Source organism: Populus alba, chromosome 5 (genome assembly GCF_005239225.2).
Source record: "Populus alba chromosome 5, ASM523922v2, whole genome shotgun sequence".
NCBI lineage: Eukaryota > Viridiplantae > Streptophyta > Magnoliopsida > Malpighiales > Salicaceae > Populus > Populus alba.
In genome coordinates, this window is record NC_133288.1 from 7,007,163 (window position 1) to 7,073,844 (window position 66,682).

Sequence of the window (66,682 nt, forward strand, 5' to 3'; positions counted from 1 at the left end):
GGTTGGCAAAATGAGCCAAAGCTAATGGGTTTCTCCTCTCCAAGACATCACCAACAGAACCAACCCCAGTACCTTCCAAAGGCTTACTCAACACCCTCCAGACTAGCTCTGGACCATCTTTACCAGTACTTTGCACATTAGGCATGATTTCTGGCACTGTGAAGCCATCCCACACTTCACGAATTTCACCACCAAAACCCCAAGGTTGTGCATTGATAACTGTCCCATCATGTCTAGTGATCAAGTACGGGTTCCGGGCATGAATTCTTGGGTACCCTGGGATGTACTGGTAATAAGCAGGACTGTGTATGATGCCAGGGTATATGGCAATAACAGCACCAGCGTCAGCCTTGCCGTTTATGAGGAAACCTTGTCCAGCTTTTTCATGGGGCATCAGAGATGGCTTCACATCAAGTGTGTAACCAATGTGATCCTTTAAACTCTGTGATACTTCAGCATGACTCAACCGCCTCATCTCAGGTATAGCTGTGCCAAAAAACATCATTAATCGAAATTGAAGGATATAAGTTTAGTCACAGATAAGGGCTTGTGCCTCTGACTGTATCCCTATCCGTTAATTCAGTCCTTTCTGTTTCATGTAACTGTACTCTTTTAGGGATTAAATGCTCCTAATGGCATTGGGTATGGTTCCAGTGATATTGAGCAATATATAACTTGTCAATAATATATACTGGGTACTTTATAATCAAAATTATCTCAGAGCTACACCATTAATATGGAAAAGAAATTATTATAAAGCATAAAAGAAGCAACGGTAAGCCAACATCAAGAAATGAGCAAATATGTGACAGGTGCAATGTAAGATCAGCTGGGCAATTTAAGTTTCAGGGTGGGTATTATTTTATAAATTAATATGGAGACGACTTTCAGTAAACTAACATGTGGGATTGAACTCATAAACTCACCATGACAATCAGTTGGTGGACCACTCTTGCCAACAGCAAAAGCATTTGATTGTGCAGGTGCTTCATCCTTCGTACTTCTCTTTCTCGCATCAGGAAGAAGAATATCATTCATAGCTGTGCAGAAGTTTTTAATTTGAAAATGGATGTTTTCTTGGATCTGTTTCTGCTGTTCAGCAACATAAAATTTATTGGCCATTTCAATGATATCCTTTGCGTCGGCCTTATCAGCATTCCTTCCCAAACGATTGCAGCTGAAAACTTTACCTCTCATTAGCAACTCAAGATACTCAAAAGAACAAGCAATTACTGATCTAATGTTGAGATAAAGCTACATTGAAGATGAACCAATTTAATACAATATAAAAGAACCAAAGTACTTGAAAAAGAAGTTTCAAAATTAAGTTTTAGAATATTTCTCCAGCACTTCAAACAAAAGAAAGTCGAACAATTGTCAAATTTGAGAGTAAGATCAAAGCAATTACAAAATTTGAGAGCAAGATCAAAGCAAGAAAAAACACTAAACTTGAACTTCTGAACTTCAACTTTCTGATAATATTACCAGAGATTTAGATTAAAAAGAGAAAAGAAAAAAAAAATCTTGCAAATCAGATGGTGAGCCAATATAATTCCAACAATATTTTGAAAGAACCCAGCCTGCAAAATGTACACTAAGAGAAGCAACATACACCCAATGACAGCATAGAAAACAAAAGGACACACAAACCTGGTTAAAATAAAGAGACGTTTAAGGTCCCTTGTACTTGTAGCATCCGTGGGACTTTTGGCTAGAGTTTTCACAACCTGTAGATAAAACCCAAAACGGAAAAACCTTTAATCATTTTATCAACAATGATCCATGAAGCCACACCTTTCACAAAACAATGCATGGAGCAATTCCATGAAACTTTATTTTTAGTTCTGCTAATTAAAACACTAACAACTTCAATCATCTATCTCCTTCACTTACAACAACAAATGTCAATTATCAACTCCTCTACTTAGATTCTAACTTCAAATTAATTCCATTATTTGTAATCAAACTCCATGGATGCTACAATGCATTCAATCACTAAAATATTCCAGAAACAAACAGAAAACATAAAGTAATTTCTTCTATACATTTCCAAAATGGGTTCTTCTAAAATGTCTTGATTACTCAAAATCCAAAATTTATTTCCACCTTTATCAACCATCAACCAACATGATCTGAATCTACCTAAAAAAAATCAACTTTGCATACAAACAAAGAGAAATGGGTTAAGTTATACACCAATTGAGAGGAGCATAGAGAGATGTATGTAATTACCTCTTGAAATTTGTGAAAAAGAGAAGTCATTGAAGAAACTGCTGCAGCAACTGAGTAACACTTGCTGTCTGGTATTGTCTTGTGCTTCGTTGATTGAAAAACCCATGTGGGTTTTGTGAAGGTGATTTCCTTATAGCCATTTACATATTTCATTATCTACTACAATAATGAAGTGAACTGATGTTCATGATCTTGATTAAAAAAAAAAAAAAACAGAAATTTAATTGTTTTGTAATCAGAGATATTTTGAATTTTTGATATTTTTAAAATATTATGTATAAAAAAAATCGAGAATTAAATATATTAATAAATAAATAAAATTTATAAATAATAACTAAAAAAATAAAATTAAGAGGCATGTATGAATTAAGATATTTAATCTCTCAAAACATATGTTTATCTACTTGTGTTTTCTAAACTTATTTATTAAAATGATATTTTTATTCAAACAAATGATAATAAAATAAAAATAAAAATTAAATTGATTGAATAAAAAAAAAAGGGAAAAGCATTAAAGTTGCACATATTAAAAATATTATCTGGAAATAATTTTTTTATTTTAAAAAATAAAATTCATCTATATAAAATATTAAAATAAAAAATTATAGATGAATCATAAAAACTCAACAAAATTTAAATGCATAACAAAAAAAATATTTTTATTTAAAAAATATTTTCTAAACAAATTAAAAGAGAAAAGAACTAATCTAAATATAAATAAAAAAAAATTTAAAGAAAAAAACCATATATAAAAAGGCATTAACTTTTAAAATAATTAGAAAGAAAAAAAAAAAAAACAAAAGGTAAGATGCTACTAGGTCTTACCTATTTTATCAAGGTCCATGTGTAGGATTGACCTGACATGCTCGTGCAACTAGGCTATCATTTCTTTGGTTGCAAATACAATTGACAACATGTTATTCACCTAATTTTTTTTAAAAAAAACCAAACTATGTATTATTTGATTTGCCTGGATTTTAACTATTATAGCACCTGAAAAATTAGAACTTAACCTTTTTTTACCAAAAAAACAGTTTTCTAACTCATTTTGACCCAAAATACCTTTAGAACTATTATAAACTTATCTATAACATAAAAAAACCAAAATATCGTTCTAAAAACCAAAATCAACCTAAAATAAAAATAAAATTAAATTAAGTTTAAATATGTTTTCTCGTGAACTTGAAAGGTTCGCAAAACATCTAATATAAATTTTCTTTGTCAAATAAAAGCATATGACATAAACATCAACTATTTTGATAATATAAATTAGTGTAAATAATTTTTTTCTCTCTTTACAATCAAGATCCGGTCACCTCTCTCCCCCCTGTTTTGGTGATAAAATCCAGTTGGTTTCGCAATGTATAGCCATTTGGGCCTTGGTCCAAAATGATATTGTGTTGGTGGCAACTATGTGTTATGCATGGGATATGTAAAAGTCCCATGCATTGTCATTTACATTCCTGGCCATTAATGACTAACATTTCTAGCCATGAATGGCTAGGATGGCTTAGAATGACTAACTAATATTTTTTATTATTAGTATTAAAGAATTGTGCACCATAACATACATAGCTTGAATAATACTCACATTCAAGGCATATCCTATGATTACTTAAAGAAAATATGTTCTCTCTCTTGTGCACTCTCAGATGTCAGATTGGGGACATGGTTTTGCCTCAGACCGGCCTGAGAGGTATATTCTGGCCGATGAAAGGGTGACATGGTCAGGCAGGTAGATTTTCTTGTTGGTCTAAAAAGTTCAAAGGAAACCTTAAATTCTCACCAAATTATTCTAAGTTATGTAATCCCTAATCTTGTACCAGCCAGCTCATTCCTAATAGTTAAATAGTACACCTACTTGCTCAGTTTTAATATCAAAAGGTATGATAATGGAATTATTTTTTATTTTTTTTTATACATCAGCTGCTTATTCAATTAGGTACGTACGTTATTTAGATTTGTTTTTTTAAAAAAGATTAGGTACTATGCTAAGCCATGTGGTTGGAGTGGATCCTTGAGATATTATATAACAGATAAACCTATGTTGTAGCTCTTAATTAGGTCTTGAAGATGACCTAAATTGAAATTACAAAGTGGTTGGATTTGATTTTGGAAGACCCTTTTCAAACTTATTCAAGTTGAAATTTACAAAATCTAAAACCAAAATCCAGAAAATCCACAGGTTCAAGTTGTCTAGACTAACTACGTACGTGGAGCAACAAACATGCTGGTGACCGAAATCTATGTGCTCATCAACCCTTTTCTTTTTCTTTGTTTTTTTTGCGACAAGTAACTTGCTTACGTGGAGCTGGGAAAAACTAGAGGAAATAGTTGTGTTTTAGGTTATCGGTCACCAACAACTCCCTAGCCTCCAAAAATTATTCTTCTTCCCTCGATCGTAAGAGTTTCAACCCTATTTGTGACACCATTCGCTAGAGCCAAAAATATTCCATTTCAAGAAAATAAAAAGAACAGCAACAAGGCGAAAACCATCCAATGCAGTGAGGGCTGGGAGAATTATTCAGTTTAGTCACGTAGAAAAGCAGCAGGAGCCCACACATTTTCAGCTCACCAATTCATACCTATTGAGCCAAGAACAGCACGCCAAGAAAACACAAACAGATTGCTCCCTTATAACACATGACCTCCTGCTATAACTATAGACAACAATGTCATATGTACAATAGTCTTATTCCCCATCATCCCAACACCATGATCAGCCCGATGAACAACAGCAACAGCCTCACCTCCCTTTCCTCCTCCTTGTCCAGTGATATTGCCGGAAACTTCATTTCCCCGCGACTGTTTTTCTTGCAACAGATTCAAGTTTTAGAGCTCCTCCTTGCGCTTGTGGTCTTCATCGCTATTCATTCTCTAAGGCAGAAAAGGCGTTGCGGACTGCCCGTATGGCCTGTTGTAGGCATGCTACCATCTTTGGTGTCTGGCCTTCATTGCAACATGTATGAATGGATTTCCGACGTGCTTTGTGATCAAAATGGGACTTTTAGGTTCAAAGGTCCATGGTTTAGTAGCCTCAATTGTGTAGTGACTGCGGACCCAAGAAATCTTGAGCATCTTCTCAAGACCAAGTTCCCTAATTACCCTAAAGGCCAATATTTTCGTGACACCGTGGGTGATCTTCTCGGTGGAGGAATATTCAATGCTGATGATGAGAAATGGCAAAGGCAAAGAAAGACAGCAAGCATTGAGTTTCATTCAACAAAATTCAGGCAATTAACTACTGAGTCATTGCTTGAACTTGTCCATTCTAGGCTCTTGCCAGTTCTAGAAAACGCAGTGAACAACTCGATGTCGATTGATATACAGGATGTTCTACTGAGGTTAACATTTGATAATGTTTGCATGATAGCATTTGGGGTTGATCCAGGATGTTTGCGTCCAGGTTTGCCTGACATACCATTCGCTAGAGCCTTTGAAGATGCAACAGAAGCTACTCTCCTACGTTTTGTTACACCAACATGCATATGGAAAGCTATGAGGTATCTTGATTTTGGGTCCGAAAAGAAGCTGAAAAGATCAATAAAAGATGTGGATGACTTTGCAGAAGATGTCATAAGGAAAAGAAAGAAAGAACTCTCTATACAGAGTGAGGATGATAAGAAGAAGCAAGGATCAGATCTCTTAACAGTGTTCATGGGGTTAAAAGATGAGAACGGAAAGCCATTTTCAGACAGATTCTTGAGAGATATTTGTGTGAACTTCATTCTTGCTGGCAGAGACACTTCTTCAGTGGCAATGAGTTGGTTCTTTTGGCTTCTTGATTCACATCCAACGGTAGAGGAGAAGATTCTTGCTGAGATTTGCAAGATAGTTAACGAGAGAGAAGAGTTGGACACCAAAACTCCATTAGTGTTCAGTCCACAGGAGATAAAGAAGATGAACTATTTGCAAGCTGCTTTATCTGAGGCCTTGAGGTTGTACCCTTCAGTGCCAGTGGACCACAAGGAGGTAATTAGTAACAAACTTACTTTTACCCAATACTCATATTTTCCTTTAATCATATACAGTTAAGATAATGATTATTCTCTTCCTTTATCTCTAGATTAATTGGAATTCATGTTTCTTGCATGTTTTGTCATTTAACATATCCTCATGCAATCTTATAGTATGGCAACATTTCTTAGAGATGATGCATGTAGGTTTATATTCAACCAATCAAAAACCTTCATGTAATATACCATAAACTCAAGCATATCTCTTCGAGAACTTGGCTTGTGTGAAATGGACAGGTTCGATCCTTGCTTGAAGTGCGACAATACTTGGTCAATTCCTTGGTGACCTGACAGTATGTTTGTGTAAAGTGGCTAAACTTCTTGTTTGGGGAGCATGAAATACCAGTTAAGTAACTCATAAAATAAGGAAAATTTCGAGGTCCTAGAAATTAATAGGTGAAGATTGAACCAGGGTCCTAGAGTTGTTGTCTTCTTGAAAAGAGAATCATTTTTTCTTACAACCCTCTTGGTAAGAGGATCCCTTCTACTCACACCACTTACAAATTAAGGATATGAACACAACCTGAACAAATCTAATGCTAACCCCAGAATACTTGAGCCGTTAACATAGTATACTAGTTTTTTTTCCCCCAGGAGGCAAGGAAAAAGGTGAATGACAAAATACTGTTTCATTTTCTTTTGCTAGTTTGTAATCAATCACTCATTCAGATTCAATTTACGCTCCAATATCTTGTAGGTTGTCGAGGATGACATTTTTCCTGATGGAACTGTACTAGAGAAAGGTACGAAAGTGATCTATGCAATATATGCAATGGGAAGGATGGAGGCAATATGGGGAAGTGACTGTAGGGAGTTTAAGCCGGAGAGATGGATAAGAGTGGTCGACGGACGATTCATGAGTGAATCAGCCTACAAATTCACTGCTTTCAATGGTGGTCCTCGACTATGCTTAGGGAAAGACTTTGCTTACTATCAAATGAAGTTTACTGTGGCATCAATCTTATTTCATTACCATGTGAAGGTAGTGAAAGATCATCCTGTTGTGCCCAAGCTTGCTTTGACAATGTACATGAAGCACGGGTTGAAGGTAAATCTAGTCAAGCGTGAGGAGTCTATGCTTCAAGAATATCTTAATATCAAGTAGTAATGTCACAACAAGAACAGATGCTTATAAATATATTATTAGTAATGATATGTTCTTCCATTGTTTATGTAAAAACATACTACTGTTATCTGTAAAATTTATATGACTTGTTGAGTTTTGAGAAAGTGTAGAAGGAAAAAGATGGAGCATTTTTAGTTTAGGAAACTACACTTGATCAATAATGGATTTGGATTTGGATTGTTCTTGATACAATCCTTAATCTGAAGAATTGTGTTGTGTTGTGTTGTGTTATTGCTGATGTATTCGAATAATAAATTACAAGTCGATTAGTAATTTCTTGTCACATATTATGGATGTACGTGTGTATATTTTGTGTGTTTTCATGGTTTAATTTGGATCAAATATATTTAATCCCATAGGCCCTCGTCACTAGAAGACCAAAACATTACAATGTTAACAGGTTTGAGTTGCATTCTTTTACCTTTTCAAGTTTCAGAATAAAGAATGTTGGACAGAGTAGTTAATTTACAACTTGAACAGAGCAGAGTGATAATATGACAAGGTAAGAGTTGCTTACCATATGGAATCTAAGGGTATTGTTTTGGCCTGCAGTTGCATCCCTAAGCTTTCAGTGCTTACTGCGATGCAACTGACATTTTCAACTCTTCCTTATTAAGCCCTAAGCCTTACTGCCTTGGGATAAAGAAGTGAACTTTGCTCCAAGTTTTGGGGAAAGGAGGGGCACTTTCAGAGCAGTACAAGCACAGGGGGGTAAAAAGGTTTCACGCCACTCGCCATGAATAATAACTTAAACATTGAAGTTTAGGTTAGTACTTGAGGCCCAACAATGGCTCCTGATGAAACAAAAAAACCCAAGAATCTGGGGAAATGCCCAGCATCTAACAAGCCATGGGAATCAATTTCCATACAGAACGACAGACAACTATTCAATTCTTGCGTAAACAGTAGCATGGTGAGTTGGTTAACCATCACCTTCACTTGTCTATACAGATCACTTTGTTCTGGAACGGGATGAATGCATGCCTCATCACCTCCATTGCTAAAACAAAGTACTCATTCATTTGTTGTGATCTTTCACTGGAAAACCCTCGGTAATATGTTTATAATGCACTGGTACATCTCCCTGATTCAGCGGCAGTTTTGGCCTCCTGGAAGCCGCTGCACAAAAAGAAAATTGCAGAGAAGAAGGTATCCTGGTTTATTCAATAAGATAAAACTGTAAGACTTCAAATTTAACCTCTTCAAGGTTTCCCATCCCATTCTGCATAGAACTCCTTCAAAAATTCCTCCAAGAACTTGTGTCATCTCCCAGCCCTCCTCTTCCTAGCCTAGAAAATGCATCAACGATCAGATGCCTAAGTGTGATGTGTATTTTCAAATACTAGCCGAAGACATGCTACCTGAAGATATGATGAGTAACCATGAAAGCTGTAGCAGATTTGTCTAGATTTGTCGAATTTCATCATTCCCGCACCAAGCACATCGATGTTCGATTTCATTTTCTCTGAAAAATTATAGATGAAGAGGATATTCTACTACAAAAGATTGTCACTACATACATTTCCTCTGACATGATGAGAAAAGTCATTTCGAGAATCAAGTTTCAACACTGCTTGGACTTGGCTAACATCTCTCGGTGTTAAGCACCATGCATCATGGTACATGGTGTCATGTGGCGCAACGAAGGTACCGTTGAGTGATCACTAGGATTGGATGGAAAAATCTCACCAAGGTAGAGATTTGTGGCAGAATTGTCTAGATTTTCCGTCTTCCTCTTTCTCCATGTTATGCCAACCTCCGACCATCAATTTTCATATCCTCCAACCACCTAGTCAATATTCGAACTTCAAACCTCCACCCAACACTCATAATGGCACAAAACTTCATTTTGTCCCTTTAAATAGGAGGCTCCCTCCATTGCTGTAATCGTCCAAAGGTGAAAAGAAAACAAGTGGGTTTATATGTGAGAAGTGAGTAACTTGTTAGAGAGGATAGATATAAAGAGCTAGGTTTGACTTTTGTCTTAGGGTTTTGGGTTATGTTTTATAACTTGTTTTTGTGGATTTTTTTTTGGTTGATATTGAAAATGAATATGTTATTTTGGGTTTTTTTATTTATTGTATTTTTTTTGAGTTATTTTAATCTTATAATTTAACCTGTATATTTGGCAGCTTGACTCATATTTTTTTTTAATGTATAATTGCTATTTATTTTATCTTTTTATATATTAAATTTTGTTTTTTTAATTATACCTTGTTGATGATTAGATTTCAATATTTCTTTAATTAGTTATTTTTGGTTAAATTACTTGGGTTATAAGCTTAATAGATTAATAGAGTTGAAATCTTTTTTTTATTATTTTATTTTTTGTTTTTTTTATTTAATATTATTTTTTAAAAAAAAAGTTTTGGCATTAACTTAATATTATTTTTTTAAAAAATATATACAAAGATCATGAATCACTTGTGCTGCCTTTCAAAGTTAATGATATGGTCACAATCAGATAATAAATGGAATGGAGGTCAAATAAATGCTTCTACACACACTCATGCTTCTACCATGCATTATATCGAATGTAACTGCTGCCTGCCTTAATTAATGCTCTGCCTAATCCCACTGCTCAAGTCCAGCTTTATGGAAGCCTATTGTCACTTTCATGACACACGCCTAGCATGGGCTCGAGGGCATGTATCATGGTAGAAGTTGAGCTAAAGAGTAGCAGTGATCCATCATATTCAATTCACAATTTTACTTAATTGTTCATTAGCTAATCGAGATGAAGGTCATGACATCATATGGTGTAAAATGTAAAATATGATACTGAAGGATAACTCATAAAAAATAAAATAAATTATAAAATTTAATTATCAAATAATGAGATACTGAAGGATAAAAATAAAAATAAAATAATTTAAAAAATAACTCGAATCAATCTAAGTTAATTTCTTTGAACTTGTGACTAGGATTATAAGATCGAAATAACCTTATAAAAATAAAACCAAAACAAAACATGAAACTTTATTCCCAACAAATAAAAAATATTAAATGATGAAATTAAAAAAAATCAATTAAAAACAAGAAAAAAATAAATTCCAGTTGGCTAGGTTAATTCGTTAAATTCATGACTCGAGTTGTAAGTCTTAGGTTATAAAAGACAAGTCATGAAGTATAATCCCTTTAAATATGAAATCAAAATAAATAAAAAACATAAATTGAAAAAAAATTATTGAAATGAATAGTGTTTTTAAAATGACTAAGAGTAAAAACCCCACTCTTTTTAGTATATATTTTTTAATTATTATGACTCTTCTGTAATAGAAAAATTACAGTTTACTTTTCATAGTTGTTTATAAGTTGATAACATGTACTTCTTTTAATTTTATGTGTAAAAAAACAAAGTCAATAAAAAAGTTTGAAATATTTACAAGATTGTTATTCTATTCCAATTAATGAGTAAAAAATTCTTATATTAAATATTATAATTTTTCTAATAGAGTAAACTAGGACTCTAGCCACCACCTATCCGTTTCTTCTCTCTGAAATCTGGTAACCCAAACACAACAAATCCTTTCTATATATTAAAAGCACCCTTTTGAAAACCACTGGGGGCAGCTTCTATCTGCTCCTCTTAACCAATTTCTCTCTACACCAGGGAATTTGAAGCTTTTTTCATCCTCAATACAGAGCTTATTTTAAAATTATGAGAAAAATATAACTTTGCAGTACTCTTATTTTTATTATTGAACATTTTAAAAAACCCTAGACAAGAGGTGCTCCATGAATTTTCAAACCATGGATGACTTTATCATGTTTTAATTAACAATATTCTTCTCCCTTTCCCCCTTTATGGATTGCATACAAATAAAATTCTTTGCTTCAAGCATAGTTTTGAAATACGGTCCGATGGGTCAACCCAGGACCGGCTAGTCCGAGACCGGAATCGAAACAAGCTGAAGGAAAAACAAGGGAAGGAAAAACCTGGTGTGACCCAATTGACCTGGCGATCCGGTTGACCCGGCAAGACTATGCTGCAAACCCGTTGACTTTTATTTATTATTTATTTTTTTATTAAAACAATATTGTTTTAAGTTTTTTTTAAAAAAAAAAATAAGACCCGGTGACCCGAGCAAAACCCGAAACTCAAACCTTGAACCGGGTCGGATCTTAAAATTATGATTTCAAGAACTCATTGGCCATCAAGCTTTCTTCTTTGTTGCGTACAAATCTATCTAAACTAAAGCTCTCATCTTTCTAAACATGAAATCTCATGGCTAACTTTTTATTCTTCCTTCTCCTTTTCAATCTCAAGCAAGCCCATAGGAAATGCGTGGATGTTTGCGAAGTGCTGATGTATAATATAATCTAAATGAAATAACCAAAAAATCTCTTGATTTAAACTCTAATTCTCATTGTATTAATACCCTGATCACAACCTGTTTTTAAACAAAAAATGAAAGCCATAAATTAGAAAATTACTAAAATGACCTAAATCCATTTTTTATCCTTCACATGCTTGATATCCCACTTCCAGCTGAGGCATTCAATTATTTAAAGATGGAGTTGGCAGATGTCGTTAGGAGTGAGCAAAAGAAAAGCTTAAAAAATAATTAAACTGGGAAAACAAAAAAAAAATAAAAAAAACTGGAAAAAAAATCAATCCATTTTAGTTTTAGTTTCAAAAACTCGAGTTTAAAATCAATTGAAAGATGACCTAAAAAATTAAAGATATTATTAAGTTAAAAGGGGTACAAATAGATAATTGTAAGTCCACTCTAAAATTAAAAATACTCTCACAGGTATAGACACATACCTGTTTCTCAGTTCCCAGTTTATTCCATGACCTAATATTTGTCAATCTCCTCCACCTCAACTCATCACCCCCTGCCTTTATAGTTTCCACCTCTCCGATCTTAGTTCTCTTCTCCCCTTGCTCTGTCCCGCAACTGTCTTCTTTCCTCTCCCAAGCAAGTCTCCTTTTCTTTCTTATTTGATTTTAAGGAAACATAAAAATTGTTTGATGTATAGGTTATTTTGTCTTCTATGTCTATAGATTGAAACATCAAGAACTTAGATAATTTAATTTGTAAAGGACATGTTGTTGCTCTTTATTTTTGTGTTAATTGTTGAGCACATTTTGCTAAACTGGTAACTAATTAAAGGAATATTTTTGAATTGTAATTCATGGAATGTTCTTCTTTGTGGTGCCAAGTACATCTGGCTAAATTGGTAACAAAAAGACCTTTTGAACTATAATTTATGCTCTCTTAGCGTGTTTGGCAGTGTGGTAGCAATTGCTTTTCAAATAACTTTTCATGCGGAAATACATGTCAATAATGTTTTTTCATTTTTAAAAAAATTATTTTTGACATCAGCACATCAAAACGATCTAAAAAATATAAACTGTATTAAATTTTAGCAAAAAAAAAAAACTTTTGAATTTTTTGGGAATGCAGTTTCAACCGCGTTCCCAAACACTACCTTAGTAATGTTTACACCCCTTTTTTTTTGTCATTAGTTTCTAGATTTTTGAGATCCTCGATCCCTCTTTTTTTTTTTTTTTAGGTGAAAGAAGAAAAGAAAACCTTTAGATATACAAGTTTGACATGTTAATATTGATCAATAAAAAAAAATTGTTATCTTAAAAGATATTTTAAAAAAATTAAAATGAAAACGCCTTGAAGTATTTTTTAGTTAAATCTGGTTTTGAATAAAAAGACCAAATCATTATCAACACCAACACAATTTAATTTGAAGTCCAGGTAAATTATATGAAATAACCATTTTAAAGATTATATTAAATCAACATCAAAATTAACCTTATTGCCCCCAAAAACAAAAAATATAGGTTTAGTTTTCTAGGACTTTTCCATCTTTTCCATATTGTTTTTTTGTTATTATCATATTGATCAAGGAAAATTTAGTACTTTGATAAATATAAGTTTTTATATTAAAAAATAGTTATTTCATGCTACACATGCCAGCATATAAGCAATACATGAGTTGTCATAACATCACCAAACACCATCTTTCAAGACAATATTTAATTCGTTGCAACATCCCCTTCTATAAGAGGTGGCATGTATTACTAGAGGGCTTTAGTTTGGTGTCGAACAACTTCTTCTTTTTTTTTCCCTTTTCTTTTCCCTTCATCTTAAATTTTTGTTATCCCCTCTAATTTTTCAAATTAACCCTTCAATTGGTTTTTCCTCTTATTTAATCCCTTTTTATTATTTTTTTTTTATTTTAAATGATTTGTGCAATTGGAATTTATTTTCAATTTCATCCCTTTTCAATTTTTTCAATACTCAAATTTGATTTTTATTCTTTTAATTGTTATTTTTTTACTTAGAATGATTTTTAAAGTTGATTTTTTTTTTTTTGCAACTTCATCCCCCTTCATTTTTTTTCATACCAAATTTAATTATTATTCTTTTGATTGTTTAAGTTTTTTTTCTTAGGTAAATTTTTTTAAATTGATATTTTTTTTAATTTCATACTTCAACATTTTAGTTTTTTTTAAAAATTGAGTTTCTTAATTGAACTATAATCAGAATTTTATGGGTTGTGAATTTGTAATATTAACTTAGATTTAAAAGATTCATGCAAGTTTGCTTGTTTGTAATATTAAACTAGGTTTAGACTGATATTTCAAATCGGTTAAAACATAAACAAGATCAGCCAACCGGTAGCCAAAAACAAATTAACCCATTTGAAAGATCCAAAACTTTTATATTAAAAAAAATACCTGTCATATTTTGGGGGGATTTTTAATTTCCATAGCCATGGCTGCATGTGAGTCACGTTTTTACAGACATGGATTCACGACACGAAGACTTTTAGATCTTTCGTTGCCTTCCCATCATTTTCTAGTACGTATAAAAGAGCCAGCTTCAAACAAATTAAACTCTTAATCAAAATTAGTGTTTAGAATACGTAGGCATCGAGTTCATTGTACTTGAAATGAACTGACATTTTAGTTGGAGACATCAAGCCATGAAATGACAAGGAAAAGATTGATGATATTTGTTATTTTTTTATTATTTTTATGTTGGAGAAACTTAAAATACAGTTTGAAAAAATCAATTTGAAGTTTATATTGGACCACAGAGATCTTTTAGTCCCCGTCATGACATGGTGGCCATCACATATTTCATGTGTACCTCCTTGAATTTCTATAAATAATTAGCTGTCATTTTTCAATATTGGGGCCACGATGTTTCTAATTAAAATTTGTCATTTCAGCAACATTTAACTATAGATGTAACTCTAACTAAATCAGTAGTTAAAATTTCTACTAACCTATCGTTGTGCTTCAATAATTACCAAATTGTTATACAATTACTACCTTATAGTAAGAACTTTTGGGTAAACATGTCAATCAAACTCAATTATAGATAATTTTTTTCTAAAATCAAAGGCATACTGCCTCTTAGATGCTAGGAGTGACACGCCTAGCTAGTGTTGGGTATAGTTAGTGTTGCACATGCATCCCAACACCGTCATTCGTTGCCTAGCACTCTTTGTGGTGCTGCAAATTACACACCCGACACTCTTGTACGCTTGGGCATCCATATCCGAGCTCAATGTACTTGGATCCAGGCAATACACCTAGACTTATTTTTTCACCTTAATAGGTTCAAAAATCTTGTTCAAGCCTAACACTCTTTTGAGAGTTTTTTTCAATACCCTACGCGGGTTTTTTGGTTTTTTATATTGATCTAACATGTATTATTTTAAATAAAATGTAGTTCAAAATACCACAAGGATAAAATTACATTTCAAATCCTCTTCTTTACAAAATAACAAGGTATTTATGGGCTATAAATGCATCTTGAATCCTTCAAACTCAAGATTCATAATCTCTTTATTCTCAACACTTTCAATACATATAGTTTCAAAGTCTATCTCTCTAAAATATCATTGTATTTTTTCTCTCTATAAAATTGCTAACTTAAGTATATAAGAGTCCTCAAATCCAACAAATAAGCATGTACCAACTATCTTGACTAACGAGGCATCATCAACTACTACTCACCTGAGCTTTACATATCAAACCATCAGATATTTTTAATAAAAAGAATAAATTATATTATTTAAACTAAAATATTAATTGATTATCTAATATATCAACTTTAATCTTAAGCATTTGAAATTTTTGAAATTCATCAATACGTAATTAAATGGAATATATATGAAATGCTTCTCTATTTTTTCATATTTTGTTGCATGAGAGGAATGTTTGTCGTGTTAAGAACTTTTAGATGATACGATCAACGTAACAAAATCTCTATAAAATTTGCCTCTGGGTCCCTTTCTTTAGTTCTATCCATATATATTCTATTATGGCACGGTCTAGATAAAATAAAAGAAAAATCCAGCAAATTAAAGAGGTTGAAGAAAAATTATATATTGTACTTGCATGGGAAATTAACATGGGCCTGCCAAAACCACGTCCTGTGTTACAAAGTACAACACATTCTACCGAGAAAAATCAATATTCACACGAAATCATAGTTATCAAATCCATCGGGTTATTTTAAAAAATAATAATAATGAAGTATAAAAAAGTTGCTATTTTGATTATTTCTTTTAATATCAAAGAATTAATCTAATTAAATTTAGATGGCAAATAGAATTAATCAGATTTAATGATTATGCATGAAATTTCTAATACAAGAAATTAAACCGTGAACTAATTAATCATATAATATGATTAATGTCTTTTTCGTTATAGTTATATTCTTCCACTCTATCAAATAATTAGAATGAGGGGCTATAAAAATTCATTCAATTTTTAGAAAGAGATAAATTTTCAATCTTTATTATCTACTATATATTTATATTTAGAATTTCTCTCTAAAATATTATTGCATTTTATATCAAAAAAAACACTTAACTTAAACATTTGAAAGCCTTCAAATTCATCAAAAGAAATATTTTACAAGTATCAGGCACCAATCACATTGGTTAAAAAAAAATATATTAAATATTTATAATTAATAAATTAAATGATTATCTCATACATAAAACTTGCACCCAAACAACTTCAATTCTTTGAAAAATCATCACCTACATTAATCAAAACAGAGGAAGAGGACATGTGATTCGTTGAGAGTTTGACAAAATAAGCAAGACATGCACCCTTGTGCAAGGTTCGTTTTTATCCTGAAACAAAAACTAGCTAGTGGTTATCTTTGACAAATATAGTTTGTGTTTCTAATAATTACGTGGAAAATAAAATGCAGAATCTGTGAGTGCTACCTCCTATTTAATTGGCAAGTAATATTATAGTGTGCAAGTATCCTTGCTAAGAAGTGTGAGATCAATTTCATAGGCCAATGGGCACGTTATTCTCAACTAAATTAATTCTCTCCGAGTCTGAATTTAACTACTGGTTGACTCATTCTTAATCAACTGTTTATTAATATTCCATGTTGCAAATGTATCAAACTATGGTGACTTGAGAGGATTCACGTAACATAAAAGTACACAAGCAATTCCCGTGCTCATTAAATTATACGTACGGTGCAGTGTTCAAGAAGGCAGCGATGAAGGTGAAAACGTGGACAAGGTGAAAACGTGTGAGACCAACTACAAGGCACCAAGTCGAAAGTCGTCCCTACTCGACCAAACAAAGCTCCCTTCACCTTAACCATCTAGGTGGTGGCCTAGTGGCGAAAGCTTGGGACCAAGAGGTTTGCTCCCTCTGTGGTCTCAGGTTCAAACCCCAGGTTGCTCATATGATGGCCACTGGAGGCTTACATGGTCGTTAACTTCAGGGCCCGTGGGATTAGTCGAGGTGCGCGCAAGCTGGCCCGAACACCCACGTTAATAAAAAAAAAAAAAAAAAAAGAAGCTCCCTTCACCTTCAAATCATTATCTAGGAAAAACTCAACATTTTAATATTATTTTTTGTTTTTACTTTTCTTTAAATCGTTACTTTTTCTTGTTTATTTTCCTTAGTGGATAATCAAGGTACGGGGACTATTTACTATACTTGTTCTTGATAGTTTTTATTTGTCTTTCATGAAAACAAAGTTAATTTAAATGAAAGGAAAGAAATTGTTTCATATTAGTAGATGAGTATTATATACAAAATTAACCCAAAAAAAATGAAATTTAGAAGATGAAAAAAAAAATCATACAATTGATTGCTAGAAGAAGTCTATTGGCTGCAATATTATATAAAACAATGAATGAGTTAGTCAACATAAGTAATTAGAAGGCTAAAGGAAGGCTATATAGATGCTCAAGGATTCATAAAACAAGGAATGGCATAGATTAAATTTAAAATTTCAAAGTCCTTTTAATTGAGGCACGCATAAAAAGAACCTAAAATAATTGGTAACAATGTCATATTTGTTTCTTTAAAACTATAGCATTGGAAAAAACAAAAAGTACCAAAAATACCCTAGAACAAAATGAAGAATTGGTAGAGGTATATGTTGAAGAAGGAAGTAGATAATTAATTCTTCAAAGAATAGAGCCTATAAAGAAGAAGAAAGTCTCTCCCAATAAAAAGACACACAAAAGAAGAAAATTATGAAGACGTAGTAGACCAAATTATTCTTCAAAGGTGACTAAGTTACTCGATAGACAAGTAACAATAGAATTAAAAAAAAGATACAAAAAGAATCATAAGTAAGTTATATTGGTTTAGAATATAGAAAAGAGATATTTAGAGCTCAAAGAAGAAACACTGAAAGTCAAACATCAGGGATTGAAAAAATTAAGTGTGATCCAAGACCAGAATCATGTCAAGATATAAAGAACAAGAATTAAATGAGTTTTAAATGAAGAGAAAATTTGAAATTAGAAAATTCAAATCATTCCAGAAAAAACCACTTGATATAACAATAAATAAGGGTATTAAAATTTTTTCAATTACCCATTCAATCTTAATTTGAAAAATATAATTGTTTATATATTGATGATTCTTATATATGGTATTTAAGGTTAGGACATATTAATAAGGAAAAAAATTGAAAATAATGGTAAATATAGGTTTAATTCCTAACATCAACGTGCAATTTAATGCTTGTGAGCCATGTATTTTGGTAAAAATGACAATACAATCTTTTTCTAATAGATTAAAATCTAGTGAATATTTAGTTATTGTTCACTTTGATGTATACGGTTCTTTGAATGTTAAAATCCATAAGTGTTTGGAATATTTTGTCACCTTTATTGATGACTTCTCTCATTATAATTATATATATTTGATGCGTAAAAAAATTGATGTTTTGAAAAAATTTCAAGTTTATAAAATGAAGTTGAAAATCAATTAGAGGGGATTATAAAAATTATTAGATCTGATTATGGTGGAGAATACATGTCTAATTTATTTGATAATTTTTTAAAACAACATGGTATTTTTTCATGCCTTGTTCTCTACAACAAAACAATGTTGTTGAAATGTGCAATATAACTCTACTTAATATAATAAAATATGTTTTATGTCATTCTGTTTTTAGTTTATATTATTTAGGTGAAGCCATAATTACTACTCGATATTTGTTAAATTTGGTTCCTACTAAAATTTATAATAGAACTATATATGGATTGTGGACAGGAAAAAAACCAAATTAAAATCATTTTAAGAGTTTGGTGATATTTTGATCATATACTCATCCCATCATATATAAGAAATAAATTAGATAGTAAGACCATTAAGGGTAATTTTATTGGATACGGTAAAAATTTAAAAAGTTGAAAGTAGAGATGCAAGAATTTTAGAGGAACAAAATTAAATATGATGGGTTAATTGGTAAATATAAAGCAAAATTAGTTGCTAAATATTTTACACAAAAACACCCATTATAAATTATGAAAAGACATATTCACCAATTGTTAAATTCATTTGATAAGAAATCTAATGTTTATTATTGTTATGTTAGACTTAGAATTATTTCATATAGATAACAACCTAAGGTTGCAAAATTAAAGGTAAAGAAAATAAGGTATGCAAGCTTAAAAAATCTCTGTATAGTCTCAAGTAATCTTTAAAGAAATGTTACTATACTTTCCATAATGCTATTATTAAATATGGTTTTATAGCTAATCAATTTGATCATTGTGTTTATCATTGGAATAGTATGGATATTTTTTTTATTTTTATCTTTATATGTTGATGATATTTTGATTGTTGGTAATGATGTTGCATATATTAATAAATTGAAATGATTTTTGAAATTCCATTTTAAGATGAAAGACTTAGGTGAAGCATCATATGCATTAGGTATCTAAATTATTCGAGATAAAAAATGTAGAACTCTTTATCTATCTTAAGAGATCAAATATTTAGATAAGATATTAAAATAATTCCACCTGGATAATTTTAACTCAATGATTACTCTTATTCATAAATAAATGAATTACTATCTAAGAAAATGCATGGAGTTATTCTCGATCTAAGTACAACCATGCAATGAAAGTTTTTTTTTATATGAAAACGTATATATTTTATGTTCTTTTTGGATTATTTTTTTATATGAAAACTACTATTTATTAATTACAATTACAAGCCTACTAGTTACAGCCTATTTCAATTATTATTTGTTGACGTCAATATTTAATTGTTACAATTGTAGTTTGGTTATATGTCTAGTATTGTTTGTTAAAGTGTAAAACTTCATTTCTCTTCATTGAGGCAAACATACAAAAACCCGAAATAATGAGTGATTTAGGATTTTATCCAAATAAAAGGATAAAAACCCGAAACCTGAAATAATTGAGACAAACACACAAAAACCTAAAACTTTAATTTTGTGTGGTTTTTCTTGTCTTTATTTTGGTAGCTTTTAATTTATATTTTATAAAGGAGTTTGTTATGCTACTATCCAAAATATCTAGAGAAATAATATTATCTTTAATATTCTTAATCATAAAAATTAACTATCTTATCTCCTAAAAAATATCAGATCATATAAAATCTCAGTTAAATGCAATAACCTAATAGTTAGTTTGATGAAGTTGATACATCCATTTGGCCACCTTGTTCAATGATTTTTTAAACAATAAACGTGATATTTGTTATAAGTGATCAATTATTTATATGAAATTTTAAAAATTGAATTACTAAAATGTACATATGAAATTTTATACAACTTAATATTTTTAACTAATAAGATAGTGGTTCAATTGATATTCATTATCTTTTTTTCTTTTTAAAAAATCTTGAATTTAAATCTTTTATTTATAACCAAAATTTCATACGATTTGGATTTCAATTAAAATTTGTCTTCATGTAATTATATTTCCAATAAATGATTCTACAAGAAAGATTTTCATGTAAAATAATCTTTTTATAATATATATATATATATATCTCCAATTTTAATAAGTGTAAAATGAAATGTTTATAATTCAAATACGAGTAATTAAAAGCTAGTCGGAAAATATTTAAAAATGCAAGCAAAAATAATTCATCTAATTACTCGATAAGACTTTTAGACAATAGACCATAAACATAGGAACCATAGAGTGCTTACTTAGATAATGGTGACCCAATAGCAACAAACCGTTCCCAGCAGCATTCAATATTCAAAACTCTCCATATACCGGCTTCATCCACTCACTCTCTCTCCTCTCTCTCTCGCTCTCTCCCTCTCTCTCCTCCCATGGAGCACGTTAATATCACACCAAACCTCAAAGAACAATCCCATCAATCCAAACCCAAAAAGACCAGGACAATAATCAGCCGTTTCCTTGGATTTTTTGGATTTTCTAGGAAACCAAGATCATTTCCCGAGAAAAAACCCAACAAAATTGATATCCTCCCAGAAAGAAAGAAATTAAAGAGACAAAGAAGTTGGTTTCCTTGGTCATGGTTTTGCATCAAGAGCCCAGGCACCAAAACAGTCCCCCTGGACTCTACCGTGCCTGACAGTAAGAGAACTCCTAATGCTTCAAAGTCAAAGCGTCAAAAACCCTTAACCAGTCACGGGACGCCCCGTCAAACTCCGGCAAGAGTCAGTTCAGATCGAGCGCCGAAAGAGAGACCGGAGCAGGTATGTGAAAAACACTAACCAAGAAAAATTAGCAATGGCGTATTTTAGCAAAATTTAGCCAACTTTGGCGTAAGTTAGGATAACTAGAAGGTAGTTAATTATCATGTTCTGTTTCAGACATGGTACAGGTCTGAGCAAGACATCGTCCTCGAAAATGGGAAACCTTCGGATCACGCGGAAAATCCAAAGGACGGCACGAGTAAAAAACGGCTGTCCTTTCGCCGGAAAATAGATGCTATAAGAACCGGCACGAGCCAACCCGGTTCACCGGAAGTCAAGGCAAAGTCCATTCGAATCGTATCGATAACCCGATCAACATCCTCCCCCTCACTGCCTCATGAAAAACCAGCAACAGTGCCAAACACGCGGGGGAGATCCTGGGTCACGGCTGGGAAGCCCCGTAAAGAAAACGATCGTCCAAATGGGAAGAAACTTGACCCGTTGGTCGGTATGTCGATTGTTGTTATGACCTTGATGATAATGTTGCTATGGGGCAAATTATTTGCCATTCTTTGTGCCTCCGCTTGGTTCTACTTTGTCCCTCGATTAAGAAGTGAAGACGACGTGAAAAATGGTTTGATTCAAAGAGAATTTAATCTTGATTCCGATGACTATAAGAAGAGAGTGGTCTTAGAGGGATTCCTTGAGCGCAAAGGTCGCTCTATATCATGAGTTTTGGTTGCTTAGATAAAATTTTCACTCTCTCTAATTAAATGTGCATATTTCTCTTTTCATAAATATTTTTGAATCACCTTGAGCATTTAATTTTCAAGAATTATCTTCCTGTTTTTCAAAATTCTAGATGTATATGACTTACATGTTAGTTATGGCGATGCTCTTTTCTTTTCTTGGTGGCATCTTGTGTGAATTATCTGTAGAGTATGTCTAAACTTGTCAAAAAGTATAGTCAAAGCTCTAGAAGTGTGCATAGTTTCTACATTTTTGTTGTTTTTTGATTGGCTTTCATATGGGTCACGTGATGTTGAAATTACTAAAATGTTTCCTGTCCATATAGAGGGTTTGGCGGCTAGCTCGTGGCGGTCAGTTATTGGTGCCTATTGCTTGGCAACACCACCAAACCACTAGGGGATTAAGAAAAGACAGAGGCAAATCAGTAATGTTAATTTTTGCTGATGAATTATATTTTAGTCCCTATAGATTCATAATGTTCCATGTTGGCTCCATCGTTTGACTTCTTCAAAGTTGATCTCATGGTTTTGAAAACCTTTCAGATTGGCCCTCCACCATAGAATAGCTAACGTACAAAACGTAATGGAGTGCCCTTTCCTTCATCTCCTATGCTTGCCATAGCCACCATCGAAGTTCTTAACTCAAAAGGCTCAAAGACAATAGAGCTCCCCTTAGCATTCATTTACTTGAAGGATTAACATGGTAAAGTTTCTAATATAGAGAGTGAAAAGGAACATTTTTCAATGAAGGGGCTAGAATCGTTTGCTCAATTTTTTTTTAATAATTATAGGTGTCTGGGTTAATTTACGTGCATCTCGATTAATTTTCCGAGATCCTAAAATTAACGATTAGGTAAGTCTTTAATAGTCTTGAGATTTGTGGCACTCTAACTGGTGATTTCTGGAAAGCAAATCCTGAGTTTGATCAATTAAATTACACTTCTCAGAGTTAATTTGCTTGATATTTGCTTATATAGTTTATGCTTTATTTTTTATGGGCTACTATTTGGTATATATTTGTGTTTGTCCCCCCTTTTTTTCCCAACAGTTATCCGAAGAAAAAAGCTGCGTTTTAAAAATATGAACAAAACATAGACTATTTCTAATGGATTTGGTGGTACCAACTCAATTTTTGTTTTAAATAAAAGCCCTAATGGATAATGTGATTGCGTTTGAAGTTTGAATATGTAAAAATGATAAGAGGCCGTGCCTTCCACGTTATCTCATTTCATGTCATCTTGATAAAGAGATCAAATTAATCAAATGAAGACCTTTTGCTAATGTTTAGTTAGGGTCTTAATTAACTTCTTCTAAAAGAGGAAAAATGAAAGGGACTTTACTTAAGTAGCGATTTGTATATGCAATGAGTATTAACCGAAAAAAAACAAAGGAGCAGAGGGTTTTCCTTTACCTCTTCTCACGTTACAATATTATTCATCGGAATAATTTTTCTTTTTGTTTTTTTGCTTTTAAATTTTTATTTTTATTCATTTTTATTTTATTTTTTAATATTAGATTTATTAAAAATTAAGTTTCATAATTTTTTCAATTTATATTTTATACAATTATCTCTTTCTAATGACTCGGATCATGAGTTTAATGAATTAACTCGAGTTTTATTTTTTTTCTAATTGATTTTTTTTTTCAATTATATCCTTTAACATTGAGTTGACTGAAAATTAAATTTTATGATTTTTTTTATTTTTTTCTAAGAAATTATCCTCATCTCATGACTTGAATCAAAAGTTTGGCTTGTTAATCCTAGTTGACTTGAATTATTTTTTGTGTTTTTTTAATTATTTTTTTTAATTTTATCTTTCAATACTGGTTGATTAAGAATCGAGTTTTTAAATTTTTTATTTTTTTTATATTAGGTTATCTAACCTGGGTTGTGAGTTTGACATGTTAACTCATGTTGACTTGGATTATTTTCTTGGATCCTTTTTTAATTGATTTTTTTTAGTTTTGTCCTTCAGCATTAGGTTTATTGAAAATTAAACTTTATAATTTTTTTTTTATTTTCTTTCTACAGAATTATCATGATCTCTTGACCTAGATTAATGGATTAACCCGAATCAATCTAATATATTATTATCTTAATGTTTATTAAAAAAAATTCATCTTAAATATTTATTTTGAATCAAATTATATTTTTACATGTCTTTTGGGTTGTTTTTTAACCCACCAAGATAATCGATTCACATTAAATTAATCCTTAGATTATTTAAATTTTTTATTAGAAAAATATCAATAATGTCTAAATATTTTTTTATATTAAAAAAATTAATTCAACTTGCAGCACGGTAAAATAATCTAGTAATTATCTAAGCTGGATTGAAAAAAAACCTTTCACCTTTGGTCATTGTCACTAGCTTGTCGCCAGCATCTCTTATATCATATTTTATTATTATAGTGTAAGCTAAAACTGTTGCTGCTTTTATTGTAACAACTAATAATGTGGATTGTAAGTGTAATTCATAAAAAACCAGTTTGTTACTCAATTTTTTTATTTAAAAAAATCAATTCGATTCTTAAAATTCTCATATTCATCATTTTTAATTTCCATTATGTATCATAATATTTTATTAAATCTTAAACAAATATGTACAAATCGGCCAATAATTCTTTAAATATTACTCAGGGTCAAAAATAAATAAATCGTGAAAATCTATTATAAAATAAAACTACATAAATTTACATCAAACATGCTGATATCCAAGACTAAGAGAAACTATTAGATTACTTTGGAAGTACGAGTGATAAAATTAAAAACATGTAAAGGTAAAATAAAACAGTAATAATTGTAAAGAAAAAAATAAACTTAATATAAAGTAATTTATATAAAAGATAAAGCATAAAATTGTAAATAACTCACAAAGTAAATTGCAAGAAAGCTTAATTACAAGAAAGATAAATTGTTGAAAAGCTTGAAAGAAACTTGTATTAAAATTAGTATCGAGGTAGTTCAAAGAATGACAATGAACCGTTCCTTTTAATAATAATTCTTAGACCTAATTCTTATCCTATAAATTAAGAAAAATAATAGACCTAGGGTGATGCAAGAAGTCCTTCCTCATTCAAACCCACACCTGATGACTACAATCCCAATCAAACCCATAATTCATAGCTAGAACCCCATTTAAAACCACATTGATGACTCACTTTATTCGAAACCACGACTGATGGCTAACCCCGTTTTGTTTTCTATGCTAACCGACTAATATAAATATATAGCCGCTCTTCCATTTATGATCCATCAAGTGAGTGTAGTGTATTGTGTGATAAACACAAGAAAGAGTTTGAGAGATTCATACCTATTGATTATCAAATACAGGGGTGGTGTAGAGTTTCTTTGTTGAGAAAAATATTTAGTGATAAAATTGGGTTCTTAGTGTTACGATCTTTTTTTTTTCTCTAAAATTTTGTCTTTCTTGTTCTTTGGTTATGTATTTTTCTATGTATATTTATGTTAATTGATATCAACGTTATGCCAATTGATATTAAAGTCCAATAATCTCTTGTAGTTGGTTATTGTATGCTATTAAATAATCATAGTTGGTGGAGGTCACAAGACATGGGCCTGTTCATGTAGAGGGTGATGATGAGGTTCCATCTAAGAAATAAAATGTCAAAGAACTAGTGATTAAGGACTTACGGAGATAAGTTACAGAAGTACCACATTGATTAGCAATGAAAGACTTATATAAGGAAGCTATAGAATTAACACATTAATTAGCAGAGAAGAACCTAAATGAGAGAGACCATGCTAGTTTTAAGAGCCTATTTTAGAGGTATAAGTAGAGGAGGCAACCTCTTGATCGAGATCTACTAGACAAATTTTAGCAACAAAACAATGGTGTTGAAACTAAAGTTCTTAATTAATTATTCTAGTTTTTTTGTGGATTAAAATCAACTGTCACAATTTGATAAGGAAGAAGCTCAAGATGTTATTGATATTGAGGGTTGCAAAAATCATAAAAATTTTGTAAATTGGGATTTACAAGGATTCTCTCATGTAAGTAAATAATTGTTTGATATTCTAACCAAGTTCTTTGGAGCTAACTTTGATAATGTTGAAGTAATAGAAATTTTAAGCCATAAAAAAATCAATAAACCACTTTTTTGTACCATGCCAGTAATCAAGTATTTAAAGTTGATGCTTGATAAATTTTGAAGTGGTTTTATTGTGTTTTAAAAACATGTGTTACTATAAAAGAAACTATTAGTTGATGTTAATGACAATAATGTTATGCTAGATTTTGAATTCAATGTTTGGTTAGGATATTTTGATCAAGCATTTGTATTAAAGAATAAGAAGACATCCTACAAAGAGCCCAAAGGGAGTGCATTGTATGATGTTTTGAGAGATTTATATGCCAAATTTCTTTGTATTAATTGTTTAGTAAAGGAACTGCTTTAGTGGTTGGCAAGCAGGTGCTTGTCAATAAACCTAGCAACTAGTTTTACTAAGTAACAATAGTTATTGTTGATGAATAGGAAAATAGTTGCTAACAAACCTTTATATGTTACACTTTCTATGAGAAAATAAGATAAAGTAGAAAGGTTGTACGCTCGATTTTCTTGAATACAACTAGACATAGACTTAACTTTAATTGGATATCCATAAAAAACAAGGTAAGAGTAATTTGAACTTGAGGAAGAATTTTTTTTTATCCAGAAAAACTGTTATAGGAAGTTTTACCCCATTCAAAGCCATAATTGATGAATACCTATAATTAATGACTTAACCCATCAATCAAACTCATAATTGATCACTTATAATTGATGAATACCTATAATTAATGACTTAACCCATCAATTAAACTCATAATTGATTACTATAACCCTATTCACAATCATAATTAATGACTAACCCCATTTTATTTTTTATGCTAACCAACCAGTATAAAATAGATAGACTCTCTTCCTTTTATGATCTATTAAATGAGTGTATTTTAGCGTGTGATAAACACAAGTGAGAGATAGAGATTAGTACCTACAAATTATAAAATATAGGGGTGGTGTTGATTTCATTTCTAGAGGAAAATATTAAGTGATATTTTTATACATAGTTGATTAGATAATACAAGAACTAGGTTCAAATGAAAAACTAAGTTATTTCATGCTTATTCCGATGATGAATGGTGAGTTGTGCTTATAATGATTTTTATATCTCGGTATACGAAGTGTGGTATAATAAAATATTTTTAACAAAAAATCACCTATATAAGTAAGAAATGTAACCACCTCTTTGAGAATTCCAATAAAGATTGCATTATCTAAAGCACTCATAAATTGAAGAGTTATTCATAATTAAAATGAACACAACAGTGAGAACGAAAGAAAATCTCTAGGTAAAGAACTTTATGAGCACTATTGTTTTGGCTTACACAAACAAGACATCATATTCACTATTTAACGAGTAAATATGATAGTATTTCACTAAGGAATGTTAAAAGCTAAAGTTATTTATCCTAATATATTGACCACCTATATAAGTAAGAAATGTGACCATCTTTTTGAGAATTCCAATAAAAATTGCATTATCTGAAGCACTCATAAATTCAAGAGTTGTTCAGAATTAAAATGAACACAACCAAAGAAAATCTCTAGGTAAAAAACTTTATGAGCACTATTGTTTTGGCTTACACAAACAAGATATCATGTTTACTATTTAGGGAGTAAATTTGATAGTATTTTACTAAGGAAGGTTCAAAACTAAAGTTATTTATCCTAATATAGTGATTCATTAAATCAATATCTCCAAACAAATTTTTGAGTTGTTTTAAAATTGGTAAGACAATTTCTATTCATGAGAGTAATTATTGGAAGTTTGTTTAAATAACATGGTTAATATGCATATTTGATACCAAATTAAAGTAATGTCCACCAAATTTTGGGGTTAAAATTGTGTTGAAGTTTAATCTTCAACATGTACTTTTTAACATAGAATATTAACATGATTTAAATAAATTATGAATGAATGAGAAGTTGATTTCAAAGCACCCTTAGAATGGTATATTTTGATGAAACCTAAAATGCTCTAAAAAACTTTATTTCACATTGAAAAGAAATAACACTTTCCTAGTGTTTATAAAGTAAATAGTTGAAAAAAAAAAAAGATTTGGCCCAAAAGAAACCAAACTTTTAGAGGGGAAATATTTTATACAAATTAGGTTTTAGGCTTAAACTCACATACACGAGTGAGTGTTGGCACGACCCAACTTGTGCTCTAGTTTCAAGCATGACTTGGCCCGACATATATTTCTTGTTAAATAATATTTAAGACCACAATTTTTATTTTTATTTTTACTAACTGAAATTTAGACTTGGATTAACCTATTGTTTATCCAATCAACCCATGAATATTAACATTTCTTCCTTTTAAAATTTGACAGTTCTTTTAGCTAAAAAAATACAAGTTTATAGTAGTACTATATTCAAATTTAATTTTTAATTTATAATAATTAATCAAAAGTTAATATTTAAAAATAAATTATAATTACTACCATAATTAATTTCTCAACTTTTATAACAATATCACTAACGCCACCTCTAGCAAGATTTTGAAAGGTGTTTGGGAGTGTTATTGCTGTTGCTTTTCAAAGTGTTTTTTCATTTAGAAAAGCATGTCAATAATATTTTTTTTATTTTTTAAAAATTATTTTTGAGATTAGCACATCAAAATGATTTGAAAACATAAAAAAATATTAATTTAAAATAAAAAAATAAAAAAAAAATTAAAATTTTTTAGAAGTATTTTTAAAAAGCATTCCCAACACAAACACGCTTAGGTCAATCATAATTACACCACCGCTAGCTTTCAAGGGAACGCTATGATTAATTTTTAGAAGAAAAACAATTCGGTAAAATGGGGCCCAGGCCCAGTATTTTTCTCAGTCCGGATCCGTGACTCGGCCATAATCTTAGTTGTTTAAAGAAGCTCCAAACCCTAATCTACCATATTCATTCATCTCCACTTCCTTTGCAGCCAGAGCTCTTCCGCTTCTCCGCCTACAATGGTAACCTTCTCCCCCCTCTCAGATTCTCTTTGCGGCAACATTTTTTTCTTGATTTTTGCATCTGGGTTTTCTGTATCTTTCATTTCTGAGGTCGTTTAACTATAAAAAGATGGAGGCTGTGGTTTTGTTTTTTTAGGTTGAAACTGTGATTTATAAAGTTTATATTCATTAGTAATCAAAGAATTTAATGTTGTCTGCTTTGTTCGAGATTTGTTTTTGTACTAGTGAGTTGTCTGTGGTTTTGTTTTTGTTAGAGATTTGGCTTTGTGCACGTGTTAGTTGCAGATTAGCTGTGTTCTCTAGAGATTCGTGTGTACGAAAGTATTGCTCTTAGTGAAAGTTTGGTTTCAAGGAGAGCGGAAACTTTTGGGAATGGAGGGCTGGTGGGGCTGGTGGTTAAAAGTATAATGAAATGCATGACTGAGAAGAACGGGTGCATGGATAGAGAGAGAGAGTTGGAAATGATTTAAAAATATGGGCTAATGAGGAAAAACAGCGGTTTTATGCTGATTTAAAATATAGTAAGAGAGTGAATTTAACGTTTGAGATGCTGCTTGTTTGATGGAAGCCTGTTCCAGTTGCATAATGTATTTGCACCTTGTATTTTAAACTGTGGTATTTGAGAATTTGTCTAAGAGGTTGCATCATATTGTTTTCCTTTCTTCTTGTCTTTTTGATTGATTAATGATATTTTTATTACAGGTGAACGTTCCTAAGACTAAGAAGACCTACTGCAAGAACAAGGAGTGCAAAAAGCACACATTGCACAAGGTCACTCAGTACAAAAAGGGGAAGGATAGCCTTGCTGCTCAGGGGAAACGTCGTTATGATCGCAAGCAATCTGGTTATGGAGGTCAGACAAAACCAGTGTTTCACAAGAAGGTTTGTTTTCTTATTCTTTCCCTAAACTTGGTATACATGAAGTCCCTCTAGGACAGAGAACAGTTTTTGAGTTTTTTTACCCCATATTGTAATTTGTAATTTGCTTGTATTCAGTGGTGGAAAAAATATTTTATGATGTTTGATTGTGAAATCTTAACAGTGTATGTAAACACCACCAGAACACATATTTTTGTAGTTACAGAATATTCTCTCTGGAGGCCTGTGATGATTTAAAATTTGCCTACATTGTCTGATCATCCAACTGATGACAGAGACATGAATTAGTTCTGAGGCCTTCCTCCTTTTTTTCCCTGTCCTTGTTGGTTGATGTTAAAATGAAAAATGTTTATGTTGTACCTATTATTCCACCCTAAAGCTATCTTTTCATTGTATCTGAATTCTCTTTAGAGGCCTATGATGATTCGAATTTGCCTACATTGTCTGATTGTCTAGCCAATGACTGAAACATAGACTAGCTCTGAGGCCTTCTCTTCCCTCCCTTTTTCCCTCCATCTTACACGCATAGTTGAGTTGTTATATTGATTTCTTTTCTCTGAACAGGCAAAGACAACAAAGAAAATTGTGTTGAGGCTGCAATGCCAGGCATGCAAACACGTGTCTCAGCACGCAATCAAGGTTGGTCATGCAAGCGATTTTTTATTGTGGTTTCTTACCTTGTGATTTCAACTGTGTTAATGTTTGTTACTGCCAATGATTTCCAGAGGTGCAAGCACTTTGAGATTGGTGGAGACAAGAAGGGAAAGGGAACATCTCTGTTCTAAGTGCATCATTTTGTTCTTTCAGGATTTCTTTTAGGTGTCTACTATTTCTAGAACCGAGAAGGCAATATGGGATAGTTTTGTTTTATTTGGTTTATTCAAGACTTTGTATCGGTGAAGAAGTTTGAGGTCATTGTGGAATATTGATTATGATGTTAATCAATTTTGAGCTTATAGTTTGCCGTTGTTGCTTAACGAAATGGACCCAGTCGTTTCTTTAGTGCATTCATAAGAAGGGAAAACGCGGTTGCTGGCTTGAGAAGGGGCGAGCCTCATCAGTTCCTGAGGAACTAGTGATCTTGATAAGGGAGAGGAGGCGACTGTTGCATAATTTTTTCTTTTATTCGTAAAACTTATTTATCAAATATATTTTGGATTTCTTTAGGCAATACTTTGGGCTTAATTGTCACATCCACCCATTAATGGGCCAGACCTCTTTCATGCCCACCAGACCCAATCCAACCCAACGTCATGTCGTTTAAAGCCAAAAATTCTCTCCCTTCCAAATTCCAGACTCCACCCTCTCTTTATGCCAAAAAAGGACCTGCCCAACTAAATTTATCCCATTCAAAACCCCAATAAAAATCCCTATTTTAATTTTAACTTGCGTTGAAAATAAATTCCCATTTTTACGTGACAGTTATATCATCCATGAATTTTATTTTTTTGACAAGCAATATAAAACAGGGTCATTTTATTTTTCACAAGTTTTCTTGCTTGATCATTCTTTTAACCATTTTCATTCGCTCATTCAGAACCATTTCATTTCATCTAATTATGAAGTTTTTTTCTTCCCATGATTATTAACCTTCTTTATACTTGAGATTAATTAAAATGGTAAATAAATTTATTTTTCATATTATTATTCTAGATTCAAATGCTAGAAAGAGCTGTGAGAAAATAATTTTAATACACATTTTAAACTCTATTAAAAAGGGTATTAATTTTGAATTTGATCCAAATAGCTCGGTCTTTTGAAAGAACTTTACTTTTTAATAGAGCTCTTTCAATATTAAATAATATTGCATTTATCATCATATACAATCCACTTTTAAAAATGTTTTTTTTTTTCAAGTAAACAATCATTTTATTTTAGAAATTATTTACTTCTCATCACACTAACGTTAAATTGTAACTAAGCATTTTCTCAATTAAAAAGTAAAGACAATTTTATAGTGTAAATAAATAAACCAATAAAGAATTGAAAAACAGGGAAGGCCATAAATATATAGTTAAATACTTTTAAAATAAGCTTATAAATTAATTATACAATCTCCTAGAATCCAGTAATTCCACCACTTCCACATAACCAAATCTCCTAATAATGTCCCTCTCCTTAAAAATCACAGTACCCAATCTCCTAAACCCAAACAAAATCCCCAGTTTCTCTCAAACGCTCATTTCCCTCTCTCACTCTCTCCAATTCCAAACCCAAATCAACAGCCATGAAAGCCCTCTTCTCCACCACCAAGCTCATCACTTCCACAACTAAACCAAAACCCTCTTTTCTCTTGTCCCCCAAAACCTCTACCACTAGAGCTTATAGTCTCATCCCAATGGTTATTGAACACTCTTCAAGAGGAGAAAGAGCTTATGATATCTTTTCTAGGCTTTTAAAAGAGAGAATTGTCTGTATTAATGGCCCCATTAATGATGATACTTCTAATGTTGTTGTTGCTCAGCTTTTGTTTCTTGAGTCTGAGAATCCTTCTAAGCCTATTCATATGTATCTGAATTCTCCTGGTGGACATGTTACCGCAGGTGATTCGATACTCTAAAGTGCTGAGGTTTTGATTTTTTTTAGTTGGGTTTTAGCTTAATTTGTGTTTGGGGCGTGTTATCGTCTATTTGGTTTTGTGGGCTGGCGTAATTTTAGTGTTCTGTTACAGTTTTCTTGGAATTGATTTAAAATGTGATCTGATTTGATTCTTGTTCAGGTTGTTTATTACTGCAATGGGTTTTTGAGCCCGTTAATGTTGTTGATTCAATTTGAATTATATTGAGATGCGTTTTAGCATGGATTATTTAGGATTTTGATTCTGTCACAAAGGTCTGATCTTTGTTAGTGTCTTGGATTTTGTTTGGAAAGTTTTAGGTGTAGATGTCTGATTTTGTTAATAACTGAGTTTGATTGGTGTTTGGTTCTATCGAGTGTAATTTGAGCTTTTAGGTTCTTCATGGAGCGGTGAATAGGATTAGTGAATTGGCAATTTGTCTTTTGGGTTCAATTTAGTGGGTCTAACTAAGTGAATCAAATGTTTCCTGATTTCTTGGTTGAAGGGGTGGGGCCATAAACAGAAGCCAGTTGTTATGATTGGGCAGGATAGTAGGTGATTTCTTTTGGTGCACTTTGTTTCTGCTTGCTTACAGTGCCTATAAAGAAAAGAATCATGGTAGTCATGGGCTTTTTTTCTGTCTAATCGCTAGTGTTCTTGTATACCATTGGAAGTTGTATTACAGTGGAAAAAGGTTCTTGATGTGCCATTTGACATGCTTAACTGAATGATCCAACTGAAATGCTTAGCTTATTATGCGATGAGATATGCTGCTAAGAATTGCTTGAGGTCATACAATGCCTTTCCTACTAAAGCCAATTGGTTTGAATTATCATTGTACTTCTCTGTCTTTATTTGCTTATAATTATGGTTGTGTGGAAGGTATTGAGTTAATTTGTATTTTGTCTATGGTATTATGAATGCGTGATTATATTGAGGTCATTGGAAGAGCAGTTTACTGTTGGGACTTTTTGACTGTTTGTGTAATTCTGAAGTAGATGAATTTTCCAGCGGTTTTGTTTCCATTTCCCTTTATATACTTCCCAAGTGAGAAAGAACTGTTGAATTACCTCACATAATGCACAATTAACGATTTTGATGCAATAGCATGTGAATACTTGTCAGGATAAGACATGTGGCAGATGCTGATGACTATTTTCCTTTTCCCTCAAGTTTTCTAGTTGGTTGGTGCTTTTGGACTTCAAATTTAAAAGTACTCTTGGCCATGGTGTATATCAACTAACAGAACTTATTATTTAACTTGCAACTGGTTCACAATTCTATCAAGATGTGGCGATTATGAATTACTGATTGCCATCCAATCTATAGAATGGAATTTAACTGCTTTCGCATAGCAGGTCTTGCGTTGTTAAATGTAGCATTGGAATACTTGTAATGGAATAGAGTGTTGGGATAGCTAAATTTATTGTCGATTCGATTTAGGCTGTATTATTTATATTGTTTAAATATATGAAGTTTTTCAAAGTAATCTTCTGAGGCATGGCTCAGGTTATAATGTCAATCGTTGTGCTGTTCTTTGCAGGTCTTGCTATTTATGATACAATGCAGTACATAAGGTCTCCAGTTAATACCATTTGTTTGGGTCAAGCTGCATCTATGGCTTCCCTCCTTTTGGCTTCTGGGGCTAAGGGTGAGAGGAAGGCACTTCCAAATGCAACAATTATGATTCATCAGCCATCAGGTGGGTACAGCGGACAGGCAAAGGATTTGACAATTCACACCAAGCAGATAGTTCGGGTCTGGGATGCACTGAATCAACTGTACTGCAAGCATACAGGGAAGCCAATTGATGTAATTCAGAAGAATATGGATAGAGATTATTTTATGACCCCAGAAGAGGCAAAGGAATTTGGAATTATTGATGAGGTGATTGATCAAAGACCCATGACTCTGGTGACTGATGCTGTTGGCGATGAAAGTAAACAAAAGGGTTCGACCTAGGACTAGAGGGTAAGATCTCAGAAGGGAGGCATTGCTATTTTATTTTTGTGGTGAACTTTTCCTTATTTATCTGATGATTTTGTTGGTTATAAAATATGCTGTTTTCTTTGCTTATCATGATTTCAGTTTTGATTGTGTTTGGATTCGGTTTTGCAAAACAAGTTAATTAAATGGCCACGTTAGCTTTTAGGCACATAAATCTTGAAGAATTCAGTTTTCTCTAGTGTTTGATGTGCATGAGATGATCTGAAATAATCTTGTGCTTGACTTGTCATAGAAGTTATTGATTCTTGTTGCATATCTTTCTACACAGTTGCTGCCACACCTGTACTTCTTGATTTTGTTATGGTGCATTGGATACATGCACGCAGAGGTTAAGCTTTTGAAATATGATCAAATGATGCTACACAAGTTCCCATAGTCCTCTTGTGATTTCAGCATCAGATGATTAGGGAATCAGGAATATGGGTCTAGGATGAAGAACCAGGTCATAGTAGTTATGGACTGTTTGTTTTGCGTTTAAAACTGCTTTGGGTGTGTTTGGTTTAAAAAGTGTTAAATTGATGTTTTTTTGTTAGTGTTTTCCAATGGTTTTGATATGTTGATGTTAAAAATGAAAAAAAAATCTGAAAAAAATTATTTTGATTTGTTTTTAAGCGAAAAACACTTTTAAAAATCACCATGATACCAAACACACACTAATTAGCAGCTTTTATGACACTCTGTAACATGAACCTAACTACTGCATGAAATTAAAGAAATGCAGACGGGAGCTGAGTTTGGATGATGAGTTAGTAGATTTTGGATTGAAGGTTTTTGATGACCTGCTTGAAACTTGATCAAACAAGAACATTCTCTATCCTTCTCTGCACTCCATATGATGCATTGGAAAAGTGGTTTCAAATGGAGGCCTGAGGGCAGTGTAAACTCTGCTTTTGACTAGTAGAACTGACAGAAAACCAATCAAATTGTTTAGTAACCTGATGCATGTATCCCACAACAAAATTTTAAAGAGAAAAGGGTTGTAAGATTTGGTTTAAATATGTTGATTCCCTGTGTGTTATCGTTTTTAGTGCAAATTTTAATTTTAATTTAAATAAAAGGTTGGATAGTGTTTTTTGGTGTTACATACACACACACACACACACATATATAAAGGTACCGGGTCAATGGAGGATATCGACTTCATTTCTTTCGCCTTGAAGGATATCCATTACTGGAAACAGAAAAATCTTGAGAAAAAAAATCAGACTTCATTTTGATTTAGTTTCTAGGATGATAGATTTTTTTTTGTTTTACGAAAGGGATTTGTAAAACGACATGCATTCCAAAGAATCATATTTTGTCCATACAAATGCTCTGCAATGACACAGACATAACAGATGCAAAAGGAGTTCCTTATTGAAAATAATAATAATAATAATAATAATAATAATAAAATTGAGTTAATTATAACTTAATCTCTATAATTGACAAAACTATTCACTCAATCCTCACAATTTCAAAATTATATATATATAATTCCTATATTTTAATTAGTTCATAACATAATACCTTAATTAACTTCACTTTTTTTTTTTCTAAATATAATGAAGAAAAACAATTAGAGCAAATAAAAGATTTTAGTATTTTGTTCTCTCAACTAGTCTAGATTATGTTTGAAAATTTCTATCCAAAATGCATTATCTCATTTTGTTTGTTTATTTTTTTCATTTTTATATTTTTTAAATGGAGGACTAAAATATCAGCGCTGACTTTTTTTTTTATTTACGTGGGTGTCGGGTCAGCTTGCGCGCACCACGACTAATCCCACGGCTCACTGAACATCCTGCAAACCCAGTGAATATGTAAGGTACCGTGGGGTGACAGGCGTGCATAGTGAGGTTTGAACCCAGGATGCAGAAGAAGGGAACAAGTCTCTTTAACCGCTGAGTCAAACCCTCAAGTGCGCTCTGACTTTATATATACATGTCGGGGTTTAAATTGGATTAGGGAGGTTTATTAAGGTTAACCACTTTCTTAGTATTTTTTATTTGATTACATGCACATTTACATATATTTTATATTTTACTTGAATTAGTTGAGATCAAGTTAGAATAAATTAATTGAGTTTTTATTGGATCAATCAGGTATAATCAGATTAATTAATTAATTAATTTAATTTGAAACTCGAAATGAATTATGTCTCACGTCAACTATATCGAGATGGACAGCTATAATTTTAACATGTTTATTTTAAATGATTATAATATAACATTTACATGTTAAAATCATTAAAAAATGCTTTAAAAATCAAATGCAAAACGTATTTTTGTAAAAGCATATATGCTATGTTAAAATGAAGTCGATTTATCTAGATCCTACTAAATTAAGAGTAGAACAATAGAAAAAAAAATGAATTATTTTTGGAATAAAAAACAGTAAATTAATTGAGGAAGGTCAAGAGTTGCTAAAGAGAGCATTTGATTATTTAAGGAGACCTGATTGGTGTTAAGAAAAATATAAGGAATAAGTTATAATTAACTTAATTACAAAAACCCAAATTCCTTTGCCCAACCCATCAAAGGCCCAAAATATCTCTCTCTTTCTCTGTCGACGTTGCTTCAATTTCTCTCTCCAAAAACTCCACAATCTCTCTCTCCTCAAAAATCCCAAATGCACAACCCTAGCACTCCTCACTCTCCTCCTTCGATACCTTAGCACCCGTGTCGCCGGAAACCTAACCGGAACCTACCGCCGGCACATATCCGGCGAGAATTATTCGTTTGACGTCCTTCTCCATTCGATTCGATTCGAATTCTCCATTTCAATTGGCTTCCCTGCTCTTCCTTTTTCGAATTTCAGGTTTTTTCCGGGATCAATCACCACCACCACCACAAATAAGAAGTAGAGCGACACAAGTAACCGCCTATGGCTCCGGGGCGTAAAAAGGGAGCGAATAATAAGAAAGTTCAGTTGCGTTTGGGTGATCTTGTGCTTGCTAAAGTCAAGGGTTACCCTTCTTGGCCTGCGAAGGTTATTTCCCCCTAATGTTAAATTCAATTTTTATGTCTTAAAAACTTTTTTGTAGTTTGATTTCTAATTCTACCACCTGCACTTACAGACCTTATTGTTTATCTTGAGAAATTGGTTAATTTTTTCTTCCAATTTTGATTTTTTCGGGTTGGTTTTATGGGTTTTAGTGATGGGCTCTGAAGATTAGTGGGTTCAGCTCATTTGTTATGTGAATCAATGTGGTTTTCGTGGTGGGTTTTATTTGTATTCTAGCCATTTTAAGTTGTAAATTATTACAATTTAAATATGGGTTTAAATTGTGTAGTTGGTTTTATTTTTGTTTTCTTACTGATTTTAGTTTAACTTGATTTGGTGTCTGTTGAGCGCTTTAGTTTCTCTGCTTGTATTAGTGTTCTAGTACTTTACAACTTATATCATTCCCTAGTATTTTGATTAATTTGGAGGGCATGAATGCTGGGTTTAATTGATTCATGGATTGGTATAATTTGCGTGCATTTGATTAGATGATGATTGTGTAATGATTGTTTCTGTAATTTTGTGGTTTTTGGTAACAGAAAGATGTTGGTATTATCTGGGTGAAGGCGTCTTCCTCCAACGATTGTAATTTATTTTGTTGAGACTTTGAGACTTTGTCATTTTGGTTAGTGCTTGAGCTAGATTTCATGGGTGTTTGTATTTCAGATTAGTCGGCCTGAAGATTGGAAACGAGCCCCTGATGCTAAGAAAGTTTTTGTCTATTTCTTTGGAACTCAAGAAATGTAAGTTTTTCATAAAAGTTTTTCTTTATGAATTCCCTATTAAAAATTTTTACATGTTTGTTTATACATGGAGAAGGGTTGAGAATGTGGTTATCCTAGTGAGTAGACTGCAACAGTATGAGGCTTTCATGTTTCATATCTGTATTATTTTGAGATAAGTAGAGTACAACTTGTGCGCTATTTCTCAGAAATATGGAGTTGACAGTTATCTTCCTCTTAAACCATTTTGATGTGGTTTGTAAATGATAGTTGAGGTCTTTGAAAATGAGATTTTGGGACTGAATGTTGTTGCTATGAGCACACAACCTGGGAAATTTTAAGTACAATTAAGAAATTCTTAGTCAAGTACTATTTTGGAGTTTGATTGAGCATCTAGACCTATGTTAGCTTGTCTTCATCCTGACATTCTAATTTAGTAAAAATTAGCTATCGAGAAATGAAGGAAATGAATTGAACATTTACTAGGTTTTAGGATGGGATAACATAAAAATTTGCTAGTTTATTTGCTGCAGCACTTGACTTGATTGAGCCTTTGAGACTTGTTTGTGTACATGGATGAAGTTAGTTGCCCCTTTTATTAGAGCTTATTTCTTCCCATTGCTTGCTTGTTCTCTTGCAGTGCTTTTGTTGCCCCTTCTGATATTCAGGTATTCACAAATGAAGTAAAGAATAAACTGTCGGCTCGGTGTCAGAGTAAGAAAGATAAGTTCTTTTCCCAAGCTGTGAAGGAAATCTGTGCAGCATTTGAAGAGTTGCAGAAGGGAAAGTCAAGTGGATTGGGAGATAATACTGATAGATCAGCACCAGGATCTGAGGCTCCATCTGTTGATTCAATGGAAGAGGATGAGGCAGAGGATGACTTGAATGAGGACATGGGTAAAGTTGGACAAAGTGGAGAAGTGTGGAATTTAGGACGTGAATTTAGTTCTAAGTTAGAGCGTTGCTCCAGTAGACAAGATGAAGCAGGCTCCGAAGATATGAAGCCTTCCGTATCAGGTGATGCAGATGACAGTTCATCCCCAGGTATATCTTCTGAAAAGAAGGTTAAAATGCTTGATGGTGCACAACCACAAGAAGTATTATCTTCTTCCAGTTTGGATAATGTTTGCTGTGTAAAAGTTGAAGCCTCTTGTAACGGAAATCTGGATCTTAATTGCATTAAGAACCTGGGTACTGGTGAGAGAGCATGGACAAATCCCCATGAGTCTAAGAAAGTGTTTTCTGGGGCTGAGAGAAAATTGGAATGCAACTCCAGGGAACAAGTTATAGGCGGAGAAAAAGGCAAGCTTGCTAGTGGCAGTCTAAAAGATCCCCCCCCAGGTCCTCCTAAATCAGAATTAGAAGCCAACGGTGGTAGAAAAGTAAAAGAACCATCAAAAGCCAAGAAGGGTACTATGGTGTCTGATGAAAAACATGAAAATAAGGTTTTTCAAAAGAAGAGGCGTGCCCAACCTGATTATGGAAAATCCGAGCTTGAAGCAACTGAAAATGCAAATCCTGCTAAGAAATCAAAGCGTGTAGATGTGGCAGATGATATTACCAAGGGACCTTTCTCAGAAAACATGAGTGTTTCACCAAGCTCAAATGTTGTTGATGACCAAGCAGCCAAACGGTCCATGGCACATGGAAAAAGGGAGATCCTTTTGGGATTAAGAGCCCGAAGCGACAAAGCTAAATCAGATGCTTTTGCCCAAACTAGCAAAGTTAAATCTAATCTTTCTTCTCAACCAGGTAAGGTTAAATCTGGTACATCTGCCAAGATGAGTAAAGTTGATAGTGATGCGTCTGCCCAAACAGTTAAAGTCAAAAGTGATGCTTCTGCACAATGGGGTAACACTAATGCTGATGTATCTGTTCAAATAAGTAAAGTCAAACTTGATTCGACTGCTGAAATTGGCAAAGCTAAACCTGATGTTCCTGATCCAATGAGTAAAGCCAAATCTGATGTTTCAAATGATGAAGCTGTGCTGCCTGTATTAAAACGTCGTAGACGGGCAATGGAGGCAATGTGTGATGCTGCTGCTCTCAATACCGATGACAGAATGGAGAAAAATGCTCTCGAGCTAAAGAGTGATATGGTTTCTATTAATGCGAGAGTTTCCATTACCCAACAGCCCAAAAGGCGAAGAGCTGTTTGCCTTTATGACAATGATGATGAAGATGAGGAACCCAAAACTCCTATTCATGGAGGGGCTGCCAAAAATGGCAGAGAACCTGTTTCTGTTTCTGATGCTTCCAAGAGAACTAATGCACGAATTGAAAGTTCTGTTAATCAACAACAACGAAACTCTATTAACGCTCAGACAAGTATCAAGGATTCTACTGGGTTAGAGAATATCCATTCCAAGGAATCATCTTTGATGTTACAGAACAATCCTCGTTCGCCCAGCTATCCAAAAACTGTGAAGAGGAATGATACACATATCTCTCCAAGTCCTGGCAAATCAGAGCCTGAGCAGTTACTGTCAAAGGAGGCAAAACCAATCACAACTACCCCTAAGAGGTCTCCTCATCTGCTTTCTGCAACCAAACCAATTGTGGAACAGCATAAAGCTATCAACCCTGCAGTTAAAGTTTCCACTCCTGGCACTCAAAAAAAGGCCCAGGCTGGACCTGGCAAGGTTTCAGGTCCTGTTTTGGATAGTTCAAACGCTTCTCAAAATCATGCGCCAAGTCAAAAAAGTAGAGCAGCTTTTTCTGGGGAAAGGCCAAAAAGTACTCCTAAAGCAACTTCACAAATGAGTAACCTGACTGTTGCAGTGGGTGCTTTATCAGAGTATGATTCTTTTACTGGTGAAATTTATCTGTTTTTTTTTATATATATATTTTTTAATTCAGCTTTATAGAAATTACATTTTCTTGCCTAATTACAGACTGGAAGTTGGTATGGCTGATAGACCCACCTTTTTGGTCGATTCTAAGACTCCAGATTCTGTTACATCTATGAAACATCTCATTGCTGCTGCTCAAGAAAAAAGGAGACAGGCTCACTTGCAATCCTTTCCTATTGGAAACCCTGCCTTTATAGCTCTCAACAACGCTCAGGGAAGGAGCCCCAGCTCCTCGCCAAGCCAACTTTTTTTATCTGGTACTAGCAATGCTGCACAGGCAGATATGCAGGGCTTTTATCATCGCACAGATTTTGTTTCTCCATCTACACATGGTCACCAATCAGCATCACATGACCAAGTGGAAGGTGAAGAAATCGAGGAGCAGAGAGTTAGTTCTGGACACAGGGCTGCTGGAGGTTCACTGAGTGGTGGTACTGAGGCTGCTGTGGCCCGCGATGCTTTTGAAGGGATGATAGAGACTTTATCAAGGACGAAAGAAAGTATTGGACGTGCAACTCGCCTTGCCATTGATTGTGCCAAGTATGGCATTGCAAATGAGGTGGGTTTGCTATCCTTTTATTATGTTATTTTCTGAATTGGCTCTTAGAAAAAGAAAGCTGTGATGAGTTGCATGTCTCTTGTTCTTAGTTATCTTTTCCTAGAAATTCTCTTGTTCTTAGTTATCGTTTCCTTGAAATGTTAGTTCCATTGTGTTTACTTATAGTTTTATTCCACCTGATTGTTACATTTCAAACCTGCCTGTGTTGTGTTTTCCTTGCTGAGGATTGTGCAGCTTGAAAAAATAATGAAAGAAGGCTGCTTCATTTTAAATTTTCTTTGAGCAAAAAGACTGTAGATAAGTTCACTTCCCATTGTATTTGGGATCCTCATGGTCGGGATACATTCATCCATTATGGTATTGTTTAAGTTGTGATCAGGGTTCTTGGATACCCTTTCTATATATTGAGTGCAAACATAAACTTTTTTTCATTTTTCATGAGTGTTGCATGATAGATTTTCCATTTTCTCATTTTCTGAACCTCATCTTTTTTTTTCTTTGTTCTTTTTTCTATCATGATTTTCCTAGGCTCATGATATTATCATTCTCTTGCCAAAGTATAATTGAATCAGTTATGGAAATGGTTCTGTGATTTGGTGCTGAACTTGTTAATATGGTCTTGCAGGTTGTGGAGCTTTTAATCCGAAAATTGGAAAGTGAGCCCAGTTTCCACCGCAAAGTGGACATATTTTTTCTTGTGGACTCCATCACCCAGTGTTCACATAATCAAAAAGGTTGCTTCCTCCTGCTCAACTTGGATTCGATCAATCTTGCTCTTTTAACCCCTACATATATTAGAGGAGCAAAGAATGCGTTCATTCTGTATCCACAATCATCAATAATGATGGTTGCCATAGTTATGTTTTTGATTTTGTTTTCCTTTATTCAGGTATCGCTGGAGCTTCGTATGTCCCGACAGTGCAAGCGGCATTACCACGCCTTCTCGGCGCTGCTGCTCCAGCAGGAGCTAGTGCTCGGGAAAATCGTCGTCAGTGTTTAAAGGTTATTTTCTTTTTATGTTACCATGGAGAACCTCTTCTTTTTCATCAGAATATATCTTGATCTATTGCTGTTTCCAGGTCTTAAGATTGTGGCTTGAGAGAAAAATCTTGCCTGAATCTGTTTTGAGGCGCTATATGGATGATATTGGAGGTTCAAATGAAGATACCTCTTCTGGATTTTCCCTCAGACGTCCATCCCGAGCTGAACGAGCTATAGATGATCCAATCAGGGAAATGGATGGCATGCTTGTTGATGAATATGGAAGGTGTGTTTTCTTAGTTATTCATGCTTTTCTTTTCAATAATATTTCAGTGGCATATTTCTTGTCTCTTGAAGAACATTTGGCATGGTCCTACATACTGTTATGGAAATTCGATGCGTATATGGTCCATGACATGGTTATGTTAAAGAATTAGGATTTGGATAGTTGGAACATAACATCTGAATCAACCTTTTTGTTGGAAAATGTAACATGCTCAAATGCATGTGAATGTTAGCACAGTTCTTGCCTAGGGACTTGAACTAAAAAAACAAATGAGCCATACACTTTTTTGTATTTCTGCTTTATTTTCTTTCTAAAAGAAAGTGCTGTATTTATAGAACGACTGTTAAGCATTTGCACAAAAGGTGGGGTATGAAATAACTTTTGATGATTAGCCTTTATGCAATACCATACTGAGTACTATTGGAGATTGGAAGGATATGTTTCCACTTGTGCTGAATGCATTATTAGGTAGTCTTCTTGGTGACCCTTAGAGGTGATACATGTTATTGGAATATTCCTCATCTATCCTTATGTTTCAAGGGTTATGCTTTGCTTTCGTGTTTTAGAGCCATTTACAATCACCAGTTGTGGATTTGATATGTCCCCTTCTGCTTGTCCCTATTAATATCATTTATGAAAATTGTAAATTTAACCATAAATCAGCATTATTTGTTGTGGCTTCACAAAAGGAGAAGGTCAAGTTTGATTGCCAGGAGGTATAAATGAACCACTAGCAAGAAATTGACTGGACTTATAACTTTTCAGTAAAAAATTAAAGTTGATACTCTTTGAAGAACTTAAATAATCCTGGAGAATGAGGTAATGTAGCAAATGCTAGGGTGGTGGATGTCATTCTTAGAACCTACTGTGTGGAAGTGCAGAAGACAATAATACTATAGGTAGTTTTGTACGATTTCGAATGTGCAGCTCTTGTTTTTAGTTTTGCTAGCTAAACTCAATTATTATGTTATGCAACCATTTGTTATTATCATTGCAAAATTTGTTTAAAGCCTCGGGTTTCCATATGGCTTGCCATATCACATGCATTTCTTTTGTCAATAGAATTTTGTTTTAGATGAAATATGAAGTTGATCAATGCAGTAATTTCTTTAAAATTTTACTGTTCCATGACTGGAGGGTATTGACTTTAAGATCCATATTGGTTTTCATGGCTTTGGTACCAGTAATGCTACATTTCAGTTGCCTGGCTTTTTATCTTCTCATGTGTTTGAGGATGATGACGAGGACTTCCCTAGCAGCCCATTTAAGGAAGGTGATGGTGTGTTGGGAGTGACAGGATCAATCCATGCTTTAGGAGATTTAGAAATATGTACTGCTACTCCAAGTGACAGGCGACATTGCATCTTAGAGGATGTGGACGTGGAACTTGAAATGGAAGATGTGTCTGGACACCAAAAGGATGAAAGACCTTCATCCACAGGTGGTTCTTTTGAAATGGAACCACAGCAGCATTGCTCAGATGGACCAGAACCTGCATTAAATGATTCTGTTGAGTTGCTTCCTCTACCAGATGATTCTCCACCACCGCCTCCTGATTCTCCTCCTCCACCCCCGCCTTTGCCTACCTCTCCACCACCACCGCCACCACTACCACTACCACCTCCACCCTCAACATCTCCAGCACCTCCACCTCCACCGCCACCTCCACCTCCACCTCCTCCATCGCAACCACCACCTCCTCTTCCTCCTGTGCCAACTATGGCACTGCAACCACCTGTACCAACTCAACCTTTGTTACCAGCCAAACCAATACAACCATCTCATTCATCTGTACAGTCCTCCCCTCAGTTGGCATATCAACAAGCTGTACCTCATGAATACTGCACTACACCCAATGTATGTATTTTGGTTGTCCAGTTGCTTTTGTGAATGTGTTAGTTTGTTTAACCGTGACCTGAATTCTCTGTTTGCAGAGTAATCAAATTGTCCAAATGGCTGGCGGTACTCCTCACGGGAATCACATGTTTTTAAACCCTCAAGCTCCTCAACAAAATCCACATTTTCAGCCGGTTAATGCACCTTTTCCACAAAGACCACTGCATCCAAACCTGGCACAAACTGCATCTGGTCATTTCTCATTTACAAAGCCTCTAATTCAGCAGCATCCTCAGCATCCTTATCCCCGTCCGTACCCTATGCTATCACATCCTGATGGACGGCCACGATTTCCTACTGATGAACAGTGGAGGTTGCCTTCAAGCGAATATGCAGATGGTCAGCATGGTGCATGGATGAGTGGAAGAAATCCATCACATGCAGGGCCTTCTTTTGGCCAGGAAGGTACATGCAACTGTGTCCCTGTAATTAGAACACTTTTTTTCCCTGAATTTCCTTTTCCTACTTGTGCGCATACATATGTATTGCTAATGCCTTGATCTTTTTTCGAAACAAAAAAACTATTGAACCAGTCAGGAAGGTTATCAATTCAAATTTTTTTTGTACAGAACTGCCTGCACGATAAATTTGTGCTCTTATCTGGATGGGATTGAATATTATTTTTTGTGATGTTAATTGTGGATGCTGAACCACATTTATGTTAATGACATGACATTTCAATTTAAAATGTAGTCTGACTGCTTGAAACTTATATCTGTGAGAGGCCAACTGAATGATTGAACTGTTTCTCTCTTGTTTGAATTCATTATTTTATATTTTTATTGTAAAAGTATGATGCCTCCTAATGAAATGAACTTGTATCATTATTTACTATTAAAGTTATTGATCTCATGGTTATTCATATTCATATGGAATGCTATATCAAGTTTGCAGATGCTTAAAAAAAAAAAAAAACAAAGAGAAAGAAAGAAAGAACTGTAGGCAGGCAGATGCTTGCTTTCCATCATTTCTGATGTAGGCTACTTGTCCATGCTGCTTCCCATATTAGTTTTTCCTTTGATGAAACCTTTTTCAGCATGATGCTTGTATAACTGTTTAAGTTATATTTTTCTAGGATTTGTGGCCTGAACAGAAAACATTGTCAGAACTAAGCTTGATTGATTACATATTATTAAATTTTTTCACTCTGTTAGTAAGTTTTGTCCTTCCTTTAAATTTTTTTACAATCAGTGCCTGCACTGCAAAGGTGCAAAATGCTTTTTCTAGTGTCTAGCTTGTGCTTGTTATATGAAGGTAAACTTGTCTGGCATGCTAATGTGCAAGCATTGCAACCTAACCTCTGAACTTGTTTATTTCTCTTTTGGCATGTTTAGAAATGGGAGTTTAGGAAAGTTTGTTTTATTTCCTGCATTTTCTTTATGGTGTACTCTTTCTGTGATGCACAGGCTAATAGATCATAAAACATTTTCCCTGGCAGGTTACTTTCGGCCACCACCTCCAAATAATATGGGATTTCAGGTTGCTCCCACCAATAATTTACCTGCTGGAGCTCCCATTCCAGGTGAGTTTGCTTTGTGAAAAATTGTCTCATTTTGTTCACAAGTGACTTTCGTACTTCTGGAGTAAATGACCTCAAAAATTACAATTGAACAATCAATTTCTATGATTGTGTTATTTTAGGTCATGGTGTTTCACAGATGTTGCCATGTAGACCAGACATGCCTTCCCTTAACTGCTGGAGGCCAGCTCAATAACTAGTCCGAGGGCTTCTTAAGTTTTTGAGTAAGTTTATGTTCCTTCTCATTTGTGTTTTTGGTTAAATTTCTAAAATAAGTGTTTCTGGTACTCTTAAAATTGCCTTCCAATTTTCTTTCAAGAACAGGTCTTCTAAGATTTTTAGCCTTAATCTTTGCCACTTTTTTAATGTGCCAACTGAACTGAAGTGGGCATCACACATTAGTGAAACATCCTTGTCACTTTTGGTGTGATTATTGAAGGGTTTCAAATTCATATTTTTCCAATTATTTCTCATTAAACTGGTAGTCAAATGTTTCTGATTGCCCATTTAGTGCAAATTTCTTGTGCGATGGCACCACTAGGGAATACAATATATAATGGATAGCTTAGTGAAGCTTATTACAAGTCTGTCTCTTTCTGATGGTGGATATATCTGTGTTTGTTGACTTTTCCAGTGCTGTGATCCTGAAAGGAGGAAGTACACTTGCATTATAATACGCCGTAAGGAAGGTTCCATTTTGGACTTACAACTACCACTTGAAGGCAGTGCTTGAACCTTGTGGAGACTCTTGGCAGGGCTGTGTATATTGTAATTTTTCCTGACAAATGTATCCCGGGAACATTTGCTTCCGAGTGTAGGACCATGTTTCTGACTTGGTTAGTACATCTGTTTCTTAACTCTTGTAATTACGTTAGGATATAAAGAGAAATTTTTTAAGCCACTAGTTTGACCAATGGTAAATTTTTTGATCCTTTTAATGCGTAACTTTTTTGTCTTGTTTTGCTTCGCTATATCTTGTTTGTTTTCTGAAAGTATTTTTTGAAGTACAGCAAATGCATGCACTATCATTTCCTTCTCCCATCTTGGGGGCATGCATGGTCTGATCAGAGATCTGGATGCATGACTAAAATGCCTTTTGGTGCATTGTGTAGCTCATAAAGCTTTTTTGTTTTTGAAAGTTAATTTTGGTCTATCATTGACACATGGCCTTGTGTTGGGAGGAGGATAGACTTAAGTAGGACAATTCAGAAGTCTATTTGGTTTCCAAGGCAGCTAATCAAGGCTTCTTGGGCCAGTTCTTGATTGGGACAAAGGGATTTGATTTGGTTGGGTGGTTAGTGTGTATCCTTTTATATTGGAGGAATTGGGACATGGTTGTAAATGAGTGGCTCGGTTATGTATTTTATGAATGAACCTCTAGATTTTTCCTTCCTGTTTTTGTTTTGGTTATGGTTTAAAAAATTCACATGATGTGGTGGCAGTGGGCAAGTTGCAGGAATCCTCTCTTTCTACCTTCATTTCCTAGGTGAACTTTGGAACCCCTTTTGAATCAGAAGTGTCAGCTCCCTTTTCATTTAAATACACTCAAGTAAAAAGCTGAGTGTTGAATTGTCTTGAAGTGATTTAGAGGGAAAAAAGAATGAATAGCACAAAAGAATCCCAATAGAAGACAATGAAGGAAGTAAATTGAAATTTGACATAAAACAATTATTTTGGGAGTTTATGGACCAGATTGACAAGGCCAAGTCTAAAAAGAAATTTGTAAAATAATCCAGAAGCATCTGATATGAAGCCTGAAGTTATTGTTTTTCTATTTTAATTATTTTCCTAGTTAATTTTGGATTTTAATTATTTGTTTTCTATGTAGCTTTGAAATTTTAATTTAATTAGTATTTTACTATTTAGGAATCTTAATGCTAGATTGATTCTATTAAATAGGTAAGTTTAAATTGAGAATTCTTTGCTATAAAATATGTTAGAACTAATATAAATAGAGATGTCTAGTTTATTTTATGGGAAAAAAAAACTTTTACTTAGATTTAATAAAATACCTGAGAGTTTTCTCTAGATTTCTCTATAGTTGGGTATGTAACCTTATGAGAACTCTAGTTTTATCTTCTCTATACGCCGCGTCAGGTGGTATCAGAGCGGGTAAACATTTGGATCAATGGCAAGACGTGAAGAGAATTATGGACCATTTGGTGGCAACCATCTTCGTGATGGTTATCAGGGGATGCAGGCTGTTTGGGATCAGTTAGATTGCCATTCAGTAGGGATAGTAGGGATAGCAACGTTAAAGGGGAGAATGCAAACTGAGTTTGGTGACATCAATGCAAGATTTGATGACCTTACAACCATGCTTGAGGAACTAGGGTTGTGCGCAAACATGAATCGGGGAAGAAGAGAGCCATGCGCCGTGGATGAAGCCCGCAACCAACCTGTCCTTGAACTAATTCGTGCAAATCCTCTTGGCCAATATGACTGAGTATTTATCTGATGAATATGTATTTAGGCTAATGAGAGGCACATATAGGAATCGAAAGAAGAGGAACATGCTTGGAGGCTTACCTCGGGGCTGACCTTACCTTAAACCTATTCCTAAAATTCCATCTAAACAACCTTTTAGATATGTGAAGGGTTTTGGTGAAGATGAACTTAATGGAGGCCAAGAGACCTTGTTAGATCAAGACAAACAACCACAACCCAAAAAACAAAAATCGATCAACGTAATTGAATGTCAATATGAGCAAGAATCTTTTATTCTTTAGATAACGAGGATGTTTTAGGTGAACTTGATGGAGATGATGAAGGAAATTTATATGATGATGAAGATCAAACAAGAACATGGAGAATTTCTTACTAGTCTTCTAGAGATACTATGAAAGATTATTTTAGTATTTCTTTAAATACAACGATTGAAGTATTGGATATAAATGATGATGAACTCAAGTTTAAAGTAGAAAAATATGGAAGAAACTACAAATGGACTTCATAGGAACAAAAAATATAATATCATTTATGAATTTTTTCTTATTATACATGCACTATAAGTTAAATTTTGAAGCTCACTAGTCAAAGACAGTATTTTGTGAATAAGTTAGCTATAATATTATATTTGAAGTATTTGTTCTTTTAGGGTGGAAGAGTTTAGTTTCTGACAGATAACTTGAGGACAATTATCGCAAAAGTATAATATCTGTGAATAAGTTAGAAGTTTATGGACCAGATTGACAAGGTCAAGTCGAAAAAGAAATTCGTAAAGAAATTCGGAACCATCTGAAATGAAGCCTAAAGTTATTATCTTCCTAGTTAATTTTAAATTTTAATTATTTTTTCCTACTTAGCTTATGACTTTTAATTTAATTAATATTTTACTATTTATGAATTCTAATGCTAGATCGATTCTATTAATTAGGTAAGTCTCAATTAAGAATCATTTCCTATAAAGGATTTTAGAACTAATATAAATAGAGATGTCTAGTTTATTTTATAAAAAAAAGACTATTATTCAGATTTAATAAAAATACCATAGAGTTTTCTTTAGATTTCTCTATAGTTAGGCTATACGCTACATAAAATTTGATGTATAGATCATAGCTCATAGCATGAAAATTATGGATTTCAAATCAACTAACTAACAACTGTCAATATACAAACCTTAGCTCTGTCAGGTACTTTCTTGTAATTTTAACTCTGGGTCTATCATATTTCTTGTTGCTGCTTTTCTCATCAAATTTTCTCTGTTGCTCAACTTCTCCCCAACTCTCTCAAGAATTGACTCTTTTTTGTGTGTGAGAGTGAGAGGGAGAGGGAGAGGGAGAGAGATGACTGTCAAGGCTTTATATCAGCTAATCTTGTCAGTTTTAGTTCATCATGGATGAAGGACATGATGGCTTGATAGTGAATGAAATCGGAAAGGAATGCGGACATGGTTTTACTTTGGTTCAAAAATAGCCATTGAATATTGGGCTGAGCTTGCTTTCTTGGTGTGCATGAACAAAAAGTTATGTTTTTTGGTTTTGCTTTGTGGATCAACAGGCGTTATAGATGATTCAGTCAATAGCACATTTCTCTTCTACTTCCATGCGTTTCTTTTCCTCTAATTCAGACTTCCTATCTTGCATATTCCCTTATTTCTACTTTCTTTTCTTGGGAAACTGATTTGGTTATAGGAACTTGCACTTCTTTAGGAATATTCCAATGACAGGGAAGCACAAGAACTTGCTGTTTTCTGTTCCTATTCTCAATTCCTTTAACTTCTCCCTCGGACCTTGTATTAGATTCTGGACCTTAGAGGGGTATAGTTTCCTATGGCTGTTTCTTCTCTCATTTTGCCAGGCCCTCACCTTGTACGTGTTTCCTCCTGGTCGAAGCTGAGTTTCTATCTCAGATTCAGGCTTTTGTCTGGAGTAGTTTCCTCAGCAAGAGTAACACTAATGATTTAATGCAGATAAGAAGACTCAACATCTCTTTCTCCTGATATATTTGTTATGGTGGTGGGGAGACTGTGGACCGCCTTTTCTTCTGTGTCAGTTGTACGGGATATGCTAGGTAGTCTCTTTGGGGTTTGTGGGAGACTATGGGTAGTTTCAGGCTTAATGGATGACATTGCCTTTTGAATTCCTGAAAGGCTTTTCATTGACAGCAAGATCTTTGCAATCGTGCTATTTGTCTGTGGGGTGTGGTATATGGAAGGAGTGGAATGCTAGAATCTTTAGTGACGGCTAATTTTTGAGCTACTCTTGCATGCTTTTTCGCCTTCAATATGCTCTTCTGTTCACCAGGCCTAAGGGAGTCTCTCGAGCTGATATCCAAGGAGACTGGAAACTCTAATTACGAGCTTCTTCTTCTTCCTGATCATATTTAAGATAAGGCATCCTCAATAATCTATATTCAGCTCTGCTCATTTGACTTTTATGTTACTGTTAGCTGGGAAGTTACTTCCACTGACTAGGCTGAGAGGCTGTATCGATTTTGCTACTCTAGAGCCTGTTGATTTTTTTCCTCAGGAATTCAGGGTTAGAGAAAATGTTGCAGATCTTTCTCATGAATGTTAATCCAATCTTAGACATCTATTCAACAACATCACTTGCAAGTTGCCATTTATTTTTGAAATTTAATTTCACAAAATCTTGCACCCTCAGAGTTGGATTTTAAGTTGGTGAGGTTTCTTATTGAGAACTGGAAGTTAGAAATCTTAAGAAAGAACGGGCATTTGCCTTCTTCTTGAGGTTGATCATTTTGCTTGTAAATAATCCTTGTATATCTTCACCTGGGATGATATTCTGAAAGCTCCCTTGTCTCTTGTAAATTGATGGCACAGGTTTCTTTTAGCTAAACTGGCAGTGCCAACATTCTAGACATTATTTTAGGTGGTTTTCAGTCCACTGAGCATGAGCATGTGTGTGATGTATATTATGCAGTCAGATTTATCATTAAATTTCAAGGGCTGTTCACTGTTAGAATTGAATGATGACTGCAAATTGTACTGTTTCAGGTCTAAGCAAACAATTAAGCTGAATCTGCTCATTCATTACATCTCATTATGGGGAATAAAGTTCAAACTATATGTGGGAGAAAACTTCTGCAAAATTTGAGGTAAATATTTGATATGGACTCTCAAAACCCAAACAATGCTCATAATTTTGTATTTTTTAGATCGGAATAGTTTTTCCTCTTGGTATCTTTAAAAAGTAAAGGTGTCCAACAAAATGCTTCAAATGTTTTGAAGAAATAGCTTATTAGCTTACAAACAGTTAATTCCATATGTGAATATCTTTATGACCCCTCTTACGTGCTGTATCATCATCACAATGTGAACAGTTGCTCATTTTGAGAATTCAATTTACTTTTTGTTGCAACCATTTATTTCAGTGATTTTTTTTTTTCACTGAGATTGTCTGATATGAATTTTTTCTACACTTGCTTGCTATCTGACTCCTACCAGCAGTTATGAATGTAGATGTTATTATTACTTAGGAGAACTGACGAATTGCCGTGATTTACCTCCTGACGGGATGGCTTAGCTAATTCCTCTTACAGAAATCCTCTCCTTACAAAAGGAACCTGGACACGAATCAGGTCGTTTGCACAGGGTAATCTTGGAAGAGTAACGTGAATCTGCTTTTCTTCTCTTTTTCTTGTTATATTTAATTACCCCGATGATGCGGTACGGAAGAGAAATGCGTCTTTATATATATATATTCGAGGGTGATTCTCATTTGCTGATTATTAACTCTTAATACATGCAAGGAGTTTGATTGTTAGGGATTGATTAAAAAAAAAAAAAAAGGAAAAGAAATGAAAAATAACGTCCAGATGGCTGATGTAGCTTGATTATTTGTTAGCTGGTGAGAGGCACAACTGGCGGTAAGATTAATTTTGTGAAATAAAAAGCGGTACAAAAAGTTGATTTCAATATAATTTTACAATTGCCTGAAAGGATAAATCTAATTAGCATATTGATGGAGAAGTAGATTTCTTGGAGATACAGTGAATAGCAAGTATCTCCCTGTGGAACCCTGGGGGCATTGTCATGGATGCCTGGTATGTTGTATGAGCTAGTGTGCCAAAAAACGAGAACCATACCAAGACTATTATACAGTATTAGGTTGCCATCTGATGTAGGGGTTTGTAGGCTACTAGAGTTGGTGGCTAAGGCATCGAAGCAAACTTGTGGGCACCTGGTGAGTATGGTGCAATTGCATTATGTGATGGATGTATGTGGTAGAGAGAGATTCTGGAACAGCATCTGCGTGTGGAAAATCTGAATTTGATGCTCAACAGTAAGAAAGTAAATGAAGAGTCGAGATGCTGATCTTAGCTCCAAGACCCCCCATCGCTCTATTTTTTGTTGTGGTTAAATTTCCTGCCTTCTGTCCTTCGGCCTCCTCTGTCTTGGGCTTTAAATATGCGGAGTTGGAAAATCTCCAAGAACAAGTACAGTAACCAGCCAAAGAAATGGCGAGAACCTAATTTTACCTGAAGGAATATGGAATGGTATAACTATTGAAAAAGAGAATACGGTGGCAGGTAACTGTTAAACTTGTCTGGTTGGTTGCGATGATGATTTGCCCAAGCAGGTACTGGATTCTATTGTTCTGATGGGCAAGGAGGCACTCTCTTTGGCAGTACAGAGATAATCCAAAAATGGATTGTGACGATAAGGCCAAAAGAATGGCTTTGAATTCTAAATTTATTCTAAATGGTCTATCATAATGTTGAATGGTAATGTTCTGGTAGTACTCAAAATTCTCCCTTTAATCTGAGGTCCACTTTATGATGCGCAACACCACAATGCTTAAGGAAACTGTTGACGGTTCTTCATGGGCTGTATGAAAATTAGAGCTATGCCTACCATATGAGACTGATCCGAACAGGCCTAATAGTGCAGCTGACCAATCCCACTGGCAACGCAAACACGATACAGTGAAACACAAAAAGAAGGGAAAGAATGGCTTGAATGAAAGGAACCTCAACTTTAGCAGGGAAGAGGAAACATTGTCCCACTCAATAACTGTTCTGACAAGAGGTATTAAAGGGATTGCCATCTTCTATTTAAGATAAATCAATGACAGAAGGTATTGATGCTCTATTATCAAATCCATTTTTTTCTAATACACAAGGGTGGATTTAATTGTTCTCACCAAAGTAAACAGAATAAATTAGGGGTACAGCTATATGTATTAAAAGTTCTCTGTAACATAAACTAACAAAAACGTCTTATCTTAATTTGATTTTTTTTTCCTGTCACGTCTTTCTATTTACCTTCAAGAGCTACTCAGCGGACAAAATGTTGGATTATCAACGAGTTAATTGAATATGATATCGGATGCTAAACTAATCAAGTGCCGTTTTGTTTTTCCTACCCGTTATTGGTTTTGGCAATCCATCGAAGATTGGTCTCGTTATGGCTGCAGCGGATAAGGCCTGTAAATCTGGCTTCAAATTCCACTTTGATGTTGGCCACATGGAAGAACTAAAGCTGTCTTGATCATTCAGACTAGTTGCGCTTGATGACTTCCTTACCACGAGAAATCCATCAGCCAAATCTCCTGGACCCGTTTGAGCAGAGGTCAAACCACCTGCATCAACATCTGTTGTGGTCCGATTTCCCGCTTTAGGTCTCAGAGCCAAGCCCTTCCCAGTGATTGTCGAGAAAGCAGGCCCGGTGCTTTCCTCTCTAATCAGCAAGTCGGTGTGAATGGAAGTGAAATCAGCTTCTGATTTCTGACGCCTTCTCACCAATTTCTCAGACTCGCCTTCCTTCACTTCATCAAGGTATAATTTGTCAACCAGTCCATTTTTCTCATCAAGGAACCCATTAGCCAAGCTTTTAGTTTTCCGATGGAGGCTCAGAGGTGGATGGGAAGCTGGTGATGGTTTAAGATATGGACCACCTTCCAGATGATGAGAATGTCCGTTCCTGTAGACTGCCATCTCAAAACCTTCAGGTATCTTCTTTTGATCTTTTGGCTTAAGCCCATAGTAACCTTGTAAAGAGCTCATAGCCGGAGAAACCTTCCACCGTGAAGACTTAGGCTTCAAAGATTGAAATGAATCAAAGAGATCAGGCTGCAGACCACGTGGCGGGGTCCGTTCATAACTGTTCTGTCTGCAAAAAAGTTCAAGTGTCATAATTTGTAGATTTTAGGCTGAACTTGGGGCTGTGATCCACCCCAAAAGATTCTCAATGTTAACACACAGTTTTCAGCAAATCAAATGGAACACTGAATGCTATCAGGTTTCAACTGTAAGAGCATTTTCCGCTCAAAATTTAAAAACCATCTAGAAAGACCAACTACATCACTTGACTTAATCAAACTAATCTGGAATAGGCTAGGATTCTTACCAGTATTTCAATCATTTTTAGAAAATTTTCTAGCAGTCGTGTGGTGTTGATGCTAAATCAATGTTTGATGATAAGATGATATCCATTTTGTCAAATAGGTTTTGTTCTCATACCCCAAAAAACATCACAGACTTCATGGCAAATATATGAAATGTGAAATCTCATGAAAATAAGGGATAAATGTCAGATGAAGGTATAGGAATTTGAAGGATTCAAAATAATGGTGGTACATGGATGATGCATAAAACCGTGAGTGACATCCAGCACAACAGCTTAACCGAAAGGGGAGAAACCTGGCAGAGCTTTTGGGAACAAGGCTGCAAACGTGATACCAATGATGCATTAACCTGCTATTACTATTTATGTTCAGTTATCCATACTACAAGACAGTTACAATTTTGACTTGAGCTAATTATTTTTGCTATACTAGATGTGAATTACATCCCCTATTCAATACTTTTGACTTAAGCTAATTATTTTTACTATACTAGCCAAGACTAAATATTTGTAATTTATCTAATGAATTATAGTCACGGGAGGCAAATCATTTTATCCATCAAAATAGGATTACCAAGATAAAACAAAAGAGAACACAAATCTTATTCAGTTTTCCATGAAACCAAGAGGAAATGACACCACCAGACCACATTGCATCCTCCCTTTCTCATGTGAATCTCGCATGCATTTCCTCCCTCCCTAGATCTTATATTTGTCTGTTCTTTTTTCCATATTCGATCCTTTGCCTTCTCTGATATGATTTGAATCCAATTCCATCAGAACAGATTTGAAATCTGCAATTCAAGTATTTCATTATCTTACTATTGAATTGGATTTAATTCGAAGATACAGCAGGGAGTAGCGAAAAGATCTGGAAATGCTCCCCAGATCACCCACCATCCCTTTTTCCATCTTTTCCCAAAGGTTACTGCAGCACAGAACACACCTAGATCCTAGCCTAGCACTGCAGATTCTTCCCAGTGACACTTACTGCAAGAAACCTAAGTAGAGCCACGTCTTTCAAGACCAGTTCCTTTAAATGCCACAACTGCCACGTGCCACAAGAATAAAAACTCTTGCATCTCTCCTACCGCCCAAAATGTACATTATTGTATCATATCAGCAATACCACGTCACCATTTTTGCTAAAGTTATCAAATTCTAGATTCTTCATATCCTCTTGAGCATGTATACTTTGAAAGTCCACATGAATCGTGGCCAATCTATATATGAAGGCCTCTGCACAGTCATAGTTTCATCCAAGCAAGGTCCTTGGAGGGTAATCTGAAAAGGCAATTTTTTAATGAAGTGGTCCGACTCAAGAATTAAACCTGCCTAAGACTTTCAGTTGTGCTTTGCAAACTATGTGGCACTAAAATTTTACCAACGCATCATAAGAAGTTCAAATGAATCTCTAGGCTGGTTGGTTAGGACTGCAATGGGGTGAGCCAGAAAAATAGGCTTGAGCTTTCTGGTTGTACTAACCAGTATAAGGATCACTTTCTACACTTTTAAATACCTTGTTTTAGCAATTTGGAGAGTCATGCTAGTGTAATAGGAAAAGAAGGTTCAAATGAAGGTAAGTTGAGAAATAAGAGCCCACATGTTTTTTGCACACATAATGATGGGGAAATTCAAATGAACCAGAAATGGAAATTTAGAACAGACACAGGTTCGAAAGGAACAAATACATACCCTGGAATGTCAGAACCATTCGATAAGAAAGATGAGGGCTGATGCCTTCCAGGAAGTGGAATCTGGAGTGACTTGAGAGCAAACATTTGAAGATCCGTAACCAAGCTATTCATCTTTTTTATGTCAGCAACCTAAATAATTAGTCACAAACAAGCCAAAACAATATTAACTTCGTTGCCATCTAGTTAAAAGTTCTCTAAAGGCAAAAAACAAATGTAGCAATATACTGTTGTGAAATCGTGAGAAACATTTTGACACCCAAAAACTCAATACACATATATATAGATAACCCGAAAACGGCAACACAAAAGAAACTTAATTCCAAACATAATCGATTGGTCAGTAAAGGTAAGTTTTGGCAGTAATGAAACTGATTATTCTGCAATTCTAAACAAACCAAACTGATTATCCTGCAGCTACCTCCCCTCCTCCCTTCTTTTTTTTGTAATGAAAAATATTAATTAAACCTTGACTAACAGGAAAAAAAAAATCACATTTTGAACAGAACCCAGATCAAAATAAAAATAACCCATTGATGTATGAAGGCAAAAACCAATCAATTAAGTCAAAAAAAAACCTCAACGCCGTATTTAATAGCAACGCCGGCAAGTGTATCCAGCTTCGAAACCGGATGTTCAATGAATCCAACGCCACTATTTGAAGAGGTAGAAGCAGACAACATCGTCGTTGCTGTTGTAGTCGATGATGGCGACGGCATTGTAATCCTATTCTTCCCTTTACCATTACTTCTGCTATTACAATTACTAAAGAGATCAAAAACTTGATGATCTATCTCATCCTCGTGATTAGAAAACTGACCGTACTTGAGATTCTGATTCTGATTAATGTGATGGTGAAGGCGATGACTGCCGCCGTTACTTTCCATCTGCATCTTCATCATATCCCAAAAAAAAAATCAGATCAGATTGGTTGACGGTTTGATTGATCAAGTCGAGGACGATTGAATTGAACTCAGATGAGAAACATTAAAGAATACTTAGTCAGGGAGAGAGATAGAGAAGAAGGGGATGCGTGTGAGATTCGCGTGAAGGAGGAGGGTGTGATTGTGATGTGCTGTTGATTTCTCTCTTTCTCTGTAACTCCAGCGGTTTTCCAGGGAGAAAGGTACAGGTTTAGTTAGCTACGATTCCTAATTCTTGGACTGGAGCTCTATCCAAATACAGACCTCTTCTTTCTTAAGGATATAAAATTAATTTATGCTTGGGAAAAATTACTCTGCCCCCTCCTCACATTTAATATTTTAAAATTATATTAGGTCAATACAGTGTTTTAATTTCGATGAAAAAAATAAAAATACTCTTCTATATAGAATGATCCAAACGACAAATCAATTCATCACTGTACATAGATTTCGATTTTCTTCTCTCCCTCTCCACAAATATAAATTAAACACAAATAAAAACAAAATCTTCTTTTTGTAGGAGATCAAACATCAAATTTGATACTGACTTCATGTTTTACACATATACTTTTCATTTGCAAACAAGTTTCAATATTGACTTGAAAGGGTTTCAAATTCAAGATCATAGAGACAATCGAGGTTTTTTATGATACTTTTACATTTAAATATATTGTCCTTGCATGAAGATGAAGAAGAATTTACATGTACATTGATGCATGTATGAAAGGTAGCTTTTTATATTTTCAAATGCCCGAATAATACTTAAGTAAATATAATAGCAAGTATCGTGAAACTAAGTTTTTTCATATTTATGATGATCATAATGATAATGATAATTATGATAGAAGCAATAAAATAATTCTTTTAATTAGTATATATTATGAATGGAGATGATGACAATACTAATATGGATATTGATAGTGTTAGTTTAGAGTGTCATGTTAATGGAAACAAGTATTATAGTGATGATAATAGTATAAATAATAATTTTATTCCATCATGAGAAAAGAGGGTTTGAATTTATGATGATGATGATGATGGATGGATTGACATTATTAATAATGATTTTTTTTTATGGAAAATACTTCAGGTTATGGTTGTCATTTGAAAGGTCTGTATAAAGAAGTATAATTAGCAATAATTGCATTAAATGCAAACAATGAATTATTTCTATTTACATATATTATGGTGGAAATTGAAAATAATAACACTTGGAGATGGTTTCTATATGCTATGTGTGGCTCTATCAAATCCAAAATTAACCACGAGCCATTATACATAATGTTTAATAGACAAAAGATATAATGAACTTTATAGTTTGTGTAACTCTATATTTGCTTGTATTTTTGTGTGTTTAATAATTTTTTATACAGACTACCTAAAAGTACTATAAAGTTTTTTTTTTTTCTGATGCAACACATATATACTATGCTAAGGCATATCTATGTTAGTTTAAAGAAAGGATTTCATAAGTTAAAATTAGGTTTTACGGTCCATTTAAATCCTATACATATCTCAACTGCTACAACCATATAAACAAGATTGGTGATGTCAATAATGAAGCTTTGAATTGGTGGAAGAAATCCCTCTTGAGACATGGACATGATATTTGTATGATGTTGGAGTGAAAGTTGAAAATGTATCAAATAATTTGGTTGAGTTATTCAACAATTGGGTAGAAAAATATTATATTATATCAATTATGATATCACTAAAGAAGATTAGGTTGGAGCTCTTGTTTAGATTTCATAATAAGTTTGTTATAACTTTATGTTGGAGAAAAAAAACCACTCTTTTTACAAGGAATGTGCTTGATAAAGCTATGAAAAAGTCATGAACTATGAGAATGATTCTACCAAGTGCTAATGAATACCAAGTATTCAATGGGTAGACTAGACTTTTTATTAATTTATAGAAGAGATGTTGCTCTTGTGATGAATGAAAATTGATTGTATTCCATATAGACATGACATTTCTTGTATGCATCACAAAAGAGTGAGGTAATGCACCCATTATTAGAGTTTGATCTTGATCTACACATAAAATAGGTGATTGTTTTACCTGTATTCTTAAAAAAAGTATGTGGGTTAAGTAAGAGATAAAAGAATAAAAGGACACTGAAAAGAGTAACCTAGGACCTTAAGTCAAAGGTCTTTAACAATTAGATTTAATGTTTACAAGTTATTTGGCCATAACTTGATATCTTGTCAAAGAGATAGTGTTTAATAAGTTAATGTTTAATATAGTGTAAATATAAAGCCAGAGGTGAGGAAGGAACTAGATGTAGGAGACGAGTGAGCTAGTGATGGAAAAGGTGTTAACGGTGGAAGAGCTAGCACAAATTATAATAGAAGTGGCAATGGTGAAAAAGTTGGCAAAAATGACACAAGTTATGGTAAAAGTGGCACTAGTGGTTTTAGAATTGGCATAAGTACTGATGCAACACATGTAACTCTAGAAAATATGTTTCACTTTTAATTTTAAATCTAACAATATTGATATTTGCTAATAACTATTCAAATACTTACATAATAAGTTTGATAAGTAGAGCTTGTACATCATTCCAACTCTTAACCTAAACAAGTTGTATTTAATGAAGATTGAAGTTGGTGTTGTTAATGATCTTTTGTTGGTGATGTTAGAAGGTTTGCCTGAGTTTTTTTCATTATTTTTTCCTTTTTTAAAGCTAATGTTTTTTTTTTTTAGTTTTATCATTTATTATTTATATCATTAGTGATTAAGATTTGTTTTTTTTTCTTTATTTGTTTTCTATATGATTTTTTTTTAACCGTGTATTTCTTGTCATTTCCTTCTCTTTTTTTATTTGTTTGTCCATATATCATTTTTTTGCCCTTAATTATGTCTATGTCTCGGGTCATAATTTTTTTTAGAAAAAATTTTAAAAACACTTCCATCATAAAATTACAAATATTTTTTAATTTAACCTCTTTCATTTTTTTTATCTTTTAAATTTAGTCTCTATTTTTTTTATTACTATTTGTTTGTTTGAGATCATTTTTTAGATTTTTTACATTTTCATCCTTAATGATTTTTTTTCTATCAAATCTAATTCTCAGATTTTTTATTTATATTTTTTTTCATGATTTTATCATTCAAAATTAAAGTGGTTGTGAATTAAGTTTCTTGATTCAACCATTTTACTAGTTCGAGTTTTAGAGATTAAATCAAATTTAAAAGGTTTGATTGGGCCTGCTTAGTTTTTTTAAAAGAAAAAAAAATGATGTTTTTTTTCATTTTTTTTAGATTTTTTCTTTGTTTTTATTTTTTGTTTGACTTTTATATTGTTAGTCTCGGATTCATGATTAAAGTCACCGATATCAAAAAGGTTAACACAGGTTGACTGTAGTTTTCTTTTTTAAATTCATTTATTTTAGTTTTATTATTCAACATTTAATGTATTGACAATTTATCTTCATGTTTTTTTTTCCTTTTTTTTTCTACGGAGTCATCTCAATTCTATGTTCATTGTAACAGAATTTGTGAGTTAACACAATTTAATTAAGTTTTATGTGTTGTTTTTTTTTTTCGCTCTTAAACATTAGATTTTTTATATTTCAAATGAGATTATGTTAGATTTTTTTAACTTTTTTTGTTATTATTTTATTTATTGTTGTTATAATTTTTATTCATATTATTGAAATTACTAATTGGTATAATGGCTTAGATATCAGATTTTTTTTAATATTTTTATAATGTAAAAAAAAAACCCCAGATCTAGTTGAATACTATATTGTCTTTTAGTTTAATTTCTTGATGACAACCGGCTAAGGCGTGTTTTTATAACGCGTGCTTTGACCTAGCTTTGACCAGCACATAGAAAAGGTTTGCTTTGGTTTAGTTTAGTGAGTGGAATAGTGTTCTTTTTATATATAAAACTAGATCCATTGTGAAAAATGATTTCAACTGATTGATATTACTTCTAAAGTATTTGATATTTCATCTATTTAAATAGAATTGATTTTAATAATTTTGAAAAATGAAAACAATATATTAAAATTCTATCAAACTTACAGGAATAATTAATTTTTGAACATTATTATGAAATGCCTTAAATAATTTCTATGATAAATTGGAATCTACACAAGATTCTAAAGGCCGAGATTCATATATATTACTAGATCCTATATCTTTTCATAATATCTTCGATTAGTTTTTATATTAAGATTAAATCTATTTTCAATCAATTGTTTTTTAAAAAAACCATTTATGTGTGTGTATCTTAATATTCTTTTAAATTTTAATTTTAGTAAAATAAAAAAATATAGTCAATTATCATATCATTATAGATATAGTGGAAAAAATAGAATTTACAAAGATTACAACTATTGTCGAAGATTGCAATAGTTAAAAAAATATTATAGAGTTAATAATTTTAAAGATTGCAAGTTGCAACTATTGCCAAAGATTACAGCTCTACTCCCACCAATAATTACCATTATGATTAAAAAAAACAAATATATAAAAGATTATGTCTTTTAGTTGCGTGTTAATAAACTGTACTTTCTTCTTCTTTTTTTTATAAACAATCACGTTTTATTATATTAAAGGTTAATGATGTTGAAAATTTTGTAACAAAACATACTAGTATAAATTTACATCAAGTTAAAAGTGGGATTTATTTACTTATTTTGAAATTAATCTTGTTTTGTGAAATTTTGGTATTATTAAACATATTTTAAAATTAATCTTTAAGAAAATTTTTTGGAGTTTATTCATGTTTTGCGAACTTGTTGGTATTATTAAACATATTATTTTGACATAATGCATGTTTAATATGATGTCTTTTTTTAACTAAAATAAATAAAGTATTGAATTTTTATCTTGCATGGTTTAAATATTTCTTGTTTATTAAGTTGCTTTATTTCAAGTTTGATTTTATATTACTTGCTTGTTATGGAACCAAAATAATTATTTATAAACATTATTGACTATTTTTTTATTTAGATTATATCATGTATTCTACTCAAGATTTGGTTTTTCTAACTAATAATGCTTCAACAACTACTACTTCGATAATGAGGATTCCCCCAACATCTTTTTTGATGCACGGTAAAAAAATCTTAAAAGTTCAATGGATTGAACTTTAAGAGGTGATAGCAAAAGATCTAATTCTATATTACCACTTTAAACTTTACAAAGTTCTTAATTGAAGAAATGACAAATTTATTAGATAATGAATATGACCTCACTATCGTAACAACTGTAGATATTTGGAATCACAATGATTTTGTGTGCAAGAACTATATCTTAAATGAGTTGGACAATACACTTTATGATGTATAGTTTAATCAAGAATGCAAAGATATTGTGATAAGCTTTGGACAAAAAATACAAAGCTAAAGATGTTGGTACAAGGAAATTCATAATCAACAAATTTCTAATTTTAAGATAGTTGATTCAAGAATTGTTATGAGTCAAATTCAAAAGTTTTAGCTCATTTACAAGAAATACATGTTGAAGGTATGTCACCAAATGAATTTTTTTAAATGGCCGCACTCATTTAAAAAAATCACCATCTTGGAAAGGATTTAAAAACTACCTTAAGCATAAGTGAAAAGATATGATGGTTGAGATCTTATTGTAGGGTTAAGGATAAAAGATGACTATAAATTTTTCAAAAAAAGATCAAACTCTTTTGGTGTCTCAAAAGCAAACATTATGAAATAAGTGACAAAGTCCACAATAAAAATTGAAAGAAGAAGCTTGCTATAAAAGGGAAAGGAACTGCTGAAAATTCAATGATAAATGTTTTATTGGTAACAAGACTAGGAACCTAGATAGGGATTATAAAAATAAAAGCCAACAAGAAAACCCTAAGAAAAGGATTCTTAAAGCCAATATCACCGAGGTTTATCACATCACATACAAAGCTAACTAAAGGTTTGTCGAGAGAGCTTGTGTATAATTCGTTGAGAAAAATAGTCTTAAAACCTTTAAAAATCAAAGAGTGTAATAACGATAACCATACCTAGATAATTGAAGACCCTAAGACCTGATTGACATGTTTTGATGAAACCCAAAACCCTCTAAAAACTTTATCCTACATTAGAAAGAAACAATTTTTTTCTTGTGGTTTATTTAGCGGGAAGGTGAAGAGTTAATATTTGGTCCAAAAAGCACCCAAACTTTTAGAATGGAGAGGTCTTAAGCAAAATAGGTTTTGATCTTAAACTAATAATACATGTATGTGCCGATCCAACTCGAGCTTTGGGACAAGCCTAGGTTGGGTTTTTTTTTGTAAAATAATTTTTAGGCTATAAAAGAAATTTTTTTGGCCAACCTATATAATTATGGGCTTGGATCTCGGTTTATAATTCTTTAGCCCATGAATAATTATTTTTTTCAACCCCTGATTTGCTTAGTCCAACCCATAAATGTTAGAACCTAAATAGTCTCTTCCATAAACATTTTCTATGACTCAGCTCAAAAAAATTATATTTATGGCCAAAACATTTAGGTTCAATTCAGGATTTATAGTGACTAATAAAAGTTGATAATAATGAAAATTAGTTATAGTTGATACTAGAATTAATTAATTTATTGTTTTATTTTTTTAGCTTCTAAAATCCAATATAAAAGGGAGTAAAGGAAGAGTTTAAAACAATGTTTTTTTATATATATAAAAAAATTACACTATTCCTCACCTCATTTTTTTGTGTTTTTCTTGTCATTTTAAGCTTTGATTTTCTCTCAAATCTAAAGCTTATATTAACTTCTATTTTTTAGAGATAACTAGATCTATTAACTTTGGTTCACGGACCTTATTTAGAAGTGCATCTAAACAAGGTAATATTGTTGGAATCTTGAAAGACTTATTGCAAATATCTTAATTGTACAAAGTGAGAAGCAATAAAAATTTAAGGACAAAATATCCATCTTTAATAACAATAAAAACTTCATTATTTTAAAGTGATTCACAACAAGTAAGTTTAAACATAAATATTTTATATTATTAGTGTGCATGCCAAAACTTTGTTTTGAAACCAACCTTTTCTTTTATATCATAGGCAAACTCCTAAACATGATCCATGGGTGGATAACCACTCCCAAAAGACAAAATAAAAGAGATAATTCGTCAATTTGAGGTTCTCAGTCAATCACACACTTACACATAGGTTGAGAAATGTAAGTTATAGAATTTAAATCAGGGATGTCATCCTCCTAGTTGATTATTTACCACTTAACTATTGCTAATTGAGGTAGTGACTCACTTACTATTTTGAAATAATTTGTAAGGTTGAATATATATCCAGCATGCTAAGATTGTGATGAAAATATATTTGCCATAATATATATATAAACTTGTATGTTTGTAATTTTATCTTGAGCATCTAACTTAATTAGAATAGTTTCTGTTTATTAAACTAAACAATTCTTATTCACTGGTTTAATTAATTCTAATATATATTGGATCAAAACCGAATCTTTTTACCATCTTTCATTATAATTATAATTTTATTTTAAAATCACAAGAAAAGGGGGTTTATGCCTACACAATTATTCCTGAGCTTCTAAAGGTTTCTCGATCAATATATTACATAGATGCATGCCAAACAGACTCTAGTAACTTGTATTCTGGTCCTACTGTCCCCACTAACATGCCATTTTCTATTAGGCTTTGAAATGAAGTTTGTCAATCCACACAAAAAGTCAATCATTAAACGTATACCAAGGCTCAGTGTATTTTTTATATTCACTGAAAAAAGAGGAAGACATCCATGCCGATTACAAGATCCATGAGATATATTACACTCTTCAAAGCGCTATAATGATGGCTGTGAGTGCTCGTAAATTTGACAAAAGAATGAAGACGCTAGCTGCTGCATATTAACCCATTTTCAATGCGGTAGCTGGTCTGCTGGTATGGCGTTTTCATGTTTTTGCCAGACAAGTTCGTTTTAATTTGATGGTCAGACTTCTTCCATATCATGTGTGCAACGATCCATGATCGTCAGAATTGCAATGCGAGCTTTAAAAACTGTTTGGGAATGCGGTTGAAACGTGTTCGCATAAAATTCAATTTATTTTTTTTTTATTAAAATTTAATATGGTTTATATATTTTGGATCATTTTGATGTGCTGATATCAAAAAATAATTTTTAAAAAATAAAAAAATATCATTAGTATGTATTTCGGCACAAAAAGTTATTCGAAAAGTAACCGCTATCACACTGCCAAACATATTCTTACTTAGATCCATGCCGACAAGAAAAGACTTGATTGCAATGATCAATAGGGTTTCATTTCTAAACAAAACTAGATAAAATGGCTGACCATACATGTTGCCAACAGCTGAAGTTCTTCGATAAATAATTTGGGGAGAATCTCTCACTAATTTGAGAGTATGGTTTCTCCATTTCCCATCACAATTAATGGATCATGATCTCTTAATTAAGTTATTGGGAGAAGATGTGAATTAGGTAGTGGTCCAATTGCTCGTGAAGTCAATTCCTGAGTTGGTTATTTGTTGACTGCAACGCTATTTTCATCAATAATTTCATGAAAGTCAAATCCACAGAGCTTAAACTTGTGATCTTTATAGATGTCAACTAATTGATGCATACTTTTTATTCACTATCCCTAGCTATTAAATAATCTAAAGATGTGCATGCTAGGGATTGTGATGAGTTATAGAATGCAATATGATTAGGAATAAGGTTAATATGTTTAATAATTAGTTGATTTTTAGTTTAAACAATCTGATTTATTCTTTATAGTTATTAACTTAATATAAAAAATTCAAGGAGTTGGTAATTATGGTAACAGATAGCTGAAGTAGCAGCAGATGGTTCCTAGTAAGTCAAGTAAATAGTAATTGGTACTTATAAAAAATTTCTTTTAATGAACGTGAGGATTTTTTGAAGGTGAAGTTAGTAAATTTGTAAAGAGAGAAAGTGCAATAATATTTTAGAGAGATAAACTCTAAAAAAATATATG

General features: G+C 33.1%; 7 protein-coding genes and 2 non-coding genes across 20 annotated transcripts in view; 7 read left to right on the forward strand and 2 right to left on the reverse strand.

Moving 5' to 3' along the window:
• Positions 1 to 2,411, reverse strand: part of LOC118057073 (uncharacterized) — a 2,903-nt gene extending 492 nt beyond the window's left edge. The window contains exons 1-4 of the mRNA XM_035069529.2: positions 2,233 to 2,411; positions 1,651 to 1,727; positions 927 to 1,177; positions 1 to 486 (exon numbers count right to left, since the gene is read on the reverse strand). The exon at positions 1 to 486 is cut by the window's left edge and continues 492 nt beyond it. Of these exons, the coding sequence (XP_034925420.1) occupies positions 1 to 486; positions 927 to 1,177; positions 1,651 to 1,727; positions 2,233 to 2,385 (967 nt within the window). The 5' untranslated portion in view covers positions 2,386 to 2,411. The remainder of the gene's footprint in view (positions 487 to 926; positions 1,178 to 1,650; positions 1,728 to 2,232) is intronic.
• A 2,243-nt stretch (positions 2,412 to 4,654) lies between these two features.
• Positions 4,655 to 7,659, forward strand: LOC118057076 (cytochrome P450 86B1). The gene is made up of 2 exons (XM_035069534.2): positions 4,655 to 6,204; positions 6,946 to 7,659. The coding sequence occupies exons 1-2, from the start codon at positions 4,876 to 4,878 to the stop codon at positions 7,351 to 7,353; spliced, it is 1,737 nt and encodes a 578-aa protein (XP_034925425.1). The 5' UTR covers positions 4,655 to 4,875; the 3' UTR covers positions 7,354 to 7,659.
• A 13,189-nt stretch (positions 7,660 to 20,848) lies between these two features.
• On the forward strand, positions 20,849 to 23,076 carry LOC118057043 (uncharacterized). The gene is made up of 2 exons (XM_035069491.2): positions 20,849 to 21,344; positions 21,462 to 23,076. Exons 1-2 carry the CDS (start codon positions 20,955 to 20,957, stop codon positions 22,014 to 22,016), a joined length of 945 nt encoding a protein of 314 aa, XP_034925382.1. The 5' UTR covers positions 20,849 to 20,954; the 3' UTR covers positions 22,017 to 23,076.
• Positions 23,077 to 28,899: 5,823 nt separating this feature from the next.
• LOC118057075 (large ribosomal subunit protein eL42) lies at positions 28,900 to 30,895 on the forward strand. Its single transcript, XM_035069533.2, has 4 exons — positions 28,900 to 29,055; positions 29,758 to 29,937; positions 30,499 to 30,573; positions 30,660 to 30,895. The coding sequence occupies exons 1-4, from the start codon at positions 29,053 to 29,055 to the stop codon at positions 30,717 to 30,719; spliced, it is 318 nt and encodes a 105-aa protein (XP_034925424.1). The 5' UTR covers positions 28,900 to 29,052; the 3' UTR covers positions 30,720 to 30,895.
• Positions 30,152 to 30,235, forward strand: LOC118057080 (small nucleolar RNA SNORD34). Its single transcript, XR_004688904.1, has one exon. It is a non-coding gene; the product is annotated as a small nucleolar RNA SNORD34 (small nucleolar RNA).
• Positions 30,345 to 30,426, forward strand: LOC118057081 (small nucleolar RNA SNORD34). Its single transcript, XR_004688905.1, has one exon. It is a non-coding gene; the product is annotated as a small nucleolar RNA SNORD34 (small nucleolar RNA).
• Positions 30,896 to 31,997: 1,102 nt separating the features above from the next.
• Positions 31,998 to 36,578, forward strand: LOC118057074 (ATP-dependent Clp protease proteolytic subunit 2, mitochondrial). 5 transcript variants are annotated; one of them, XM_073409030.1, is made up of 3 exons: positions 31,998 to 32,477; positions 34,035 to 34,462; positions 36,241 to 36,578. In XM_073409030.1, exons 1-2 carry the CDS (start codon positions 32,162 to 32,164, stop codon positions 34,451 to 34,453), a joined length of 735 nt encoding a protein of 244 aa, XP_073265131.1. In that variant the 5' UTR covers positions 31,998 to 32,161; the 3' UTR covers positions 34,454 to 34,462; positions 36,241 to 36,578. The 5 variants fall into 5 exon arrangements, with proteins under 5 accessions (XP_073265131.1, XP_034925423.1, XP_073265132.1 ...); XM_035069532.2 differs by lacking the exon at positions 36,241 to 36,578 and adding an exon at positions 35,212 to 35,569; XM_073409031.1 differs by lacking the exon at positions 36,241 to 36,578 and adding an exon at positions 35,220 to 35,569.
• Positions 36,579 to 37,007: 429 nt separating this feature from the next.
• LOC118057077 (ENHANCER OF AG-4 protein 2) lies at positions 37,008 to 52,479 on the forward strand. Of its 4 annotated transcripts, none has more exons than XR_012169807.1 (14): positions 37,008 to 37,468; positions 38,150 to 38,226; positions 38,846 to 41,002; positions 41,100 to 41,616; positions 42,242 to 42,350; positions 42,506 to 42,618; positions 42,696 to 42,883; positions 44,068 to 44,740; positions 44,818 to 45,184; positions 46,218 to 46,301; positions 46,421 to 46,522; positions 46,933 to 47,134; positions 51,757 to 51,857; positions 52,210 to 52,479. XR_012169807.1 is itself a non-coding variant. In XM_035069535.2 (12 exons), exons 1-11 carry the CDS (start codon positions 37,364 to 37,366, stop codon positions 46,492 to 46,494), a joined length of 4,464 nt encoding a protein of 1,487 aa, XP_034925426.1. In that variant the 5' UTR covers positions 37,008 to 37,363; the 3' UTR covers positions 46,495 to 46,522; positions 46,933 to 47,265. The 4 variants fall into 4 exon arrangements, 1 of the variants encoding a protein (XP_034925426.1); XR_004688903.2 differs by having other exon boundaries at positions 52,239 to 52,479; XR_004688902.2 differs by lacking the exon at positions 52,210 to 52,479 and having other exon boundaries at positions 51,757 to 52,123.
• A 1,351-nt stretch (positions 52,480 to 53,830) lies between these two features.
• LOC118057079 (uncharacterized) lies at positions 53,831 to 58,093 on the reverse strand. 5 transcript variants are annotated; one of them, XM_073409028.1, is made up of 5 exons: positions 57,800 to 58,092; positions 57,622 to 57,694; positions 57,380 to 57,537; positions 56,803 to 56,933; positions 53,831 to 54,873 (listed from the first exon to the last, which is right to left on the reverse strand). In XM_073409028.1, the coding sequence occupies exons 2-5, from the start codon at positions 57,692 to 57,694 to the stop codon at positions 54,099 to 54,101; spliced, it is 1,137 nt and encodes a 378-aa protein (XP_073265129.1). In that variant the 5' UTR covers positions 57,800 to 58,092; the 3' UTR covers positions 53,831 to 54,098. The 5 variants fall into 5 exon arrangements, with proteins under 5 accessions (XP_073265129.1, XP_073265127.1, XP_073265128.1 ...); XM_073409026.1 differs by having other exon boundaries at positions 57,380 to 57,694; positions 57,800 to 58,093; XM_073409027.1 differs by having other exon boundaries at positions 57,622 to 58,093.
• Positions 58,094 to 66,682: the final 8,589 nt, after the last annotated feature.

What these genes read in the sequence shown, in the direction of transcription:
- LOC118057043 (XM_035069491.2), top strand. Translation starts at nt 20,955, where the DNA reads ATGGAGCACGTTAATATCACACCAAACCTCAAAGAACAATCCCATCAA. An exon ending in CGAAAGAGAGACCGGAGCAG is followed by an intron (nt 21,345 to 21,461) that starts GTATGTGAAAAA and finishes GTTCTGTTTCAG; the next exon opens with ACATGGTACAGGTCTGAGCA.
- LOC118057075 (XM_035069533.2), top strand. An exon ending in AACCAGTGTTTCACAAGAAG is followed by an intron (nt 29,938 to 30,498) that starts GTTTGTTTTCTT and finishes TTCTCTGAACAG; the next exon opens with GCAAAGACAACAAAGAAAAT. An exon ending in TGTCTCAGCACGCAATCAAG is followed by an intron (nt 30,574 to 30,659) that starts GTTGGTCATGCA and finishes AATGATTTCCAG; the next exon opens with AGGTGCAAGCACTTTGAGAT.
- LOC118057077 (XM_035069535.2), top strand. Translation starts at nt 37,364, where the DNA reads ATGGCTCCGGGGCGTAAAAAGGGAGCGAATAATAAGAAAGTTCAGTTG. An exon ending in AGTATGGCATTGCAAATGAG is followed by an intron (nt 41,617 to 42,241) that starts GTGGGTTTGCTA and finishes ATGGTCTTGCAG; the next exon opens with GTTGTGGAGCTTTTAATCCG. An exon ending in TGCTGGAGCTCCCATTCCAG is followed by an intron (nt 46,302 to 46,420) that starts GTGAGTTTGCTT and finishes GTGTTATTTTAG; the next exon opens with GTCATGGTGTTTCACAGATG.
- LOC118057076 (XM_035069534.2), top strand. Translation starts at nt 4,876, where the DNA reads ATGACCTCCTGCTATAACTATAGACAACAATGTCATATGTACAATAGT. An exon ending in TGCCAGTGGACCACAAGGAG is followed by an intron (nt 6,205 to 6,945) that starts GTAATTAGTAAC and finishes AATATCTTGTAG; the next exon opens with GTTGTCGAGGATGACATTTT.
- LOC118057074 (XM_073409030.1), top strand. Translation starts at nt 32,162, where the DNA reads ATGAAAGCCCTCTTCTCCACCACCAAGCTCATCACTTCCACAACTAAA. An exon ending in TGGTGGACATGTTACCGCAG is followed by an intron (nt 32,478 to 34,034) that starts GTGATTCGATAC and finishes TGTTCTTTGCAG; the next exon opens with GTCTTGCTATTTATGATACA.
- LOC118057079 (XM_035069536.2), bottom strand. Translation starts at nt 57,703, where the DNA reads ATGATGAAGATGCAGATGGAAAGTAACGGCGGCAGTCATCGCCTTCAC. An exon ending in CTATTAAATACGGCGTTGAG is followed by an intron (nt 56,934 to 57,379) that starts GTTTTTTTTTGA and finishes CTAATTATTTAG; the next exon opens with GTTGCTGACATAAAAAAGAT. An exon ending in AATGGTTCTGACATTCCAGG is followed by an intron (nt 54,874 to 56,802) that starts GTATGTATTTGT and finishes ACTTTTTTGCAG; the next exon opens with ACAGAACAGTTATGAACGGA.